The sequence below is a fragment of the Heterocephalus glaber genome, unplaced genomic scaffold (genome assembly GCF_053883595.1).
Source record: "Heterocephalus glaber isolate CG9 unplaced genomic scaffold, H.glaber_assembly_v1.0 deba00001429, whole genome shotgun sequence".
NCBI lineage: Eukaryota > Metazoa > Chordata > Mammalia > Rodentia > Bathyergidae > Heterocephalus > Heterocephalus glaber.
Window position 1 is genome coordinate 25855290 of NW_028258294.1, and position 64093 is coordinate 25919382.

General features: G+C 37.6%; 3 pseudogenes; 1 reads left to right on the top strand and 2 right to left on the bottom strand.

Annotated features, from left to right (window-relative positions):
* Positions 1–11728: 11728 nt before the first annotated feature.
* On the bottom strand, positions 11729–12030 carry LOC101712899 (peptidyl-prolyl cis-trans isomerase A pseudogene; annotated as a pseudogene).
* Positions 12031–20603: 8573 nt separating this feature from the next.
* LOC147827912 (heat shock cognate 71 kDa protein pseudogene) lies at positions 20604–21666 on the bottom strand (annotated as a pseudogene).
* On the top strand, positions 21324–23363 carry LOC147827913 (heat shock cognate 71 kDa protein pseudogene; annotated as a pseudogene).
* Positions 23364–64093: the final 40730 nt, after the last annotated feature.

The window sequence follows — 64093 nt, forward strand, 5'->3', positions numbered from 1 at the left end:
GGAGGGGTAGGGGAAAGGAAAGAAGGGAAAAGAAAAAATATGAGAAAAGGGAAAAAATGGAAACAAAGTCTTTGCAAATAGGGAAGGGTGGAGGGGATGAAGGGAGGGCAAGGGAAGGGTAAAAAAACAAGAACCAAGATACTCATGTAATGGTACAAATTCCCAATGATGAACGTAACTGTATTTTATACCTAAAATGTACCAATAAACTTAATGAGGGAAAAAAATGTTCTGCCCTCATTATTTCCAGTTTAGAAAAACAAGGCCTTTTCTAATCTGGTAACCAAATAACCACCCAGAGAAGCAAGTCAGAGAATCAGAAGATCTTTGGTTTTCCCAGACTGGAATGAACTCTGTTTTTCTAATATTTCTCCTATGTATCCCTAAACTAAAACATCAGAACTGCTCTTAGCTCCTGTCATCTGAAACTATTAAAAATTATAAGCTTGCTAAAATTGTCTCCTTTGAACTTGATACAATCTAGCATCACCTTTCCAACTGGTGTTCAATGATATTTTTCCTAGTTATGATGACACAAAATGAACTAGTATGCTTGACATACATGAAAAATTACTATGTTTCTTTTTTGAACTCTACACTTACAGGAAGCAAAAACAACTGAATAGAACAAATAATGTTAAAAAGCATCATCCAGTGCTGGTATCCTAGTACACAGTTGTAGCTAACCAAAGAACAGCTACAATTATGTTTTGAAATGAGTCATGCTTTAATATTTTACAGAAATTTATTAAAATTAAGAATTACATTAATATGGCTTACCAAACAAAAATATTCCAATGAAGTCACTATAAATTTAGCCTGCAAGGTCACTGCAAATTCTCTCAACTCTCTAAAGATAATTAGTTTCATTTTAATGATGCTTAGAGGAAAATAGTCTTTCAGCTCTATGAGTAAGTTAATCTTCTGGGATCTTTTTTCTTTAAGCAGAAAATTCCTCTGCAACTACATGGTATATATAAACCTACAAAAAGGGGGGGGATGATCTTAGGCAAATGACCAAATGAAGAATCAAAATTGATTGTTTCATCCAAGTTAATTATTCCTTATTATGTCTGAGAAGAGCTATCATACTTTAATTCTTAATCAGCTAGAAATGATGGGTGAATGTTCCTAATAGAAATTGGAAATGCTCATATTCAGATCTTCAGTAAGCTAAGCAGGAGCACATCATGCCCAGCAGTGGAGTGGATCTAATAAAAGATACCCCTATAGAATAGGAAAGGACACTCAGAGACAGAAAAGGGGTATACCTTACTGAAATAGCTGTTTTATCATCTTTCACACTCCAGTACCCATTGGGTATTGATAAAAAGTTCAGTTAGCACATTCACTCAACATACATCCTCCATCATTATCTCCCTTTATCCTTTTTATCTCCCTCCATCGTTTATCTCCCTTTATTTTACCTCCATCATTACCTCCCTTTATCTCCTTTATTTAACCAGTAAACTACTTATTATGCTACACTGCTGGTTATTATTTGTTACGTTATTAAAGAGTGAATCATTTTTTTACCTTTTTCAGAAGGAGCATCCAAACTAAAAACTATCTTTCAAGTTGCTCCAAGGCTTTCTTTTCCTAGAGTAAAAATAATGGAGAATATGCTACACTGTCACTATGACAGGGACAAAAGCAAACCGAAATATAATCTAAGTGCAATCAACCATAAAAGGCATATTATCTTTCCCCTCTGAGGAGATAGTAACCCTGGGTTCTGTGTAGACCATGAAATTGTACCCACAGATTCTAAAATCTTTAATAAACTAGAGAATCTGACCTACATGGTGTGTAAGATTATCTCTGGGAACAAGGCACAAACCCCAAAGGTATGGGCCATAGATGATATTTCTCATCAATTTGAGTTGTATCTGGTTGGTTGTCATCTACATCAGAAATGCCTTTGAGGAGCCTGTAATTGTACAGCTCTCCAGAAATTTTTGCAAATATAGCTGAAATTATTAAATACTATAAAAGAAGGGTAGGAATACTATAAAAGGAATGGTGTTATGTAGATGAAATTTTTAAAATAAAATTTTAGTTGGAATTATCCCTTCTGTCTCTGAGGTAGTAACAGGCTCTCCAGTTATCTTCTGTGATCTAGAAAAAGTAGACCAGGGCTGGGGATTTAGCTCAGTGTTTCCACCTCCTGCCTTGCAAGCTCAAGGACCCAAGTTCGATCCTTGATACCAAAAAAAAAAAGAAAAAGTAGACCAAAAAAGTGCTAGATATTGAAAAATGAGTAGTCCAGTGCTGTGATCTTGAGAGAAGAGGAGACCATTTCTAGAGGATAGCACAAATAGTCAGAACCCAAGTAGAGCACAGAAATACTGCTGAATTGAGGAGATAGGGGTTGGAGTTTGAAGAGATTGAGATGGACAGATTTGTAAGACAGAACACTAGAGGAGAGGGAGTGATATAGGGTAAAATCACCAGAAATCTACACAGGCTCTGTTTGAGTTTTGGACTGAATGCAAATCTCTGTGTACATAGAATGAAACTCCACTAGGCCAGGAAAAATCAACTTCTGGGGAAAGAATAATTACCAGACAGAACTGAGCTCACATAGCAATGGGAATCTTTCAAATTCTTAATAGCCAACATAGAGAGATGTTGATGAATTCATAGAGCTTTCAGTCAGGATACCAGATAGGTTACACTTTGTAGTGGAACAAAATTAATCATGGAAAAAAGCTGCTCTAGAATTTTTCCATTGCAGAATTTTCAAAACTCTTGATCTTATCTGAAAGTCTTCATCTAAGTTGCATGTAACTTAATTGCACACTAGATCAAAGTCTAATGCTCTTTAAAGAAATACAACAAAATCCAGCACTCAATATATAGAATTCACCATGTTCATAATCCAACCAAAAACTACTAGAATCAATATAAGAATGAGCAGAAAAATGTGATTTATAATGAGGGAAAAATCAGCTAATGGAAATTCACCCCAAAAGGACAAAGATGATGGAGTTAACATCCTATTATAACTATTTTCAGTATGTTTAGAAATCTAAAGAAAAACATGAACATATTAAGATATGAAAGATTTTAAAAGAACATGATGGTATTTTAAGAGATGAAAAATCAATACTGTACCTAAAATGAAAATGCTCATAGACAGGATTAACATCAAATTAGGCATCACAAAAGAAAAGATTAGTGAAATAGATGACATAGCAAAAAGATACATAAAATGAAACAAAGAAAAAGGAACTGGGAAAAAAACAGACACTGAGTAACTTCACAGAAATTATCAAGCTATCTAGTATATGTGTATTTGAAGAAATAGTTGACAAAAAATTCCAAGTTTGTTGAAAACCATAAATGCATGTATTTTATTTCTCAATTTTAAATTTGTATGAAAGTTAAATGACCATTTAAAACAAAAATAATATGTTGAGGTTTATAACACCTGTAGATATAAAACATAGGGAAATAATGGTGTAAAGAAATGGAGTAAGAAATGAAAATACATTTTTGTCCAATTTTTATATTATCTACAAAGTGGCATAATATTATATGAAGTTGGACTGTGTTAAGTTAAAAATATATCTTATAAATATTAAAGTAACTATTAAAGTAAACTGCTGATGGGGGACTGTTATCGGAAATTGAAAGGGACATTTCATAATGAAAAAGAGGTTATTTCATCACTAAAACACAATAAAAGTGAACATAAGTATATCTAATAACATAGTCTCAAAATAAATGAAATTAAAATGAACAGAATGTAAAGGAGAAATATATAATTCTCTAATACCAAAGGTTAAGGACACTAACTCTGCAATGTGGTGGTGAGGATGTAAAGCAACTGGAATAGTCATACACTGCTAGTAAAAATGTAATAAGATGTAACTACTTAGGAACACAGTTTGAAAGCTAATTAAAAAGTAAAACACATATATCATACACTTAACATCCCTCAGAGAAATAAAAGCATATATCTATGTAAAGGTTTGTGAATATTCATAGTGGCTTTTTCCATAATAGTGAAAATGCCAACAAATTCAAGCCTCTATCACCAAGAAAATAGAAAAACAAGTTGCAACATATCCATAAAATGAAATTCTAGTCAGTAATAAAAAGATGAATCCAAAATATTATGCAGAGCAAAATAAGTCATACACAAAAGAGCATATCCATTTATTTATGTTGGAAGATAATTGAGATATTTCTGCATGTCTGCTCAGCAGGCCTTGCCAGGTACTCACTCTCATAGTTGTCCATTTTTCCTTTATGATTTATACCAGTTTATATTCTTGTGAAATTATTTTCTTATTATCTGACTCCCCTATGAACTGTAAGATGCACTTTTGTCACTCTATATGCCCAACACCTACCTGACACAGCGCTTAGGCAAATAGAAATTGCCTAAAAGAATTATTTAATTAATTAAATGGTATCATGCCACTAAAGTATGCCCTTAGTTTATGTCTGCTTATAAAACTAAATTTTTAAATAATATTTTGTCCTTTTGCTATTACTTTCATTTTTAAAATAAGAAAAAAATGTTGCTGTATGATCAAGTCCACACTTTTGGTTACAATGACAAAGAACAACAGAAGAGAAGATGTAGGAAGGAAAATAATAAGCCTGACAAATAAAAAAATAAATTTCACTGTGACTACCAGATCCCCATTATAAAAGATTATCTAGTGAATCCACTTAGATCAATATAATATCATCCTGACTTTATTTGTCCAGACTATCTGTACAACTGAATAAAAATGCAGTTAGAAATATAATAATTTATTCAGTGATTTGTCATCTATGTTATTTCCCATTGTAAATGGCACTACAAATAATCTGTCTCACATTGATTAGACAATAGCACATACACAGCATTATAATGAGTAGAGGGAGAAAGGGAACCAATACAATAAATTATGCTTTAATTTTTCCTCTCTGGAATGCTATGCCATTACCCTTTCCTCAAATTTCTACAGATTATTAATGTTGAAATTATCATAAAAATCACAAACTAAGCCCCAGAGAAATTAAATGTTTTCTTGCCCAAGGCCATACAACAAATTTATGGAAGAGCTGGGGTTATAATCTAAATTGTCCAACTCTTGTTTAAGTAGTATTAAGAGAGTTTTAGTTGATCCCAAATCTTTTCTTCTCTGTTTGTAGGAATTTCTGCACTCTCTTCTTTTAAAAATAAGGTTGTGCTTTTTGGAAATCTGCCATAAATCCTAACAGCCTGATATGATAAATCAAATGCTTTATTCTGCTGTATTGAAATTTGCCAGTTATTTCATCTGCATACAAAATGTGAGTCACAGAACACACACACACACACACACACACAAATGTACATACCACAAAATAGGAATTATAGTCAAAATACGAAGTTTGTTTCAAACATACAGTATAACTTAAAGTAAAAATAAACCTAAGACTAACCAAAAATTTTGCATCAGTGATCTTCCAACCTTGTTAACTAGGAAAGGCATGACTGTTGCCCTCAGGTGTAATTTAAACTTTGACAAACCTGTCCTAAGTGTCTTGCCAGGTAATTGGCAAACTAGATCCAAGGACCCACAAACAGTTCAGGTGGCTTCCATTGTAGAGCTCCATATGGCAAGTCCAAAATATCAAACTCAGAATCTCAATTAAAGGGCTCTTTTCCAAAGCAAGCTAGATGGATCCTCCACCCCAGAATAAATTAGGACCTTTTCAGAATTCAGAATCCTTACAACAGGGTGATGGGAAACAAGGAAAGGATTTTAAAGAAGAAAACTGACTGAGGGGGCAAAATCTGTGTGATGAAGAGCTCAAACACTGGAGAAATAAACTCCACCTGTGTTTCAGTGCCAACTCTACTTCTTACTTGCTTCTGTCCTTTGGTGAGCAATCCAACTTCACCACACCTCAATTACCACAGCTACAAAGTAAGGGTACTAATACTACTTACATTAAGCCCTTCTATTATAGAGTAATTGTCAGGATGAAATTAACTGATATTTGTAAATCACTTAGTGTAATACTTGTGACCACTAAGTCATATGTATGTGTTTACTAAATAAATACAGTGATCTCCCTGGCACCCTTCAGGAGACTTCTTTTAAGAAAGCTCTTTCTCCATAGTTCCTAAAAATGCACCATGTAGCCTCAATTATTCACACTTGTATGACAATTTTTCCCTGGTGCCACTTCAACATATCAATACATGGAAGCCTGACATTTAAAGCTGAGAGCCTGCTGCTTTAAAATTAGCCTCTGGGGCAAAGCCAATCTCTGAAGGAAAAATAAAAACCTGAAACAACAAAGCCTGCACACAAGACATGTTCCAAGTCCTTGAACTCAGCACTACTACTCATTAGTAATCAGGGAATATTAGTGTGATTAGACTCTCAGATGTACTTTCTATAAAAGTTGTTATAATCGTTGCTTAACAGATAACTGAGCTAACTCAGAAAGCAGTCTTAATGCTCTGATTGTCACTGGACAAAGTTGAAGGAGGTCTCTGGATAGATTCTTGACTTGTTGCAGAAAAACATTTCAGTATGTGTCAGTGAGAGGCACAGCCAGATTTGTTAGGCAGACTCAAAGAAGGAAAAGTGAAGAGGAATGAGTGCAGGTCCTTGAGGCTTAAGGCACATAATGGTATGGAGTCAGGAATATTTATGTGGTTACAGGGTACCTCCAAACAAATGGTGGAGGGTATTTATTCTTTGAGTTATTTATCTTTTACCTAGTGTCTGTCAGGTTCCCCATTAGTGAAGGAAAGCAAAAACTGACTTTATCAACTGGGTAAAAATGCAAACTGTATGTATTTAAAGTTTAAAGTTTTGGTACCCACTATCAGCGCTATTTCTTTGAAGGTGGAAGTCTGTGAAATTTGTGGATTTATAGCATCAGAAGAAAAACACAAGCCCAATTTATAGACATACAGTATCTTTAAGACTCCTAGGAATTTAGGACTGAAAGGCCTGGAACATAAACAGGCCTAGGGGTGAAAAGACATTGTAATCTGGGGTAACTCTGATTATGTCTCAAAGCTGCAGGTTTCTACAGCTTCCTCAAAATTGCAATTTCCTCAAAATTAAAATTTCCTTGTCTCTTTTCTACCTATCTTTATTTTTTCTAACCAACCACACCATGAAATAGGTAAGAGGGGATTGCCACATAGTTGACATTCAATGAATAAAGAATAATAACAAATATATATTGTGCATTTACTGTACATGGAGTATTATTCTAAGTGCTTTTGCAATAATTCTCTTAGGTTATTTCTGCTTTTATCTCCATTTTTAAAATGAGGAATATGAGGCACAGAGAGATTTAATATATTTTCTAAAAACTCACAATGAGCAAGTGCTGGTGCTGGGATTCAAACCTGGACTATCTGGTTCTGGAGAATAAGCCCTGGGAAATTATGCCATGAGTGAATTTAAGACACAATTTAGAAGGACAAAGTGGCAGGAATGGGAATATAGGGCTTGGATGTCTATTCAGCTGTGAGGAGTTCAATAACTGCAGCCTTCTTGTCTTTGCATCTTTAAGATCTTCAGATGTTAACCTGAGATCACACTTTTCCTGGGAAGACTCCCTCCCACCAGTGCCTATATGATGAGGGTACTAGGGCCTTGTCACCTTGCCCAAAGCAGGATTTTCCTAACATGTAGTCTTTGTTGGGGAGCTCCCTGTTGGGCTGGCAGAAATCAGCAGCTCTGCATGGCATCGTGAGGCTCTTTCTGGCCAACCCTGTCTCCTCTCACAAACTAGATCAGCATCGCAGTCTGGATTCTTTTTCTGCTGAATCCTGCTTTCTCTCCCTTTTTGCTTTCCTAAGTATCACCCTCCCATATAAACCTCTTGCACTACTATCTCTTTTCAGCCTCTACTCCTCAGAGGACATATCTGGTAGTCCCAAATATCTGGGCAATGTATCTCACCAATAAGGCAAGTATATGAAACCTTAGTGGCAAAGATGTGAACTATACGAGTTGATTCCTGAGTCAACATAACAGAGAAAATTGCCTGCCAAGCCCTGTGTCAAGGGCAAGCAGGACACTAACGTCTCACTAAAGCATTAAAGCATGTGTCCCACATTGCTCTGCCACTTTATTAACAAAGCTTTCATCTTCATTCTAAAACCACTTTTAATCTTGTACTAAAATGCCTGCTTTTCTTTTGTTTTCAGCACCAGTAAGAGGATGAAATCTAGCTTAATTCTAGAATACTGACACTTTGGCAGATGCAAATGCTTCCTCCTACTCCATTTTTACCTGGATGAGAATACAAAACCTCATACCCCATGCAACTCTGCAAGTGAGCTGACTTCTTGCCATTTAAAATATAGACATGTGATCCTTGCAAAAAGCCACTAATATTTTATGTTCAAGCAAAACTATATGGCTTATTGACTGCTTTAAAAAAATATAGAATCGTATTATAGAAGGCAAGGAGGATGAGACCAATCCAGGTTTCTCATGAATTCAGCCTTCTAGAAATTATGCCTGATAATAGATTATGGTCAAATTAAAAGGTAGGAGATTACTAATAATTTTTAAATGTATATGGGTAAGTATTATATTAAAACCAGTAAAGGGAGATGTTGTAGTAGACACAGAAGATATGCACACCACTATACACACTGTTTGTATTAGTGAGGGTTATTAGGTTATAAACAATAGATAGTAACATCAGCTAGGTTAAGTGAAAGAAATGTATTAGGATGTGAGCTTCATAGAAGTAATGGAATGCTAGAAAAAGGAACTGCAGCAAAAACACTGTGAGCAAGGAGCCCTGCTAGAATGGAATAGAAATCCAATTATTTTCAACATCATTATCCTTCTGCTCCAGATTCAAATTCCAAGGAAGAAATAGCAGATTGACTTAGCTTGCATCATTACTAGCCCTTGGGGAGGAGTAAACAGGACCTCTGTTTATAGTTCCAAAAGATAATCTACAGTGGGGGAAAAGATAACCCCTAAAAAGGAAATCAGGCTGGAAAAAAAAAAAGAAAGTGAGAGAGAGAATGCTGAACAGCCAAATTACTGTATTTAAGCTGTTTGATAGCTTAGCTCACAATTCCCAATTATTATCCATGAACAAATTCAGTATGGTGGAGATGGTGTTTCTCTCTCTCACTCTCTCTCCTCTTGAGACTAATCAGCCTTCACTAGAAGGTAGACAACAAGAATAATCTTTTAGAACTACTACTGGGTCAGTTCGTTGAAAGAATGAAAAGAGTATTTTGAAGGAGTAGGATTATGGCAAGAGAATATATAATCTATGGTATATGAAGAACAGTTTAAGAAACTAGGAATATTTGGTCAGAAGAAAAAAGTCTCAGCTCCCACAGGTTAGCTATCATCACATGCTTGTCACATGTTCATGACCTTATGAGTTATTGTCTTCCTGAGTTGTAGATTTGGAACTTGTGGGGATCAGAACCAAGGGATCAATTCAAAGTAAAGGAAGGGAAGTTGGGTCTGCCTTCACTGGGTGTCATATACTGAAATGATTGCTATTGTAAAGAAATAAAGAATATGGAAAGAATTGCAGGTAAGTATAGAAAACTATATAAAAAGAGAATTGAGGTAGATATAGCAATAATAATATTCTGAGCATGTAAATAGGCTGGATACTATGTTATACTCTGTAAATATCACTGAATCTCCAACTTCCTGCGCTAGGATCCTTAATGACAGAAGAAAGAAAAACCCTGGATTCTCTGGGAATAAGACAATCTAAAACAAATCATCAATTGGTAAGATTGTTGGGGACTCTTAGGTTTTACATTAAAAATTCATAGAACTTTTTCATTCATATCATAGCAGGGTATATTTTAAGTTAAAAATAATTTTTTTTGTACCAGAGATCGAACTCAGGTCCTTGCGCTTCCAAGGCAGATGGCAGAACCACTGAGCTAGATCCTTAGCCCTAAAAATAGTATTTTTGATTACCTACAATTTAACTTGGAACTCTGGATACTATACTTACCTTTTACTTATAGTGTATTTGGGGAGCCTCTTGGAGTAACATTCTATTTCCCTATGAGTATACATATTCCGTTTCTGAGGTACTGTCAAATATTTAAGAAGAGGGTGTTTTTGATAGTTATGACTCTCTAAAGATGGAATGGGCTGTGCAACAAAACTTGTACACAAAGTGGGTACAATGTTACCAAGGAAGTTCAAAACCAAACCCATGAGCAAAAGAAGACTCATTTAATTAATCCTCTTGTGAAATTTATCCATTGGAGGCAACCTCATCCCTTAATCCTCAGAATTATCCTCTCTCCTAGGATGTGAGGAGTGAACTCCCAGAGCTCCAAGCACAATGACCAGTGTAGAGCAAAACAATGGCAAAAAGTCAAGATAAAGGACAAGAGGATGCTTTAAAGAGGCTATCAGAATAACTCAACAGGTAGACAGGATTAACTGTTATGCTGCTGAATTAAATATGCTCTAAGTCTCATTCCTCCTATTCTTACAGTGAACAAAAATATATTCAATGTACTTTTGTCTGCAAGCCGTCTAAAATATTACATTTATCAAATTATTCCTAGAGTTTCTACCTGTACGTGATCTTAAGGTTAATCTAGTCCAGCATCCTTCATTTTACAGTGGAAAGAAATTGAATTCCTATAAAGTAGTGTGCCCAAGATTTAATGCATAGAGCAGCCTTTTTATTCCAACTGAATATTCCTTTTGCAATGACAAAATGAGCTACAATGGAAAAAGAAATCTTAAGATGGGACACTCAGGAGTGGTCATTTCTTGGCCCTCTTGGGCAAGGTGCTTATCCTTTCTGAGCCTCAGTTTCCTCATCTGTAAAGCAGGAAAAATAATACCCACTTCAATGGCTCTTCCAAGGATTTAAAGAGGTAATGTTTGCAAAGAAGTTAGCATAGCACTTAGCATATGTAAACTGCCTACAAAAATACATCTGTTCTCCAATTTCCAATCCTTCTTTTTGGTTGTTTGCCAAAGCCTCCAGATGATACCGTTCCCATGGTATTAGGAACAAGAATAGACCTCTCTCTTTACAAATCACACCATGGTGGTGGTGGTAAGGGAGTTACAGTGAAATATTCAACTGGGGAAACTTAAAGAGGGGGATCTGGAAGTTTTTTGTGCTTGACTTGGATGTTTTCCATTTATGTGTGGAATTATCTTCAAATAAGCCCCCACCCATCATGGAGGAAAAATTTGTGCTACTATATTCTGTTTTCCTTCCATTCCAAAGCCCTACTGCATAGCAACTAGACTGAGGTTTTTAACCCCACATGCATCATAAGGTATGTATTAGTAAGTGTGCCTTTCCTTCTAGAGGAAGTTGGGCTTATGATTCCTCTTTCATTTGTTGAACACCCTACACAAAGAGGAACTGAGCCTAAGCTCAGGTCACAGGGTAGAGCTCAAAAGTGCCTTGGTTTGAGTGATAAGTGTGTGGTCACTCCATGCTTAACTGCTGATTGAGAAAAGGTCATGTGCTAAATGGGGAAAATCCCAATAAAAGGGAAAGTAATTGAGAGTGTTTTGCTGTTATTATTTTCACTTTTTATTCATAATCATAAATTTAGCCCTACAATCCAGGTAAACTTTGAGGATAATAAAGAAACTATAGAACCCAAAGAACTTCAGTAAGAGCACAAAGATTATAAGATATTGTAAGTAAATGTTAGAGGGGTATTCTTCTGAGCAGCAGAAGGGATGATCTGGTAGTTAAGATAAAACACGTGTCAAAAATGTTAAAGCTGTCCACAGTCAGCAATGGGAATCTTCTTACTGGTCCTGCCATTCGGAGACCCAAGGCATTCTGTGGCTTCTGCACTAGTAATGCCCTCTTTCACCTTCACAAAGACCACACACTTTGCCAACCAACCACTCAGTCTCAGCAGCACAGATGAAAAACCTTGTGTTTTGTTCAGCATTTGCCATGGAAAGAATTTCAGGGCCCGTGTGCTTCTGGATGTTCTCATCATCAAATCTCTCCCTGTAGTTAGATTTGTCACCAGTGCCATTGTGGTGTGAAGTCACTACCCTAACACATAAATCCTGGAATAATTCTGTGAAAGCAGGAAACCTTATAACTAAATTTTTTCTTTCCAATACTTGAAGCACAAAAGCCTTCTGCTATCTTTGGAACTTTACCTGAAACAGCTTGAAAGAGATAAAGCCCAAAGCCTTGCCATCAAGTACAGTGTTGAAGAATGCAGTGAGCTTGACCGTGGCTGGAGTTGGCCACTACAGGTGTCCACAGCATCTGCAAAACTAAGAGCTTTTTGTATCCAAAAGAGTACAGAGCTTGGTGTATAACTCAGTGGTAAAGTACATGTTCATCATGCATCAGGCCCAGGTTCAATTTTTAGTTCCCCCAAACAAAAACAAAATAAAATACTACAAAGAGATTGTAGACCCAAGAAGCACCACAAATTTGTCTGCCTTTCATAGTAATTTAATGCTATAGTTTTCAACATGATTTGGATGATATCTCCATTCACATCACTTTTTACCTGGTCAAACCTAAGATTTTGGTCAAACTGTAGGTTTGGTAGGCAGAGATAGTCCTAGTCTTAGTCTGATTTCTGTTGCTGTAACAGAATACCTAAAGCTGGGTAATATATAAAGAAAAGAAGTTATTCAGGTCATAATGCTGGTGGCTGTAAAGTCCCAGCAGCCTGACCCCAGCATCAGATGAGGGCACTCCAGCTGCATTGCCACATAGTGGAGTAGCACAAAGAAAAGTGGCTTCATGGAAATGGACACATGCAAACAAGGAAGCAAAAAAACAGGGAGAAACTGGGCTCTTTCATAACTACCTGCTCTCTCAGAAACTAATCTGGTTTTGTAAGAACTACATTAATCCCTCCTGAGGGTGGTGTCCCATGATCTAATCATTTCTTAAAGGCCCCACCAACTCATTACCATTACACTGGGACCAAGCTTCTAGCACATGAGCACTGAAGCAAAGGATATATTCAAAAAATACCTAAACCATAGCAGTCCCTATGTGCCATTACCTTTAACTACATAAAATGTAGTTATGTGTCATGAAATGTAATCTGTTGAAATTTTCTACAAGAGGAATGACAATGATATTATACCAGTAAGGATTATTGCAGAACAGAATAAAATTCCTAGAATATATCCAAAGCAACTTCCCCTTTCCTAAACCTAAGAATATAATTAATTCATTCACTTATTTACTATGTACTTATTGTGTTCCTCTTAATTATCATTTACTATGATAGGCATGGGGGATACTAGTGAATAAATTAGATGAGGTCCCTGTTGTCACTGAATTTACAAACTTATGTGGAAGATAAACATGAAGAAACATTTATAATAAGTCTGCAGAGTTTTCAGGCACGTTGAAGTGGGGCAGCACACAGAAAGCACATTGAACTCAATCTCATGGGGCAGAGAGCACCCCAGAAGTCACATCAAAGCTTGAGCACAGTACTCAAGTCACAATTAACCAGCAAAGAAAGATTTTCCAAGTATAGTAGAAGAAGCAATGTGTTAATTATCTCAAGACTAGAAATTGCAAATAGCTGGAATATACAGTGCAGGAAGGATGGGGTGAGGAAGGAAAATAGTGCTGGAAAGTAGATTGCAAATGCCAGGTCCTGTATGAATGTCAACAATACACACTCACTATTCTCCAGTAGCTGACATGGAAGGGAAATGACCTTTACAATATTGTTCACACAGCTGCCTCCTTTGACTCTTTTCTGAGACCTACTCTTCCCTCTGTAGATAAGATTGCCTGGATAAAGTGGCTTTGTGCAAATTTCTTTAGTAACATGGCTCTTCTTTGGTGCCTCCTTCCCCCACCCCCAAGGCCCTTTCTTTAGTTCTGAGGTGTTATGGTCTAGTTCTAGAATGTCCCCCCAAAAGCCTCATGAGCTCAGAAATGGGGCCTTTGGAAGGTGACTGGATCATGGTGGCACTACAGCTGACTTGCTCTTGAGGGGTGAGGCTGGTGGAGGTGGGTCCCTAGGGGTGTAACCTGAAAGAGTGTATCTCCTTCCTCATCTCCTCCATTCTCTCTCTGCTTCCTGCCTGCCTTAGGATCTGCCTTGGAGCCAGGTGACCATGGACTAAAATGTAAGCCAAAATAAATCTTTCCTCCTATAACTTATGGGTGTCAAGTATTTTGTCCCAGCATTAAAAAAAGTAGCTATTACATGAGATAATGGCAGAAATAATATTTGTAAAATATTTCGTATGGGCCTGCTACTCTTTTAAGCGCTTTCCACAAATATCTAGCCAGTATTTAAGCAATTCTCAAAATTACTCTAAGGAGTATTATTATTATCTCTTTTTTACAATAAGGAAACTTGAGCTTATACATTCTCAACTTTCCCAAGTCATAGTACTACTAAATACAGGTGATATTAGAAACCAGTGCTACCTGAGTTCAAAGCCCATACTCTTCATCATCCTGTCACCCAACCTCAAGGTATCTAATTTGTATCTCATCCCCTACAGAGCCTTTTTTTCTCAGGGAGCTACCAGCTAGTAAATTAAATTAAGTTGTTATGAGCTAGGCACATAAGAGATACTCAAATTGCTAAGGGCTAACTAAGGTATTAAATAGTAGAATTATATATTTTAACCATGATGTTTAAATAGAGTCCTTTTAAAATTGCAAATACCTTCACAGCCAAAAGCAATGAAATTATTCTTATAGAAAGATTATTGGCCTTGATATATGAGTGGTAACCATGGTATCCCTTTAATGGTACCATGGAAACAACTGCTACCTCCCTGGGCATTGCTGCACTCCCTCCTCAGGTGATGCTTCTGAAGTCTTAATTGAAACCCACTCCACCACCACCACTTTCTTCCCCTATGTCTCATGAATTACAGTGTTAAGCCTCTTTCTAAACTGCACCTATAATAGTGGCTACAGAAATAAAAATTTCCAATCATAGTTGAAAGGGAAATTTAGAAGAGTCTCATGCCTTGTGTATTCTGTTAATTCTGTAATCTATGCTGTACATCTGTTTTTTTTAAATAAGCAACACAACCAGACATATGATCTTGGGGAAAAAATTTTTCACCTTTCTGAATCTACTTTTCTTCTATTAAAAAAAAAAAAAGCTTAGGACCAGGGATTTAGCTCAGTGGTTCTGGGGCCTGCCCTGCAAGTCCAAGGTTCCAAGTCCCATCCCCGGTACCAAAAAAAAAAAAAAAAGCTTAACAAAAATCATCGTAAAGATCACTTCATATCAACAGCTCTAAGAAACAAGCTGCATCTAAGATTTTCTTAGTTTTTATCTTAATACATCTAGATATAGTATAAAGTTGAAAGATGCCTGAGGATCTTCTAAGCTAACTCTGCTAGGCTGTTTTATTTATTTTTGCTTTTTTTATCTCTAGCATAAGAAAATACACAAATGTTTGCTATTGAACTACCCCCTAATCTGCTGCAGGAATCCCTTCTAATGTTACCTCTGATTCCTGACTATTATCCATTGCATGTACCTTACACACCTTAACCCTTAACGGCCAAGAAGCTCACTAGTTCTGGAGATAACTCGTTTATTTTTCAGGTACTACATATAAGAGCTTTTGGCTTGTCTTTATACTGAACAAAGATCCACTGTCTATAACTATACTCAGCAGAGAAAAATATATTGGGCCATAAGAGAGGTGAGTAGGCAAAGAATAGGTTACATGGGGTTTAACAAACCATAGAATGATAAGGGCCCTTAAGGGGCCCTTTGATAAAAAAGATAATAAGGATTATCTTTGGTTTTCCTTTTCATCAGATATATATATATATATAGCCACTATAAAAACAGAAGACAAAAAATACTGACTGTGGGACTGGGTAGTAGGTCAGTGGTAGAGCGCTTGCTTAGTATGCAAGAGGCTCTGGGTTCAATCACCAGCACTACAAAAAAAAAAAAAAATCCAGAAAACACTGACCTTCTGAACAAAAGAAAATGGGGTGAAAGTGAACCAGGCCTCCCTATAAACAAAGGGAGTGTTCATGCTTTTTATGAATGAAGGATGAAAGGGGACAGAGCCCAAACTATCAATGACCCAAACGTCCTTCTAGTAATGAAAGAGAGAATGTGAAAAACTCAAATGAATCACTGTCTTGATTCAAGCCACCAGGATGACATGACAGTGAGAAATGTGTCCTAGGAGTAAGGGTCATGCTTATTAAGGCAAGTGTGGCATCATTTCAAATTCAGCCTTCCTGAGCTCTAATGAAAAGCCTTTCTGGGCTGCCTAGCCTATACAGGGAGTGTTCCGTTTACTGCCAAATGCTCTGGAAGCAGGATAGAGGCATCTGAAAAGATATGTTGTATGTAAAGTGCAGTATGTAATGGCCACCTGCCAAGGGTCAAGGATTGGGTTTAGGAGCATTCTCTTATTAGTCCTTTTTTGTTCTGTGAGGATGTGAAATATTTTGGCTTGTGCAGAAGAAATGTAATTTGTGGAGGAAGAGAATAGTGCTTCATCTCTGATTGGCTGAAGCCTTAAGCAATTCCTTAAGTGCTTCATAGTTGTGTTTCTTTCTCTGACCAAAAAAGACACAATGCAAGCCCACCATTGAGATTTGAATTTACTCGTATTATTTCCCTATCATAGATATTCTACACCCCAAATTCTGAAAAAGGAATACAGTATATAACTTCTTTTCCCTAATAATGTCCTCTAGCAAGTGGTCATGATAATGTTCAACACTGTTGAGAAGCACCTGGAACCCCCACATTTGCTATAGTCCCCCACCAGAGTCTTACTCTTCTGAGCCAAAACCTGGTCCAGAACTATTGAGAGAATCAGATGGTTACAGAGATTAGAAATCACTCATGAGACCTATTACCAACTTTCTCCTCCCTGGAGATCCTCGGAGCTTCTGAAATCTAAAGCTGTGACCAGTTTTCTGCATTTATTAGACTGATCTTACCCAGAATCTCTACTGGACCTGATAAGAAAACCTAAAAGAGTTCCCTGGAGCCTCAAACACAGTGGATTGATTAGTGTATCATGGAACTTCAAAGAGGCCACTAGACAAGCCCCTTAGCTTGTGAGGTTCAGATGGTTGGCAGATCCTTTACAGCTACCCATTCCAATTTTCAAATTAAATAGTTTTCATGATACTTTTCTTAATTTTATTTTTTTCGTTATAAGGACCAAGAGTAATATTTGTATGAAACAAATTAATTAATTGGTTTAGCCAATGACTTTATCTTCTCCATATGCTACATAATGTAATTTACCCAGAAAACATCAAAAGGACTGGCCAACCCCAGCAGGCCAGATGGCCCAGGGTGGGACTTCTAAGGACTCTGCTGTCATCTGGATTGATTGCAATAGGCAGACTGGATACGTGGGTGTTCATCTGTCACTCAAACTTGTCTGGGCTCTTAGAAATGGTAGCAAGGGATTTAGTTGTATAAATTTATATAGATCATGATCAAAACTTTCCAACTAAATTAGACTTAGGATTTGCATTGAGAGCCAAAGGGAATGAACAAATTATGTTCATAGGATAAGTTTTAACTTTATATGCTACAATTGTTTGAAAGTGACTGAGAAGTAAAAACAAAACAAAACAACAACAACAACAAAAGAAAACCAGTCTTCTTGAAATACAGAAGGCTCTTGGAAAGAAATAGCTTCTTTATTTTCTGAATTTTTATATTCACATTAGTTTTGGTATAGCACATGGTACATAGGTCTTTCTCATTAATAGTAGAAATATCAGTGAAAACTCACTTATTGCCCTAAGAACCTACACGTTAAGAATGAGCTAAAAAAATTCCTTTCCTGTGACTTTCATAAATTATATATTGTCTATTTTCTGATATTCCATCACTTCTCGGGCTTTTGGCTAAGATCATGTGTATTTTCTGATTTTCCAAATATGTTCAACCAGGTGCTACAGTACCAAAGTTAATTAATATTGTATTCAATCTAATTCTATTAAAAACATTGTTATTCATCATTTTAGCCAAGTGTTCCAAAAGCCTCAAAAATATTCCAAAATGTACCTGAAGTAGAATTATTATTTTTTCCATTTTAGTGTATAGTTTCCCTACTGGCTCATACTTCACCTCTTATTTCTAGCTATTTTTCCATTTATTCCATCTTCTCTGATTCATGCTCCATGTTATGCCTTTCTGTTCCCTTGCCAATATTTTCATCTTTTCTTTGTTTCTAATGGGTCCAGCTCCATTCCATTGATCAGCATTTTCGTATTCTTCCTCACTGACATCTGCTGCTACAGGTTTCTTTTATTCTTTCCTGGATTCAGTGCACAGCTTCCCTTCCATTTTCTTTCCTCCTTCCATGGCTCTGTCCCAACAAGTTTCTTTGTCTTTTTGTGCTGATGATCAAATGCTGCACTGACTTTTTGAGAAGGCTATGAGGAATCGGCATTCTGGCCTCAGCTAATGAGGATCCAACAGCTCTTTAAAAAGCAAGGAACTTGAGGGCCAGGGATTTAGCTCAGTGTTTCTGCCACCTGCCTCAAAAGTGCAAGGTCCCAAGTTCAATCCCTGGTACCAAAGAAAAAAAAAAAAAAAGCAAGGAATTTGTAATAGTCAAGCAGAAAAAAAGAAATACAGAGAAAATGTTCTGCTGCAACCTTTTGAGAAATGTCAGTGTTCTAGCACTGTAATAAGGGCTAACTTTGTTAAAATTGGCTTGCTTCATTCAACAACTAGATCTTAGGTCTGAGTCCTGGAGTGGGTGCTGAAGGTCTTTTCCCATCTAGAAGAGTTTGGATTTTGTTTGTATCATGGTGTTTTGTTTTTCTTTGCTTGTCTATTTGTGTTCATTTACCAAGAAAGTATTTTCAATTCTTTGTATTTTGCTTTACTCACCTGCCTTGATGGGAGATTTTCTGATGCTTATTCAGTCTTCCATGGCATAGCCCTGTCTCGGTGGCATGACCATGGGAGAGAGTATGCCAGGCATGGAGCTTACAAACACAGCAGTGCCAGCATGGTCTTGTGGTTATTTTCCAAGCAGCCTTGCCCTATCAATAAGCATGTATTTATGAACACATAATGGCTTCCTGTCAGATTTTGAAGGAGATTAGATATGTTCACTGCCCTCCTCAAGGAGGCTCACTATCTGGGGAAACAAAACATATGCACAATAAAGAGATAAAGAAACTAGGCAAGGCCAGGAATGATTAAGTCCCTAGTGAGGCAGGCAGATTAGAAGAGCAGCTAGGGTTAAGATAAAGGCAAAATCAGTAACTGGAGAAAACAGGGAGAACTCCTACTTCCTGGGCCAGGAAGGTAGGCAGCATTAGATAGGGAGCCTAGAGGTAAGAACTCAGGGCCACGTATCACTTGACACGTTGGTGTGCCCCAGATCCCTGTCCTTGGGCATATTTGCTTCTCCATCTACATTGTTTAGCATGGCTCTGATACTACCTAAACTAACAGGCTAATGACTCTCAAACTTGCAACTCAGGCCAGCCAGAATTTCCCTAAGCTCCCAACTTGTACTTCTGTTGGTTATTTGGTATTTCCAATTGGTTGTCTAATATCTATGTCTAATTTAAAGACTAAAACAGTATTCTTTTTTCTTCTTTTCAAAAATCCACTCCCCTAAAGTTTTTCTTATCATGTAATATGGCACCACCAGTCATCTGTTGTTTAGGCTGAGAGGCTGAGAAGCTGAGAGACATTCTTGACTGTTCTTGTTCCCTTATACCCACTTCCAATTAATAAGTTCTGTTGTTCAACTCCAATGCATTTCACACTTTCTGCCAGCCCCTCTTATCTCTATTGCTGTTACCTTAGTCCGAGCCATCTTTTCTCTCCTGAACACCTAACACCTACCCAACCTGCCTCCATTGCTATCTGTATGTGTCCCACTTCCCACACAGTGCACAGAGTAACCTTTCTAAGATGAAAATCATTGCTTTGACTCTCTTACATTCCAAGAGAGTAAAATCCAACTCCTCACTATGGTCCTGCCTGATCTAACTCCTGCTTAAATCTCTGATGCCATCTCTCACCACTCCCCTGCAGGCACATGGGCCCTCTTTCAGTTCTCCAAACATCCCAAGCTCATTCTACCCTCAGCCTTTGCACAAGCCATTGTCTCCTGCTGGAAAACTCTTCCCTTGATCCTTGCTTGACTCCTGTCTCCTTATTCTCTTCAAGTGAAATGTTTCTTCTATAAAGAAAAAAAAAACCCGACCATCCTAGCTAAAGAAAACCCTTCCTGCCTCATTCTCTATTCAATTACTGTGCTTTATTTTCATCACAGGACTTATCTGGAATTATACTATGCTGTACATTTATTTGCTGTTTCTATATTAACTAAATTTTATTGAGTATAATTGACAAATAAAATCATGTATTTAAGGTGCCAGGCATGGTGGTACATGCCTGTAATCCTAGCACTTGGGAGGCTGAGGCAGGAGGATTGCTGCAAGTTCGAGGCCAGCCTGGGCTACATAGTGAAGTCAAGGCAAGCCTGAATAGTGAGACTCTGTCTCAAAAAAAATCATATATTTAAGATGCACAACATCATATTTTGAAATACATATGCATTGTGAAATGATTACTGCAATCAAGCTAATGAACATATCAATCACCGCACATGCTTATAGCAATTCTTCATTTCTTCCACTTAAAAACATAAAATTAACAGTGATATTATGATTGGTTGATAAATGTCACCCTTGACCCCAGGAAGAGGCAGTATGAATCTGGAGGCAGAGATGTGAATGATATAACCACAAGCCAAGGAATCCCAGAATACAACAGCATCTGGGACATCCAGGTATGAGGAAGAGAGGGTTCTCTTAGCTGGTTCACATGCAGTACGGAGATGGCAGACAGCTCTCTTGTTCTCACTGATGTCTTTCTTATGCTTGTGCTTAAACTCAGCAATAAAATGGTTGACCATTCGGTTGTCAAAGTCTTCTGCACCTAAGTGGGTGTCTCCAGCTGTAGATTTCACCTCAAAGATTCCATCTTCAACAGTGAGGATTGACACATCAAAAGTGCCACCTCCTAAATCAAAAATCAGCACATTTCTTTCAGCTCCAACCTTTTTGTCTAAGCCATAAGCAATAGCAGCAGCTGTTGGCTCATTGATAATTCTAAGTACATTAAGACCAGCAATAGTTCCAGCATCTTTGGTTGCTTGACGCTGAGAGTCATTAAAGTAGGCTGGCACAGTAACCACAGTGTTGGTAACAGTCTTCCCAAGATAAGCTTCGGCAATTTCCTTCATCTTTGTCAGCACCATAGAAGATACTTCTTCTGGATAGAAGCTCTTTGTTTCTCCTTTGTATTCGACCTGAACCTTGGGTCGGCCTGCATCATTCACCACCATGAAGGGCCAATGCTTCGTATCAGACTGGACTACAGTATCATCAAATCTTCATCCAATCAGACGCTTGGCATCAAAAACTGTGTTGGTCGGGTTCATTGCAACTTGATTTTTTGCAGCATCTCCAATCAGTCGTTCGGTGTTGGTGAAAGTGACATAACTTGGGGTGGTTCAGTTTCCCTGATCATTGGCGATTATCTCCACCTTCCCGTGCTGGAAGACACCCACACAGGAGTAGGTGGTGCCAAGATCAATGCCAACTGCAGGTCCCTTCGACATGGTTGCTTGAGTGTAGGCCCGGTTCTACTGGCGAAGAAACCACACAAACACCTCCAAAGCTACCGGCGCGTTCAATGAGACCCAGGACTTTGTCAACTTTTAAAGAAGGAATAAGTGTATTTTTTATAAAGAGAAGCATAAGAATCTTTTGAGGACCAGGGGTAGAATGTTATGATTTTTATCTAGATATCTCCCCAAAGTCTCATGCAATCATAGGTGGGGCTTTTGGGAAGTGATTGGATCAAGGAAGCCTGATACTCATCAGTGGACTGACTGTGAATTATTCAACCCACTGATGAGTTTATAGCTAAATGTGATGTTGGGAGGTGAATCATGGTCAGAGGAGGTGGGTCACTGGGGGTGAGGTCTGGAAGGGTCTATCTCCCTCCTCTTTTGATCTGTCTCTCTATTTCCTACTTTCATGCCATGAGCTGTTTCTTTTCTGCCATGCCCCAGTGCCATGCTGCCCTGCTTTGGAGTCAGTAGACTATAGACTAAAACCTGTACAAACTGTGAGCCAAAATAAACTTTTCCTCCTTTAAGTTGTGGGTATTAAGTATTGTGTTCCCAGAAACAAGAAAATAATTAAAACAATATATAAAGTGAAGAGTTATATCACATGATTATGGAGGCTGGCAAGTCCTAAATCTGTAGAGCCAATGTACTAGTTCAAGTGTGAGGGCACCAGGCTATTATAAAATGAGGAAGACTGGATGTCCCACTTCAAAGGCTGCTAGGCAGAAAAATTCTCTTCGGTGGGAGGAACAGCCTTTTGGTCAACTCTGATTTTCTTCTGATTAGATGATGCTCTTTCATGTTATGTATAACAATCTGCTTTACTCAGTTTTCCAATTTAAATGTTAATCACATCCAAAAACACCCTCACAGAAACATCTAGAATAATATTTGACCAAATATCTGGCTATCCTGTGGCCCAGTCACATTGACTAAGGATAACAACCTGCTTGGCAAGTTTGAACTCACAGGCATACCTCCTGCACCCCGTGGTGTTCCTCAGATTGAGGTCAACTTTGATATTGATGCCAATGGCATCCTCAATGTCTCTGCTGTTGACAAGAGTACAGGGAAAGAGAACAAGATTACCATCACTAATGACAAGGGCCATTTGAGCAAGGAGGATATAGAGCATATGGTCCAGGAAGCAGAGAAGTACAAAGCTGAAGATGAGAAGCAGAGGGATAAGGTGTCCTCCAAGAATTCACTGGAATCCTATGCTTTCAATATGAAAGCAACTGTTTAAGATGAGAAACTTCAGGGCAAGATCAATGATGAAGATAAACAGAAGATTCTTGATAAGTGTAATGAAATCATCAACTGGCTGGATAAGAATCAGACTGCAGAGAAGGAAGAATTTGAACATCAGCAGAAGGAGCTGGAGAAAGTCTGCAATCTCATCATTACCAAGATGTACCAGAGTGCAGATGGCATGCCTGGAGGCATGCCTGGGGGCTTCCCTGGTGGGGGAGCTCCTCCTTCTGGTGGTGCTTCCTCAGGGCCTACCATTGAAGAGGTTGATTAACCCAACCCTAAGTATAGATTTATTTAACATTGTTCCACACAATAAAACATTGAAGGACCTAAATTTGTAGCAAATTCTGTGGCAGTTGTTAAAGTTTAACTGCTACAGTAAAGTACTGGGCATTCTCAATACTTGAACATGGAACATGTGCACAGGGAAAAGATAACATTGCACTTTATAAGCACTGTATTATAAGTGGAAATGCAATGTCTTCAATAAAAGTATTTAAAATTGGCACCAAAAACAAAAAGTTGACAAAGTCCTAATAGTTCCAACACTACTGAAAAGTCTGAGTCCAAAATTCTCCTCTGAGACCTAAGGCAAACTTAGCTGTAAGTCCCTTTTAAAATGAACAAGTTAAACATTGCCAACATGCAAAGTCACAGAGTAAATATTCCCATTCCAAAAGAAAGAAATAGGGAGATAAAAAGGAATGGGCCCAAAGCAAGACCAAAATCCATCAGGGCAAACATTAAGTACAGTAGTTCCATGTCCAGGATCCTGGGCAAATTTAGGTGAGATGTGAACTCCAAGGGATTTGGGTGTCTCTGGCAGTAGGGTACTGCTGGTGGTTGTAACCCTCAGGGCTTCTCTTTTGGACAGACTTTGCTCACTTCGTTGCTGCTATCCTCAGTCACTCTATATTCCTGGCTTTTCCAACATCACAGAGTCACCACTGTACTTTCAGCCTCACTCTCACAGCTTCACACAGTGCCCTCTCAGCAGCACACTGCCTGGCCTCCCAGGCCTTCTTCTAAAATCTGAGAGAAGCTTTGCTGATCCCATAACTTTGCATTCTGCAAGAGCATAAAACCAGCACCACATGGATGCTAACAAGGTCTTTCTCCAGCTGGAGCAGTAGCCAGACTTCCTTCTATCATGGTTGTGGCTTAGGAATCTCTGAGTGCCTGGATGGCTGAATGCTATGAACTGAATCCCAAGAAACACATTCCCTTCCTAGGTGGCTGCCATTCTGAAGCATGGTGTCCTGGGCTCTGTTCTCAAAGCAGCCTTTCACTTTTGCAATATTGAACCTGAAAAGGATGAGGCCTTGTTGGTTGTTCACATTCCCTCAATGCATTTTTCCTATTGTCCTATTATAAAGTACATGGCTTCTTTTCAATGCTAATCTTTTCAGCTACCAAGCTGTCCTCTGCTCTACCTTTGCAGGCCTCAACTTTAGAGGAGCTTCCTTTCTGGTGAAACCCAAAACTTTTTAAATCATTCAGCTGTTCCTTTTGCTCTTGATTCTCAAGGTATAGCTGGCTAAATTCCTGCAACAGTATCCTTGCCTCGGCCCCAAAATTAGATTGCCTTAAAATTTCCTCTGCCAGATTAATTAGTCCATTGTTCTTAAACTCAGTCTTCATCAAAGTCTAAAGGCAGGAGTAAAATGTAAATAAATTTTCTGCCAGTGTATAAAACACATAGTCAGGAGTCCAACTGCTTATGGAGTCCTTGATCCCATTTGAAACCCCATGACACTGATCTTTTCTATCTACATTTTTATCAGCGTTGTGGTCTTCTAAACTCTAACCAGAGTCTCCCATCAAGCTCAGCTTGCAGCATTCTAAGGTCACCTTCTCCAGCTAGTGTCTTTAAACCTTTCCTGTCTCCTCCTCCAGTCCATTTCCAAAGGCTCTGAACCACATAGTCAGGTTGTCGGGAGCAATGCTACATAATTCTAGGGAAAAATCATTTGGTTAGCCTAGTTCTCCTGCCTACAGCCCAGCTATGGAATTCCAAGACATAAGTGCATTTTGGCCTCTGGTCCCAGTCACATCTGAGACCTCAATGATCTGGTGATGCTGGGATTCTCCAGGACAAGAAACATCCTGGGAGCTGAAAACATCCTGGGAGGAACAAACATCTACTCAGTTCCTCCTTGTTCTTGGATTGTTACATCTTATTTATGCAGGATGTACTGAACTCTCTGCAAGGCATTTGTTACATCTGTTTCTCCTGAAGTACTGAATAAAAGGTGCGGTAAGCTGGGGGCTTTCATCTTTGCCACCCAGAACAGCACTGATCAGGCCCAAAGCTCAGCTTCTTCTCAGTCTCATTTTTCTATCTTTCCTGTAATTCTCCATGTACTGCCGTGGCTTGCAGGAGACTAGGACTTGCTGCAGAGGTTCTAGTAATGTCCCCTTTCCCTGTTCCCTACAGTCAGGTAGTCACAGCAATGACCCCACTCTTGGTACCAAAATCTGCCTTACTTTCTTGTTGCTGGAACACAATACCAGACACCCACAACTTAAAAGAGGAAAGGTTTATTTTGGCTCACAGTTTGTACCGGTTTTAGTCTAAAGAAGGGCAGCATGGCATAGGGGCATGGCAGAGGAGAAATGGCTCATGACATGGTGGCAGGAAGCAGAGATAGAAATCAAGGGAAGAAGGAAGGAGATAGACCCCTTTGGGCCATGCCCTGACTGACCTACCTCCTCTGACCAAGCTTCACCTCCCAACATCACATTTAGTTATAAATTCAACAGTGGACTAATCCATTGGTGAATATCATGCCCTCGTGATAGAGTCACCTCCCAAAAGCCCTACCTATGAGTGCATGAGGCTTTAGAGGTAACATTTAGATATTATCTAATATCCTATTGGGTCTTTTTCTCTGGAGAAAGAACCCTGACAAATTGACTAATACACATAACCTCTGGGAAACCCAGCCTAATGAGTCAATCAAGATGTCCTTTTCCTATTATTCTGGGGGGTTTTTTCTCCTGAATTTCAATATTATCATCCTTCCAGAAGGAGAGGAGGATAGCTAGCTAGCTAGCTAAATAGATAGATAGATAGATAGATAGATAGATAGATAGATAGATAGATGATAGATAGATAGATAGATAGATAGATAGATAGATAGATAGATAGATAGATAGATGTAAACTCAAATGTGCATACAGGTTCCCAGTTCTACCATGCCTAATTCAGTAATCAATCACCTGTTAGAATAATATTAGAAGTGTCCATCTTCCTGTAGACATTAGTGGTTCAGGCTTTTCAACCTCTTTCCTTCTGTATTTCAGTAACATTGCTTTTCTTTACCTTCCAAAAGTCCTAAAATTTACCTGTGTTCTCATTACTCTTCTTATACTTCTGTCTTTTTTCACAGTATGTATTCTCTTCTATTTCTCAACTTTGATAAACTAATAAAAAAGCCAGGACCAAGCATTTGTGTTTATGGAATTGGTTAATTCATCTAGGCATTTTCAGTGCCTTGCTTTAAAGTTAAGCTACATCAACAGTTTAGTTGTTTGTGCAGTAGTTTCATAGAATGGGATGCTTGGTTGCGGAGGGTATGGTGTGTGATTTGTATACACTCTATGAAATGGAAATTTAATTGGGTGAGTGCCCATGGGGGTACAAATTTAATAAATTGTAATTTGAGAAAATATGTATCATGTGTTTTTTTGCATTTTTTGCATTTATGGATGTGCAAATATTTGCTATGTCACTCTAGCATTAACTAAAAAGTCAGTCTGAGGGGGTTATGTTGACCAAGGATACGAATATGCCTTAACACCACCGTCGACCAGAGTATGCGAGATTATGCCGTTATCCGATCATTGACTATATGTGTTCGGGGGGCTCATGTGATAAGAGAATTGACTAATAAGTCTAATCCTGACTTAATTTGGCTGCGTGCATGTCTTGACGACTATGCTGATACGGGCATACCGAAAAATAGAAGCTACCAAATGCCTGGATGGGTTAACTATGTCGCGATCACGGACTGGAAGCACCAAACCATCGAGATGTCTTATTTAAGGGGAACGAGTGGGCGATCTTATCCTTATGTGCCTGAGGTAAGAACCAGATGCCTGATAAAGTTCAAGGTTAGTCACCCCCACGATGGATGGGCCCGGAGCGAGAAGAGGGATCCTTGTATGGCGGGTTGCTGGTTTCTCGGAGGATGGTAGATTAAGAGATGACCCATTGGAAGGGGATAGTCATATTGAAGAGAATTAGTTTGACTTAATGCGCTAATGTGCGATACGGGCGAGCTAAAATGTCAAAGATGGAGGGTATGTATTAGAGGATATCCATGGGGGGGTGGGGTTATGTGGATAAAACATTATATGGTTCATGTAAGATTACACATTAATGTACTAGTACATTATGGATGGGGTCGGGCATTAATGCACGAATGACATAGATTGTGTTTGCTACACTCTTTGATAAGGGCCTGCAAGGAATAGTTTAGTCAGAATTTCAGCTTTGGGAGTTGACGGCGGGGGTCTTCTCTCTTTCTTGATGTATCTCAGGAGGGAGGAAAGATCTCATTTTTGGTTTACAAGACCAAGGTAATGTTTATACTACTGAGACTCTTCATTTTATTATTTTATTTTCTACTAACCCTGCTAAGGGTATTAGAACAAGGATGATGAGGAAGTATAGGATTGATGCTAATTGGCCGATGATGATGTAAGGGTATTCTACTGGTTGGCTGCCGATTCATGTTAGGGTGAGGAGGGTGGAGATGAACGTTCAGAATAAACATTGGCTGATAGGTCGGAATATTATGCTGCGTTGTTTGGATGTGTGTAGGAGTGGTAGGGCGACTAGGATCAGGATTGATATAACCAAGGCTAGTACTCCTCCTAGTTTGTTGGGAATAGAGCGTAGGATGGCGTATGCAAACAGGAAATATCATTCTGGTTTGATGTGTGGTGGCGTGCTCATGGGGTTTGCTGGTGTGTAGTTATCGGGGTCTCCTAGTAGGTCTGGGTGGAATAGTGTTAGTGTTAGTAGAATGAGTAGTATGATCTGCAATCCTATGAAGTCTTTAAATGAGTAGTAGGGGTGGAATGGGATTTTGTCCGAGTCTGAGTTGATGCCTGATGGGTTGTTTGATCCAGTTTCGTGTAGGAATAGCAGGTGTACTATCGTAAGTGCTGTGATGATGAACGGTAGGATGAAGTGGAAGGCGAAGAATCGGGTCAGAGTGGCTTTGTCTACTGCGAATCCGCCTCAGATTCATTCTACTAGTGTTGGGCCGATGTAAGGGATTGCTGAGAATAGGTTTGTGATGACTGTCGCACCTCAGAATGATATTTGTCCTCATGGTAGCACATATCCTATGAAAGCAGTTGCTATAACTGATAGGAGAAGAATGATTCCGATGTTTCAGGTTTCTATGAATATGTAAGATCCGTAGTATATTCCTCGACCTACGTGAAGATACAGGCAGATGAAAAATATGGAGGCACCATTGGCGTGTAAGTATCGGATTAATCATCCGTAGTTTACATCTCGGCAGATGTGGGCTACTGATGAGAATGCGGTGGCTGTGTCTGCAGTGTAGTGCATGGATAGGAATAGACCTGTGATAATTTGTAGGATTAGGCAGGCTCCTAGGAGTGATCCGAAGTTCCATCAGTAGGAGATGCTGGAGGGTGTGGGCAGGTCGATGAACGAGTGGTTGATAATTTTGATTAAGGGGTGGGATTTTCGGATGTTGGTCATTAGTTCTTGTAGTTGAATACAACGATGGTTTTTCATATCATAGGTCATGGTTTAAACCCATGTGGGAATTATGACTTTAAACGTTTATTATTTTTTAAGTATTTTATTTGTTATTGGGTGTGTAGGTTTTTCTGTAAAACCTTCTCCTATTTACGGAGGGCTATCTTTGATTGTTAGCGGGGCATTAGGGTGCGTTATTATTTTAGGTTATGGAGGATCATTTTTAGGATTAATAGTATTTTTAGTTTTTTTAGGCGGTATAATAGTTGTGTTCGGTTATACCACTGCTATATCTATGGAACAGTACCCTGAGTCTTGGGTTTCTAACGTTGCTGTTTGAAGTGTGATGTTGTTTAGCCTGTTTATAGAAGGATTATTGTCTTATGTCTGGTTAAACTATGATTATATTGAAGTTATTGTGCAGTTTAATAATATGGGGGAGTGGGTGATTTATGATGGTGAGGGTGGTGTGGGCTACTTGAGTGAGGGTCCTACTGGGGTTGGTGCTATTTATAGTTATAACTACTGGCTGATGTTTGTGGCAGGATGGTCATTGTTTGCAGGAATTCTCATTACTATGCAGATTATTCGAGGTAACTAGGTAGATAGGATTAGAGCTACTATGAAAGATAGTAGGAATGACAGAAAGTAGAGTTTAATTAATCCTGTTTGGTTTGATGTAAATATCGATGCGGTGTATTGAATATCAGATACATTTTTAGGGGCTGACTTTTCTAATCAAATTGCGTCTATGGAAGAGGAGGCTAGATTTTGACTTATTATTAGTTTTTTATAAGGTATAAAGCGGTGGGCGGTGGGAGTAAAGTACCCTAACATGTTTGAGAAGTTAAATAATTTATTGGGGTATTTGTTTTTTAAGTAGTGGCTTATAATGATTAATTCTATTGCTGTTATAAATCCTAGGGCTGTAACTATGAGTGTTGATAGTTTAATATGGGTAGGTATGGTTATTTGAGGGATGCTTGTGGGGGGAATGTTGTTTGAGATGATGAAGCCTGCTAAGATACTGCCCATTGCTAGTCGTTTGATGGGATTGATTAATAGAGGGTTGTTTTCATTGATGTTAAGCGTTGTTGTACTTCGGGGGTGGTCTAGTAGTGCGTAGAACACAATTCGGCTGCTGTATACGGCTGTCAGGGATGTGGAGATTAGGGTAATTAATAGGGCTCAGGCATTAATGTACGATGAGTTTGCGGATTCGATGATCAGGTCCTTGGAGTAAAACCCTGTTAAGAAAGGTATGCCTGTTAGGGCTAAACTTCCGATGATTAGTGAGGAGGAGGTAAAGGGTAGCATTTTGAGCAGTCCTCCTATTTTTCGGATATCTTGTTCATTGTTTAGGTTGTGGATAATTGAACCGGCGCATATGAATAGCATGGCCTTGAAGAATGCATGTATGCAGATGTGGAGGAATGCTAGGTGTGGTTGGTTGATGCCAATGGTGACTATCATTAGTCCTAGTTGGCTCGAGGTTGAGAATGCGATGATTTTCTTAATGTCGTTCTGTGTGAGGGCACACAGGGCGGTGAATAGTGTTGTGGTCGCTCCTAAACACATTGATATAGTTAGAATTGTTTGGTTGTGTTGGATTAGCGGATAGAATCGGATTATTAGGAAGATTCCGGCCACTACTATAGTGCTGGAGTGAAGTAGAGCTGATACTGGGGTGGGCCCTTCTATTGCGGAAGGTAGTCATGGGTGGAGGCCGAATTGGGCAGATTTGCCAGTTGCGGCCAGTAGGAGGCCTAGTAAGGGGATGTAGTTTATTTCGTCTTGTATAATGAGTAGTTGTTGTATCTCTCATGAGCTGAGGTTTGTTATAAACCATACTATGGAGATAATGAATCCGATATCACCAATTCGGTTATACAAGATTGCCTGTAGGGCTGCGGTGTTTGCGTCTGATCGGCCCAGTCATCATCCGATTAGTAGGAAAGATATAATTCCTACTCCTTCTCAGCCGATGAAGAGTTGTATAGCATTGTTTGCGGTGACTAGGATTATTATGGTGATGAGGAATAGGAGAAGGTATTTAATGAATTTGTTCATGTCGGGGTCAGAGTGTATATATCATATTGAGAATTCTATGATAGACCATGTGACGAATAGTGCTACGGATATAAACATGACGGAGAAGTAGTCTAGTTTAAAGCTTATGTTGATGGATACGGTTTGGATATGTATTCAGTTTCAGTTGGAGATTACTGCCTCTTGGTTAGACAGTAGTAGCATGGTGGTTGGGATTAGGCTGATGAAGAATGATAATGAGATAATTGATTTTACGTATGAGGGGTATGATGTGTTTTTGGGAAAGTTAATACTAGATAGGGGGATAGGTGTGGTGAGAAGTAGCAGTGATATAATGAACGATGAGATATATAAGTTTATTACTTTTATTTGGAGTTGCACCAAGTTTTTAGTTCCTAAGACTAACGGATTGCTTCTATCCTTTAAAAGTGAGAAAGCCATGTTTTTAAGTATGGGATGTAGAGTTAGCAGTTCTACTTTACTTTCTTGGTAAAAAGGAGAGTTTAAATCTCTGTCTTTAGATTCACAATCTAGTGTTTTTGTTAAACTATTTTTACATAATAGGTTTCCTATGATGATTTTAGGGTTGAGGGTTATTAGTAGCAGGGGGAGTAGGTGGAGTGTTATTAGTGTGTTTTCTCGTGTGAATGAAGGGGGAAGGTTGATGATGTGGTGGGGAGGTGTGCCTCGTTGTGTGGAAATTAGCATGTATAGTGTATATAGTGCTGTGATGAGTATGTTTATTCCGGTCAAGATGATTGTGAAGTTTGATCAAGAGAAGGTTGAAGTGATGATTAATAGTTCTCCTACTAGGTTGATTGATGGGGGTAAAGCGAGGTTTGTAAAGCTAGCTAGGAGTCATCAGAGCGCTATCAGGGGAAGGATGGTTTGTAGTCCGCGAGCTAGGATTATGGTTCGGCTGTGGGTGCGTTCGTAGTTGGAGTTTGCTAGGCAAAATAGGAGGGATGATGTGAGGCCGTGGGCGATTATTAAGGTTGTGGCTCCTATGTAACCTCATGGTGTTTGAATGAGGATAGCTGTGATTACAAGGGCTATGTGGCTGATGGAGGAGTAGGCAATAAGGGATTTTAGGTCTGTTTGCCGTAGGCAGATGGAGCTCGTTATAACTATTCCTCATAGGGATAATAAGATGAATGGGTAGCTTATTGAGGTTGTGAGGGGCTCTAGGAGTTGCGAGATTCGTATTATTCCGTAGCCTCCTAGTTTCAGTAGGATGGCGGCTAGTACTATTGAGCCGGCGATGGGGGCTTCTACGTGGGCTTTTGGTAGTCATAGGTGCAGGCCGTATAGTGGAAATTTAACTATGAATGCTATGATGCAGGCGAGTCATAGTATGCTGTTGGATCATGTGGGTAAAAGGGGAGATGCTTTGTAGCTGAATAGTATAAAGTTCAGTGAGCCTAGGTAATTTTTTAGGTAAGTTAGAGCTACTAGAAGTGGTAGCGATCCGGTGAGAGTGTAGAAAAGAAAATATAGTCCTGCCTTTATTCGTTCAGTTTGGTTTCCCCATCGGGTGATGATAATTAGAGTTGGGATTAGTGTGGCTTCGAATAGAATGTAGAATATTATTATTTCTGAGGTTGTAAATGTTATGATAAGTAGGGCCTGTAGTGTGATTAGTAGTGAGAGGTATAGTTTTTTTCGGACGGCGGGTTCGTTTTTTATGTGGTGCTGGCTGGCGATGATTATTAGGGGTAGGAGTCATACTGTAAGGTTTACTAGTGGAGATGACAGGGAGTCTGAGAAGAAGTTTGTTGAGAAATTGTGGCTGTTAATGTCTAGTTTGTTGAGGGTGGGTAGGGAGATTAGTGCGATGAGTAAGCTGTGGCAGGAGGTGTTGATTCATAATAGTGAGTTTTTTGATAGTCAGGTGACTGGGATGAGTATGATTGTTGGTAGGATAATTTTTAGCATCGTAGGAGGTTTAAGTTTTGTACGTAATCTGAGCCGTAGGTGTTTGATACCAGGACTAGTAAGGCCAGACCTATGGCTGCTTCGCAAGCGGAGAATACTAGGAGAACTAGGGGGATGGTGTATGATAGGGTGTAGTGGGAGTTTAGTGTGATTAGGGACGCCATTACGAATATAGATAGTATTATTCCTTCTAAACACAGTAGTGATGATATTATGTGGGATCGGTATATTATTATTCCTGTCAAGGATGCTATGAAAGCAATGGTTATGTTTATATAGATGGCGGACATTTTGGTAATTATGAGATGGATCATAATTTAATGAGTCGAAATCATTTGTTTTGTTGTTTAAACTAATTACCATATTTGTCTCATTCTAGTCCTTTTTGAGATCATTCGTAGAAGAGTCCTAGTGCTAAAACTGAGATCAGTACGAGTGAGACTGTAAGTATTAGGGTGAGGTTGTTGGTTTGTGACGCTCAGGGGAGAGGGAGGAGTAGGGCGATTTCTAGGTCGAATAGCAGGAACGTAATGGCGATTAAGAAGAATTTTATGGAGAATGGTAGTCGTGCGGATCCTATCGGGTCAAATCCGCATTCATAGGGGCTTAATTTTTCTGCGTAGGCGTCCATTTGGGGGAGTCAGAATGCGATTAGCATGAGGATGGTGGCTAGGGAGAAGTTCGTCAGTAATGAGATTGTTATGTTTATTACTCTTTCTCAGGGTGTGCCGAGGCTGGTTGATTGGAAGTCAACTGTACTGTTTATACTAAGAGAGTATGAACCTCACCAGTAAATGGATACGTAAAGGAATAATCAGACCACGTCCACGAAGTGTCAGTATCAGGCTGCGGCTTCAAATCCAAAGTGATGTTTGGATGTGAAGTGGAATAGCAATTGTCGAATGAGGCAGACTGTTAGAAATGTGGATCCAATGATAACATGGAGCCCGTGAAATCCTGTGGCTACGAAGAAGGTGGAGCCATAGATTCCGTCTGAAATGGTGAAAGGCGCTTCAAAGTATTCCGAGGCCTGTAGTAGGGTGAAGTAGATTCCTAAGATGATGGTGGTTAAGAGGCTTTGAATTACGTGTTTTCGGTGGCCTTCTATTAGGCTGTGGTGGGCTCATGTGATAGAGACTCCGGATGCTAATAGAATGGCCGTGTTAAGTAGGGGTACTTCTGTTGGGTTTAGAGGATTAATTCCTGCAGGGGGTCAATATCCCCCTAATTCGGGGGTGGGTGCTAGGCTTGAGTGGTAGAAGGCTCAGAAAAATCCTGCAAAGAAGAAGACTTCGGAGATGATAAATAGTACTATACCATATCGAAGTCCTTTTTGGACTGTTGGCGTGTGATGTCCTTGGTAAGTTCCTTCTCGTACAATGTCTCGTCATCATTGGTATATGGTCATGATGCAGGCTAGTAGACCTAGTAGCATGAGGGTTATGGAGTTGAAGTGGAATCATATGGTTAGTCCTGATGTAATTAGGAGGGCGGATAGGGCTCCTGTTAGGGGCCATGGGCTGGGGTTCACTATATGAAATGCATGAGTTTGGTGATTCATTAGGTGTTGTCGTTCAGGTAAAGGCTGACGAGTAGAGTAAATACATAAGCTTGGATTATGGCTACAGCAAATTCCAGTATTGTGAGTAAGATTAAGATGGTAAATGTAATCAGGGCTGTGGTGATGTTGATGGAAATTAGGGTGAGGACAGCTTTACTGATTAGGTGTATTAATAGATGTCCTGCGGTGATGTTGGCTGTGAGTCGAATAGCCAGGGCTACGGGCTGAATGAATAGGCTAATTGTTTCGATTAATACTAGTATGGGGATGAGTGGGTTTGGGGTGCCTTGCGGGAGGAAATGGGCTAATGATTTTTTGGTTTTATGTCGGAAGCCCAGGATGACGGTTCCGGCTCATAGTGGAATAGCTATTCCTAAGTTTATTGATAGTTGTGTTGTAGGGGTAAAGGTGTATGGCAGTAGTCCCAGAAGGTTGGTAGATGAGATAAATAGGATTAGGGATGTGAGTATTAATGTTCATGAGCGGCCTTTTGTGTTGTGTATTGTTATTAGTTGTTTTAGTGTTATTTGGATTGCTCATTGTTGGAGGGAGGTGAGTCGGTTGTTGATTAGGCGGTTGGGTCGTGATAGTAGTATGGATGGGAATATTATGATAATAATGATGATGGGGAGACCCATTAGTGTTGGTGTGGAGAAGGGGGCAAATAGATTTTCGTTCATTTTTTTTCTCAAGGGGCATGCCGTTTTGTGTGGAGGGTTGATTTAGTTTTGATGTCGTTGGGGTAATGGTAGTTTAGTATTTTTAGTTGAAATATAATAAACAGGGTGATTATTATTGTTGTAATTATTATAAATCACGTTGATGTGTCTAGTTGTGGCATGTCATTATGGAGAGTCAGTATTTCTCTATCTTTAACTTAAAAGGTTAATGCTGCTATAGCTTCATAATGTTTTATGTTATTAATGATGATCAGCTTTCGAATGTTTTTAGGGGCACTATTTCGATTACAATGGGTATGAAACTGTGGTTTGATCCACAGATTTCGGAACACTGACCGTAAAATAGTCCAGGTCGTGAAGATATAAGGGTTGTTTGATTTAGACGTCCTGGGACTGCGTCTGTTTTTAATCCTAAGGATGGAACGGCTCATGAGTGCAGTACGTCTTCAGATGAAATCAGTATTCGTACGGGGGTTTTTATTGGGAGGACAACTCGATTGTCTACTTCAAGAAGTCGTAGTTCTCCTGGTTTTAAATCCGTGCTTGGTACTATGTAAGAGTCGAAGCAAAGTTCCTCGTAGTCTGTATACTCGTAGCTTCAGTATCATTGATGGCCTAGGGTCTTTACTGTTAGTGATGGGTCGTTGATTTCATCAATTATATATAGGATTCGTAGGGAGGGCAGTGCAATTAGAATGAGGATTATGGCGGGTAGGATGGTTCATACCATTTCAATTTCTTGGGCGTTTATAGTGTTAGTGTGGGTTAGTTTTGTGCTGAGCATGGTGGAGATGGTGTAGAGCACTAGTGAGCTGATCAGGAATACGATTATTAGTGTGTGGTCGTGAAAGTATAGCAGTTCCTCTATAATAGGGGAGGTAGCATCTTGAAATCCGAGTTGATGGGGATAGGGCATTAAGATATATTAGGTTTTAACTAATGATTCGTCCTTGACAAGGATGAGTAATGGTTTTACTAATATCTTGCTGTTGAGAGAGTGGTAATGGTTGCAGGGCTGGCTTGAAACTGGCTTTTGGGGGTTCGATTCCTTCCTTTCTCGGTTATATTTTGATGTATGTGGGTTCTTCAAATGTGTGGAAGGGTGGAGGACAGCCGTGAATTCATTCTAAGTTGGTGGAGGTTATTTCGGTTATGAGTACTTCTCGTTTTGAGGCGAAAGCTTCTCAGATTATGAAGACTATCATTATTACTGCTGTCAGGGAAATAAGAGATCCTATAGAGGACAGTGTATTCCATATTGTATAGGCGTCCGGGTAGTCGGAGTATCGTCGGGGCATGCCTGATAGGCCTAGGAAGTGTTGTGGAAAGAATGTTATATTTACCCCAATAAATATTACGGAGAATTGGATTTTAGCTCATGTGGGGTCTAGAGTGTACCCTGAGAATAGGGGGAATCAGTGAACAAAGCCAGCTATAATGGCGAATACGGCTCCTATGGATAAGACATAATGGAAGTGTGCGACTACGTAGTATGTGTCGTGTAGGACAATGTCTAGGGAGGAGTTTGCTAGGACAATTCCAGTTAGACCTCCTACGGTGAACAGGAAGATGAACCCCAAGGCTCATAGTATTGCCGGAGATCATTTGATGTTTCCTCCGTGCAGGGTTGCTAGTCAGCTGAATACTTTTACTCCTGTGGGGATTGCAATGATTATTGTTGCGGATGTAAAGTATGCTCGGGTGTCTACGTCTATTCCTACTGTGAATATGTGATGGGCTCAGACGATGAAGCCCAGGAAGCCAATGGATATTATGGCTCATACTATTCCTATGTAACCGAATGGCTCTTTTTTTCCCGAGTAATAGGTAACAATATGTGAAATCATTCCGAATCCTGGGAGGATTAGGATATACACTTCTGGGTGGCCGAAGAATCAGAATAGATGTTGATATAGAATTGGGTCTCCTCCTCCAGCGGGGTCGAAAAAAGTGGTGTTTAGATTTCGGTCGGTAAGTAGTATTGTAATTCCTGCGGCTAGGACTGGTAGGGATAACAGGAGAAGTACTGCTGTGATTAGTACGGATCAAACGAATAATGGTGTTTGGTATTGGGATATTGCCGGTGGTTTTATGTTGATGATTGTAGTGATGAAGTTAATTGCTCCGAGGATTGAGGATACGCCTGCCAGGTGTAGTGAAAAGATTGTTAGGTCTACAGAGGCCCCTGCGTGTGCTAGGTTACCTGCTAGAGGAGGGTAGACCGTCCAACCTGTCCCGGCGCCGGCTTCTACTATTGATGAGGCTAGGAGCAGAAGGAAGGAGGGGGGTAGAAGTCAGAAGCTCATGTTGTTTATTCGTGGGAATGCTATGTCAGGGGCTCCAATTATTAGTGGAACTAATTAGAAGATTTTTTCTTTTCCTCTCTGCCTGGGAAATATTTGCTCCTGAGATAATCTTATAATGTGTTTTCACATCTTCTAATGCTCACTGATGAAGTTAGGCAATGGTAAATTTCAATAGCACAAGAATGAGATTCCCAGATAATGGCCTACTTCATTCTAGACCTGTGTTATTTTTTGCCCAACAGTTTAACCTTCCCTTTCTACAACTTGGCTAGACTCATCAGATCTCAACGGGTTCCACACACTTTTCCTCTTCTTGAGTTCTCAAATGGCTCTATTTAAAATCAATATTTCTTTCTGTGTTCATGGCAGATGCCAATTCACTTGTAAACATTCATTTAGCCTGGAAGGTCTTTTACAATATTTTGTCATTATCAGAGGAAAGGGAAGTGTAGTACAGAGACAACGACTACCATGCCAAAGAACTATTAGACCCCTGTGCTAGGAATCCTTTCCAAGATACTTCACACTGGGACTTTAAAAATCTTTCACTTTCCAGTTTCTCAGATAGATAAATAAGTGTCCTCACATTTTGCAGGAAAATATGATATCAGTTGATATTTAATGGTGGCAATCAAAGTGTTAAATTATAGAAAAATCACTTTTTAATTTCTATTTATTTTTAACAGATACAATCCTTCCTTTTGTATTATAGGAAACCTGTTTTGTATTAACTCCTCTAGCCTTATTATCAAGCTAGTATCCTTATTTACTGTGTAATTCTCTGGATCTCAATTATTTTAAAATTTTAAAAGTGGGAGATAGAGATAATTTGATTTCCTTTTTTTTAAAGTAAAACATTTTAGATATACCTAATGATAACACTCATCATAGGAAATTTGCACCTGTACATGATATATCCTGCCTGAAGAGGAAAAAAATTTTGATTTTCTAATGAATTGAGAAAATCATTTTTCTTCCCAATCATTATAATTATCTCTTTAAAATGTGGATCCATTTTCCAATTCAATAAGGATGGAATAGTGAGTATAATTTCTTCTATTTATAGTTGACCAGGGGCCTTGTGATATCCTGAGATGCATTGTATGAAGGATAGTGATACTTGAGAAAAAGTTCTTTGTCTGAGGTTTGTGACTGAGCTTTGTGTTTTACAAACTATTTGAACTTTTATACCAAATTTTATATGCTTCACTGTGGAAAAATTAGTCATAACTTCTTTCAAATTTTCAAAGAAGTTGTGATGAAAATTGACCACTTCTTTAGAATACTCAACTACATAAAGTATGGTACTATTTTTAAAACTGAAAAAAAACCTAATTCTTATTCATAGAGCCACATAAATATAGCAAAAGTACAAATCTTCCTTGGAGTTGATAATCACCAACTATAAGACAGTGCTTTCCTTTGTGTCTTGGTTTTCTTGGACTCTGGTAACACAACACCTTAGACTGGGTGGCTTGCATGACAGAAATTCATTTCTACTGCTTGATGCTGGGAAGTCCAAGATCAAGAGTCCCACTGATCTTCCTCATTGTGAAGGCTCTCCTCCTGACTTATAGAGGCTCACCTTCTTCTTTCATTTTCACATGTCAAAGAGAGCTCTGCTCTCTCCTTTTCTTGAAGGGTGCCAGTCCTATCAGATTAGGGTCCCACTCATATATCCTCATTTCACTTTAATTACCTCTTTATAGACCCCCATCCCCAATACAATTGGGGGTTAGGCTTCATTATATGAGTGGAGTGTGCAGTAGGGAGACACAGTTCAGTCCATAATATACTGAAGAAGTAAAAAGAAGAGTTTACCAACTCCAATAGGATTAAAGTCTACATAGATAATTTTAGTACTACTATATGCAGTGTTTTTCTTAAAAAGAATAAATAAAGCAAGTGTGGCAAAGTATTGAAGTCTGACTAATAACAAGATACTGAATATATGAGTTTTTGTTGTAATTCTGTATGTTTAAAATATTTTTTAAAACAATAAGCTAACAAAAGCTCTTTAGATTTCACTAGAGTATAAACTCCATAATAAAAAGAATTTTGCTCATTTTTCCCTGCTATATCTCCACTATATAAAACAGTCCCTGATCCAAAATTGCATTAATTAAATGCATATTGAATTGAATGAAAGGAACTGGATAAGGAATTAACTTGTATCTCTAATGAGCCTAAAATATTCAACAACCTTTAAAACTTTTAGTAATGTCATATTCATTTTCTAGAATTTCTTTACATAGATAAATATGAAAAAGCATATTAACATATGAAAGATGAGACCTTAAAATATAGGAATTAAGGACATACATAGAATTGGTATAGTGATTATTTCCAAGCTGACATCACTAGGGGAACTGCAACTTCTGAAAGACCACTTGACCTGTATCTTTTATATGTAGCAAGCTGTGAAGATTCTTTTGAGAGAGATGGCTTTCACATATGAAGGCTTGAAAAGAATTTTGATCACCAGAGAATGGTAAATGGGGTTGTAATGAATCTGAATAAAGAAATTATTTTATATAACTCTTTTTTTTTTTTTTTGGTACCAGCGATTGAACTCAGAACCTTGCATTTGCAAGGCAGGCACAATGCCACGGAGCTAAATCCCTGGCTTTTACATAACTCTTGTCCTCCATGAGCTTCTACTTACCCCCTCCATCTTAGTAACGTCTCTAGAATTTACTACTTTTGTCCAGATATCCATGTGTCCTGTCAATCCTTCACAAATGTGTTGTTTTATCTATAAAAAGAACAAAAGCATAATTATTTGGTCATTTCTTCAAACTCCTCTCTCTTATGAAGATTCTACATCCACATGTAAATTTGATAAAACTTTTATGATTTTCTCTAGTCAATCAGCTGTTGTATTAATAGATTTACTAGATCAGCCAAAGAGCCCACATAAGAACTAAGGTGGTAGGCTGGGGATTTAACTCAGTGGTTTCACCACCTGCTGCACAAGCTCAAGGACCCGAGTTCAATCCCCGGTACCAAAAAAAAGAAAAAAAAAAAAAAAAAAGAACTAAGGTGGTAGGTAGATGAGATTTCCCTCTCCCCTGTATGTCAAAAGATAACAGTGGTAAACCTGAGTGTCAGACTCAATGTATTTCTTATAGAACTGATGAGTCAGAAGAGATTTGGAATTAAACCTGACCTTTATTTTAATGATTCCCTCCAATTACATTCAAAAGAAATGATTTTTCTACAGCCTTGCTAAGGGGCAGCAGCCATGTTTTGTATCTTAGCACCCTGTCTCTTTCTGTCTATCAGTGTTATCAATGTGGGCTACTGATCTTAGGCTGTCTGTCATCTCTTTGCTGGCCCACAACTTATAAACTGGGTGAACTGTTTCAAAGAGGTGAAGTGGGCCCCAATCAGATTCCTTTCCAGGATAAGGAATTACATGGAAACTGACAGCATGAACAATTGATACCAAAGGCAGAAATAAACATTACGCACTATAAGAAACTAAGCAAAGTTGGTACAATCATAGTGGTCCAGGTAAAGGCCAAAATTAGAAGAAAGTAGAAATTAAGAGTAGCTTGGCCATGAAAATGCAGATGAGGGCAAGTAGTAAAGAGAAAAATATAGAACAGACCTACAGCAAAAGAGATGTTGAGACAGAGGGAAAGAAAAAGGGAAAGGAAGAATGAGATAATTCTTAAAAGTCAAAAGCAACCTAACTAAAAATCATCTTGTCAAACTCCTTATTTTATAAGTGAGAAAAAATGATGAACTTGGTGACATGCCATGAGATCACCAGTAATAACCAAAGGACGTTTGCTTCAGTTTCCTTATTCTTTTTTGGTTTTTCTCCAACTCTAATAATATGGTAGGGCCAGTTGCAAAGGGAAATAAACAACTCCCAAGAGTGCGAAGGCACGATCTATAACAGGTTACTGTAAGTGTGAAATTCCTCTGAAATTGTAGATTTATTTCAAAATCAGAGTCAATGTTGCAGTCTACTCTATTATCACTGTTTTGATGTATAATATTTAAATACATGTTACATAAAAATACATCATGCTTGATCTTGTGGTTCTATCCTCTACCCTGCATAATGCATATCATCCCATTGAAATGAAAGTTACATCTCCATCCAGGATTATCTTCATTCCCAGCTCATATCTAGCAGTTTCAGGTAGGATCCTTTGAATGGTGAGCACTCTTTCCCTAAGCAGTTTATAGATAATCATCTATACAGCCTCAGATGGATTCAGAAGGAAGGATTAGGATTAGGAAGACTCAGATCTGCAAGTATCACTTATATTTAAGAGCTGCTATCTTTCAGCTTTCTAGGATCAACCTTCCCTATAAAAGCTTGTTCAGCAGCTTGAGCCATTATCCATTTTGCTATGAGACGGCTGGTTTCCTCCTCAAGAGGTGGTACATTTGTTCTCATTGATACCTTTTACTTCAGTAAGCTACTGCCACTAAAAAAAACCCCATGTGCACCCCCACACACAGGACAGCTGTGTTACTGCAATATCCCACCGACAGTGTATATTTGAGTTAGACATCATTGTTCCTAAATGTTCCTGAATCATGCCTGGATCTTGTTCATATCTATCCCCACCATTTTCTGTGGCTCCCCAAGTCACCACCCCTTCTCTGAGGAGATGTCTATGCAGGATTTGCATCCTCCCTTCTTAAGCAGACCAGTTCAGGTATCTTTTGGTTCTACTTCACTGCGGGCTCAGTGTGGTGGGCATTGGCTTCCATTGCCAAACAGATGCATTTATGCATTTTTCTAAAGGAAAGAAATACTAACCCAAGCAAAGCAATGTTTCTGTATCAAATTACAATGTTGGGAAGGTTTCACTGACAATGTGACATTTCAGCAAAGACCTGAAGGAGATGAGGGAGATGGCCAAGAGGTTTCCTAGAGGAAGAGAATTCCCAAGAAGAAGAGCAAAGTTCCTTCAAAAAGATAGGGGCTGTTGTGTGCATACATGGTAGAGTGAGCAATATGAGAGCTGTAGGAGAGAAAATGAGAAGGGTAAAGGGGATATGATCATGTCAAAGTTTGTAGCATAGATGTGGACTGATGGGAGCCATTTTGAAGTTTTGAGTTGGAGAAGTGACATGATCTGGCTGTGGTTCAAAGAACTTTGAACAGTGTGTCAGAGCCTAATAATAGAAGGAGGCCATCCTGTATAGAAGCATCCAGTCAAAGAGCGAGAGCCTTAAGTAGGAGCTTAGGGTACCTGTATGGGGAAGGTGTCCCCACAAAAAAAGAACCAGCAGACCTTGGAGACACAGGGCACAAGCTGGGAAACTAGAAGATGAATGGTGAAACATCTCATTGTGCCAAAAAAATATTTTCCAAGAATGATGGGAACAAAGCAAAAGGATATATAAAAGGGGGGCTTATACTAGCAAAATTAGAGACAATTTGGGTATCAAAATAAATAATGATAACAGTATACAACATAAGAATAAAATGAATAACATTATATAAAATTAAGTTTGAAGTAGAATAAAATAGGAAATCATAAGTCCATACAGATATAAATAAATACACAGATAAATGGAAAGTATGATAAACAAGATATTTACCTAGTTTCTAAATATCTTCATGCAAAATATTTATTGATTACAAAGGGAGAAAATAGTAACTCTATACTGGAGAAGACTCACAGACACCAAGAGATCACAGTAAATCTGAACAGGAATAGAACAAATTGAAGCTGTGTACCACTTTAAAGGATACAAGAATAACACAGCTCACCTCTGTAACATTCCTGCCACAGAAGGAATAATCTAAACAAGTTTATAAGGAAGCACTAGACTTGGTCATAGTGAGAAACATCTTACAAAATACTTGGTCTTTGATCTTCCAAAGTACCACCATCTTAAAAGTCAAGAAAATATTGGTCTAAAAAAGGAGACATAGCAATTAAGTGTAGCCCAGCATACAGAACTGGGTCTTTTTGCTATAAAAGGTAATATTCAAACCAAAATCATGAGACTTGTGTATGATTTGAGTATTAATAGAGATATGCCTTTGTTAATTTCCTGATTTTAATGTTATATTGTTGTTACATTAGGTTAATCATTGTAGGAAACACTAACATGTTCAGGTAGAGGGGTTTGATTGACAGCAAGTCAATTTACACTCAAATAGTTCAGAAAAATAAAATATTTGTATTAAACTTGTAGTTTTTTAATAACTTTTTTATTGTTTCAAGGTAAAATAATAGTAAAAGAAAACTCAAAGTTATAATATTGTAACTAGTAATAGAGACAGAGGGAGATTCTTTGGGCTATTTTAGCTTCCTAAAGGTGAGAGATGGTAGGGGTTTAAAATAAATGGTAGCTCTGTCAAGGAGTCGGATGAATCTACATATTGGGAAAGTTCTGCATAATTTCCTGATGGATTAATTAGATGAGGGCTAGGAGAGAAAGAAAAGCATTCAAGGATTGCAGTGTTCTGGCCCTGAGTACTAGAAAGATGGAGTTAATTGAGCCAGAAAGCCACAAGTAGGACAGACTGAAGGCAGGATATAGAGGGGAAGATGAGAACTTCAGTTCTGAATAGATTGAGTTTAATATGTCTATTGGACATCCAAGTGGAAATATCAAGTAGGTCTTTGAATATATGAATCTGAGTTGAAAAGAGAGTAGTTTGTGATTAGATGTAATTTTGACAGTAGTCAGCACATAGATGGAATGTAAGCTAGAGGAATAGATGAGGTCAGCATGGGTATGAATATAGACAGAAGGAATAATAGGATTATACTCCAGTCCAAATTTATACACACAATCTTCAAACATTTATTACTTTAAAAAAGAAAAAATATTTCAACTTTATTTATAATTGCTGAGAAGTTGGAAGCAACCGAAGTGTTCTTCAGTAGATAAGTGAACAAATAAATGGTTACATCTAGACAATGGAATTCTATTTGTTCTGAGAAGAAATGAACTCTCAAGCCTTTAAAAACATGGAAGAAATTTGTATTACTAAGTGAAAGAAGCCAATCTGAAAAGACCTCATACGGTTTGATTCCCAGTATATGATACTCTAGAAAAGGCAAAACTATGAAGATAGTGAAAAGAACCGTAGGTCCTAAGAGCTAATGGAGAGAGAGGAATGAATAGGTGGAACACAGAGGATTTTTTAGAGCAGTGAAAATACTCGGTGATATTATAACAATGAATATGTCATTATACATTTGTCCAAACTCATAGAAGGTGCTACACCAAGAAAACCCAAATATAAACTATGGACTCTGAGTGATAATATGTCAGTGTAGCTTCATCACTTGTAACAAATCTGCCACACTGGTAGGGAATGTGGATACTAGGAGAGGTGGGGTGAGAAGGTTAGTGTGAAATAGGGGAAACTTTCTGTTATTTCCTCTCAATTTGACTGTAAGTCCAATACTTTTCTTAAAAATAGTTTTTAAAAAAGAGACTATTATAATAACATAAGGGAAATATTTTCTCTTCTTTACTGCATAAAATATTTTAGTTCTGATTAACTCAACAGTGTTCTGCAAAAAAAAAAAAAATATATATATATATATATATATATATATATATATATGTTGTTTCCTAAAGATACCCAGAGGAAAAAAAAGAGGAAAATTAGTTATGCTGTTTATAGTCTTTGTTTGAAAAATTAAATTCTCCACGTTTTCAAAATGTCACCTATTTATAATAAAAGCAGTGTCTGATGCCACTTCTGGGATTTACTTTCTTGTCTCAGGTGACTCTGTCTTGGATTTCACTCACAGATCATGTTTTATGACCCCTGCCAAAAGCTACCTAATTCTAGGACACAAATATCAATCTCATCTTATTTGCAGGAATCTAAAGTCAGAAATAGAAAAAAAAAAAAGGAAATATTTTTGCAAATTTTCAGAGAATAGAAAATAGTTGACATTTTCAGAAAATAGAGGCAGTAGATAAGTAATCAATATTTAACATAAACATAGAATTAATATTACTGAATGATTAAAAGAATGTATTTATTAATTTTAAAGTGATTGAAATGCTCAGCCTATACTCAGTACTTTTCGTTATTAAATTTTAGCCTTTAACCCCTTGAATCCCCTTTAAGCTATTTAATTTCCTATGTAAGAGATTTTGGGGGGGTACCAGGGATCGAACGCAGGACCTTCCTCTTGCGAGGCAGGCGGTAAAACTACTGAGGTAAATTTCCAGCCCAAGAGAATATTTTTGCCTTGGATATTCATCAAGTATTTTAAGTCCCTTAAACATTCTTAAGCTTCTTCTGCTTTCCCATTTTCCTCATTATTGCTATAATCATTCTGTCCTCATATCGTGGTGTGAATGAAGCTCTATGGGCCCTGACACTGTAGCAAAGAGTTTAAATCTGAGCTAAACTCAAGAAACTCGTTTGCATAGAGGATGAATGTGGTCTTAGCCAACAGAGTCCTTGCTCCCAAATCAGTTCACATTATGGTATAATTCACCAGGAAGTTCCAAGCCATTCATTAAAGTCCAAAATTTGGGGTGGAAATGGAGATTGATTTCAAAAAGGAAACTTTCTAACTCCTCCAGACGTCAGCTTGTTTCCCATTCCTTTACTTCCTCAGCTCTTTCACTCTGGCCAGTTTGTCCACCCTCTGCCTGCCTCCTACTCCTTTTAGCTGCCACAATTTCCGTACCATAGTTTGCCCACTCAGTTTTTCCACACTTGTAAGTAAGCAGACAAAGTAGAATCTAGGGCAAAATACAGTGAGCATAATAAAGACATTCATGCTGGTAAGATATATAATTCAAACTATGTAAGTGTTATAAGAAAACATATGGGGAAAATTTATGACATTAGATATGGCGGTGATCTCCTGGATATGACACCAAAAGCACAGGCAATAAAAAGAAATATAGATAAAGTGAACTTAAAAAATAAATTTTGTACATCGTAAGATACTGTCAACAGCAAAAAGACAACCATAAAATGGAAGAAAATTATATGTGATAAGGAATTAATTTTGAAATATATTAAAATTTCTAAAATGTAACAATAAAAAAACCTGATTTTAAAATGTGCAAACAACTTAAATAAAAATTTCTTCAGAAATATGCAGATCATTAAACCCATGAAAAATGTTGAGCACTAGCCATTAAGTACATGCAAATCAAACCACAGTAAGATAACACTTCAAATGACTAAACAAAAATCAATTCAGGGGCTGGGGATTTAACCCAGTGGTGCCACTGCCTGCCTCGCAAAGCGCATGGTCCCAAGTTCAATCCCTGGTACCAAAAAAAAAACAAAAATCAATTAAGTGGTTCAACACAAGTTTTTTAACATATGCTTCTGGAACAATAGGATATTTGTATGGAAAAAAGTGAACTTTTTCCATTTCATTCTATGTACAAAAATTAATTTGAGGTGGATCATAAACCTAACAATAAAAGTAAGAACCATAAAGTTTTCAGAAGAAAATATCTTTGCTATTTTGCAGGTATGCCAATATTTCTTGGAAAGGACAAAAGAGTTAATAAGATTTTAATGCATTGGGTTTTATCATAATTAAACAGTTCTAAACTAGGCATGGTGGTGAACACCTGAAAGCCAGCACTCTGGCAGGATGATGCAGCAAGAACAACTCAGTGACTTAGCAAGACCCTCCCTCAAAATTTAAAAAAATAAAAAGCTCTATGGGTGTAGGTCAGTGCAAAGGCCTTGCTTTCAATTCCCAGTACCACAAGGAAAAAGTAAAAACAAGTGAGGAAAAAAATAATTTAAAAGTGAGCAAACTTCTGAATGGAGATTTCTCAAAGTAAGGGAATATAGAAACAAGTATATAGAAAAATGCTCAACATCACCAAATTACCAAAGAAACTCAAACCAAATTAAAACCACAATGAGATATTACTAAATACCTGTTATAAAAAAAAAATAAAGGTAAGTGTTGGGGGACAGGGATTTAGCTCAGTGGTTCCACAGCCTGCCTCTCAAGTGCAAGGGTCCTAAGTTCAATTCCTGGTACCAAAAAATAAAAGTCAGTGTTGGACAGGATATAAAGAAAAGGGAACTCTTACACACTGTTTGGAATGTAAATTAGTATAGCCATTGTGGAAAGCAACATAGAGATTCCTTTAAAAATTAAAAATATAGTTACCATATGATCCAGCAATCCCATACGAAATCAATATATTTAAAAGATATCTCTACTCCCAAGTTTATCACAACACTATTCACAATAACCAGAAATGGAAACAACCTAAATATCTATCAACTAAAGAATGAATAAAGAAAATATTGGACAGACACACAATGGAAAACTATTTGACCAGTTAAAGGATAAACTCTTGTCTTTTGTGACAACATGGATGGAACTAGAGACCATCACGTTGAGCTAAACCAGCCAGGGACAGAAAGAGTAGTACCACACGACCTCACTCATGTGAAATCTAACGAAGCCAATCTCATAGTTAAGAATAGAATGGTGGTTACCAGAAAATGGAAAGAGTGGGAGAAAAGAAAGAAATGTTGATCAATAGATACTGAGTTACAGTAACATAAGAGTAAGAAATTCCAGTGTGCTATTGGACAGTAGGGTAAATACAGGTAACAATTATGTACCATATATCTCACAAAGCTACAAAAAAATTTTTTGAATGGTTTCACCATACAAAAATGATATATATTTGATAAGATATATTTGACCTGATTTAAACATTATACAATGTATTAAAGTATCACATGGTACCCCATTAATACGTAGAATGTTTATGTTTATATATATCAGCTTTAAATTAATTTAATGTAAACATTTTTAAAAGTACAACAACAAAATAGTTGGCAGAGGGGTGATTACCAACTGGCAGAGATGGGAGTAGTTGGGGGAGGGTTAGGGTTGAGGAGATGTTGGTCAAGGGACATGAAATTTCAGTTAGATAGAAGGAGTACTTTCAAGAGATATATTGTACCACCTGGTGACCACAGTTAATACCAATTATGTATATTTTTTTGTACCAGGGATCAAACTCAGGACCTTGCACTTGCAAGGCAGGAGCCAGAACCACTGAGCTAAATCCCTGGCCCTTCCAATTATATTCTTGAAAATAGCTGAGAGTCAATTTTGAGTATTTCACTATCAAAAAAAGTTTCAGGTAATACATACATTAATTAGCTTAACTTTCCCATTCTACAATATACAGTATATGTATTTCAACACATCATGTTGTACCTGAAAAATATGTGTTTTTTGTCAATTAATTTTTTTTAAAACACAATAAACTGAACATAAGATTTATACATTTTAATATATGTCCATCATACAGACATTTTTAAAATGTGATTCTTTTTAACTTAGAAAGCTAAAACTGGAAGTTTCCTTTACTTGATTAAAAATATCTTCTTAATATACCTAGAAAATATTCATACCTAATAGAAAAACATTAAAAACATTTCCATTAAATTCATACATAAAGCAAGGATTCTTGTTAATACCACCACTATTCAACATTATCTTGGAAATGCTTGCCAAACAATATTATAAGAAAAGGTAAATAAATAAGAAGAGAGAGAACAGACTTCCCATTTGTCAGTGATTTTTTAACTAGAAAGTTAAAGAATGTCAACTGAAAAACTATTAGAATTTTTAAAAAATTTAATAAAATGGTTGGAAATAAGATAAATATGTAAAAATCAGTTGCATTGATTACAAAGCATACTGAAAAATATTCTACAGTAAGTCACTGAATATCAATTCCCCCAATTAATTCATAAATTCAATGTATTCTGAAAGGTTGGTAAGAATCTTAAGCTGATGCTAAATTATATACAATAAAGAAAATAAAAATACCAAGATTTCTGAAAAGAATCTAAGAAGAAATAATTCCCTAAGATTTTTAAAATATTTTAAAGCTATTGTAGTTACTTTAGTGTGATATGTAGACATAGATAGATAAAATAGAATTTAAAAATCCAGAAAAATATCTATATATAAATAAGAACTTAGTGTATTCAATAAAGGTGGCATTTAGAATCAGCTAGGAAAAGATATATTCATTCAACTAGTAGTACCAGCTATTTGTTTAAAAAATAAAGCAAACCTTTAATTAATATTATATACCAAAAATAATAGCAAATCCATTAAAGAGATAAAAGTGAAAAAAATTTTAAGATAGAATACAAAATTAAAATTTTCATAATCTTAAGACTGAAAAAGTCTTCCTAAACCATAAAACTCAAAAAGAAAATAAAATGAGAAAATTGATCCAATTAAATAAAGCTAGCAACTTAAAAGACAATATTGGTAGAAAATATTAGAACATAAAACAGAATTACTATTCAATCTACACTACTTATAAAGTCAGTGCACAGAATTATCCCACATACACATTTTAAATATAAATGTATATTTTATGTAAACACTTAGAAAAACACTGAACAGATACATTTCAAAAAGGTAATAGAGGTTACCACCAGGAAAGGTCGTAGGACTAAGAATGAAGACAGCAACATTTTGTTCTGTGTGTTTTCTATTGTTTGAATGTTTTATTAGGTTGTAGCTCCTTTATCAAAATGGGCCATGTGGCACTGCTGTTTATTCAATTATTTAGCTACAAAAATGGAAATTTTTTTTTTTTTGGAAATTTCTTTTTTTTTTCACAGAGTGGGAAATAAATTTTTGCCAGCTGTTCCTCAGACAAAAGGCTAACATGTAGAATATATAAAGGACTCAAAAAAAATCACACAAACCCCCCAAATTTAAAGACCAAATCCAAAAATGGGCATCTGAAATGAATAGACACTTCTCAGGTAAATAAGTACAAGCCGCAAATAAATATATGAAAAAATGTTCAACATCACTGGCCATTCAAGAGATGCAAATTAAAACAACACTGAGATTTCATCTCACACCAGAAAGAAAGGCTATTATCAAGAAATCAACCAATAACAAATGCTGGCAGGGCGGTGGAGAAAAAAGAACCCTTCTCCACTGTTAGTTAGTAGACTAGAGCAACCACTGTGGAAATCAATGTGGAAATTCCTCAAAAAAGTAAAACGAGAGATTCCTTTTCACTCAGCTATTCACCTTCTCGGTATCCTCTCAAAAGAATTAAAAAGCCTCATACCACAGTGATAGATAAACACCCATGTTTATAGCAGCACAATTCGTAATAATTAAATCTTGGAATCAGCCCAAATGCCCATCAACGGATGAATAGATAAAAAAGATGTGGTATTTTATATAATGGAGTACTATTCTACTATAAAAAATGATAAACTTGAGGCATTAATAGACAAATAAATGCACCTTGAGGCCATAATATTAAGTGAAATAAGTTGAGGCCTGGGGATTTAGCTCCATGACACTGTGCCTGCCTGGCAAGCACAAGGTCCCGAGTTTGATCCCCTATACAAAAAAGAAAATTAAGTAAAATAAATTGAACAAACATGTTTAAATATTGCACTGTTTCTCTGGTGTAAGAAACCAAAAGTGTAAATAAGGACTAAAATGTATAATAGATATTGGGAAATGGGGGGGGGGGATGTTCAAATGGAAAGGGGAACAAGAAAGGGGAGAGGAAGAAGAGAAGGGAAAGACAAAGAGAATAAAAGGAAAAATTGAAACAAAGCTTTTGTGAATAAGGAGAAGAAGAAGGGTTGAAGGGAGGGCAGGGGATTGGGGGGGGAAAGAAGAATCAAGGTATATTATGTACAGGTACAAATTCCCTATGATGAATGTGATCACTATGTATATCTAAAAGGTACCAATAAAAAATACAAATTTCATAGGATTCATTTTAATAGTGTAGGAACTTTTTGTGTGTACTGCTTTTATAATTTAAATAAATGGCTAAGAAAAGAACTCACAGTATATATGTGCTGCTTTGCGATAGAGTTGAGCGAGCAGCATTAGTCGGGACACTAAGGATTTATGAGAGGCTGTCCAAAAAGAGGGCAGCACTCAATCATTTTTCATCTAAGGTAGCTGCCCATCCATCATGTTTTCCTCTCTGCCATTTGTCTGGGAGTTTTACAATATTCTTAGCTTTAGAAAGGCAAGCCCTCATGCCTTCTCTTTGAGCTGGGACTCTGGCTATTGAATGTGACAAAGGTTGCTGAGCTCTGTACTCCTCTTTGGACACATTGTGACATTTTTTTGTAGGCTAAAAATAAAAATTTCACATTTTACAAGAAGCATTGAGAAATGTAATTGTCATTATTTCTATACTTGCATAGTAAGTTTCTAAAATAATTCTGATTTCTGGGGTAAATTACTGTAAAAACAATAACCCTGGCATCTTTCTATTCCATTACTGAAAATTCCCTTAGCAATTTTATTTCAGTAGACTGAGTCTTTTCCTGTAACCATTGCAAACAATTTTAGATCAATCCACTCTTTTTTCTAATTGAATATACAACTGTTAAAAGCTTCATTTATTTTTTTAAACTCTATGCTTTCTTATGATATTTGCACTGATTTATTAAGAATGTATAATCTTAGTTAAAATTTTTAAAAAGTCTCGTCCAGTCTGTTCAAAGATTACAGGTATAATAATTCACTTATTTAAATTTCACCTAAGTAAATTTGGGTAAAATCTGTACACTAGATAACAGTACTAGATTATTGTTAATTTCCTGATTCTGATAATTTACTGTGGTTTTGTAAGAGTATGTTCTTTTGTTAGGAAATATACATTGCAGCATTAGAGGTAAAGGATAATTATATCACAACTTATTTTTAAACATATCAGAAAAAATATATGCATACTCTTTAGGAAGTGAAAACTGTAAAATGAATGATAATGTTGACAGTAACATGTCAACATCTGGTAAATCTGGATGAAGGGTAAACAGGAATTTTTCAGCTATTTTGCAATTTTTGGTCTTTGTTTTGTTTCGTGTCATTTTGTTTTGTTTGGTCCTGGGAATTGAACCCAAGTCTAGGCAAGTGCTCTAAGGCCTATTTTGTAACTTTTTTAAGTCTAAAATTATTTTAGTGCAAAACGTTTAAGGAAATATATTTTTACAAAGTGATTCATTGATTCAATAAACTGCCCCTGAGTGCCTCACTGTACCAAGTAGTGGATACAGTTTTTAGGAAGCAGTAGTATTCTCCATGGGCTACTGCATATGTGAGAGCCTCCACTAGCAGTGTGAAAGGCTTGCTGTGCAGACAGTCAGCCCCTCATCTGCTGACTTTAGGGGACAGACTAAGCCTTCACCATTCTCTTCAAGTCCTCTTCCTTCCTCATCCTAACAGCACCCCTCTGTCCTTTGGCACATTAATTTCTTCCTTTGATCATTATTTATTTCCTTTCTCGTCTATGTATTTCTCTTCCTCACAAGTGACTCCTCTCAGACCACGTAGGTGGTGAAGTTAGCCATAGCCTCCATCAAAAATCCTATTACATGATTGAATTTTGCCAGTTTTGTTTTTGTACAGGCTTCTAATAAACAGAGAAAAATTAGATTAAGAAAAAGGAATGGCGCCTGAGAAAAAATTTCTCCCTGGTACTGTATACAATAACACACGAACATATATTAAAACACTGTTGTGAGTATTAGCTACTGGATATCTAAGAGAAGATGCTTATTCATAAATTATTTCTGGCCAAAAATATAAATCCCACCACCAGAAAAAAAAATATGTTGGAAACAATGATTTTTAAAGTAATAGGATGATGTCAAAACAATCTTTCAGGTTTTGTAAATCAGATAAAACACTAGCAACAAAGGAGAAGGACCACTGCTGATGAATCCAATGTCTAATTCTTTTATCAGCAAATAAATAATTTCTACATTTAATGAAGGCATAAAACATAGGAAAGTGAGAGCTCTGTTTTTCCCTTTGGGCTCAAATACAGAGTGGATCGGGTAGAATTCCCAGTGGAAGGAACCTCAGTCTCAAGTTCAGTGAACCACTCCCAGTTGCTACCTCCCTCCAGGAGGGGGGTATAATTAGTTTCTGTGCCATTTCCTGAGGCCACGTCTCTATTCCCTGCATCTGGACATTTATTACTATGTCAAGACAACTTGGAATTGCATACAGAGACAACATTCAGCACTGCTGAATGAAAGGATAAACGAATGAATTGTATCTCTAATGTCCAGCGCACAAATGACATTTTATGAATATTTCTTCAATGAGTAAGTAAATTTGCAACCAACAGACAGGAACCAGAGTGGAATTATTGGCCCTAGAGTTGTAACCTCAAACTTCTGCTACTTTATCTCTCATACTTCTCTCTCCCCAGTCTCTCTCCATCCTATAGAGACATTTGAGGGACAGCTGAGGCTGAAGACAATAAATTAGCTAGAATTAATCCAGAGCCAAATGTAGGTAAAATCAAAGTAGTTGAATAACCAATGCAAAGGACTTTGTGGTCAGCAACGGGCTGTGTTCTTAAATGGTTCTGCACAGTTTTTTCTTAGTTTTTAGTTTCTGTCTTGATTCATTTCTCCATTCAAACAATAGACAATTATTGAAGAGCCACACAGCATCCTAGTAGTTTGGGGATAGAGGAATGGACAAGACAACAAGATCTCTGCACTTACAGAACTTACATGTTTGTTTATTCAAGTGGTAAGTGTTCACTGAGGAACAACTGTATGCTGGGCCATTTACCAAGCATTGGATATAAATTCTTATAGCCATGAAACTTACATTCTAGTGCAGGAAAAACAGAAAATAGTAAATAAATAAATAGTTTATTCAAAGGCAATAAATCATGGAGAGAGTAGGAGAGAACCAAAACAATGAAAGTGGATAGAGAATATGAATGTGGGTACAATTTCAAATGTTGTAGTTAAGGTAGACTTCATGAGACAGTGGTATGACAGCCAAATTCTGTAAGAGATAAGAGAGATGGAAAGAGCATTCTAGGCAGAAGGCAGCGAAGGTCATGAGTTGGGATATCATTTTCATGTTTAAGAAATAGCAACTAAGTAAATAAGGAAAAAAAAAGATGAGGTTGGGGAATAGAGAATCATGTTGAAATTTTTTTGGCCATTTCTAAGACTTTGCCTTTTGCTCTGATTGAGATAGAGGACATCAGAAGATTGCTAACAGGTGAATAATGTAATGCAACTCGGGTTTTGACAGAATCTCTCTGACTGCTAGGTAAAAATGGGCTATAGAATGAGGGAGAAATGTAGTAGCCATGAGGTTTTTAGGATACAGAGACTCTTTGACCTTCCTGCTCAGACTCTTTGGCTTCCTGACAGGGACACGCACAAGACTCTGCAGTGAACTCCAGGCCTTTGACTTTGGATTGGATACCTTTGGCTCTCCAGCATACAGATGCCCCTTCTGCATTCTTCCACACCTGACTCTGCAAGTGGCCATTGTAAGCCTACCTTATAAATCCTTTATATATCAAATCTGTTCCTTTAGTGAACCTTAACTGATATAGCACTATTCCTGCATTCTACATGAAAAAAAGGATACAGAAACGTCAAGATGTTTGTATGATGGTGTTTATGCTCTAATAGAAAAGAAAATCTGGTGCTTGCATTGTTGAAGAAATGTTCTCCAGTAGGCAAGAAGGGATGGTACTAGTACCCAAGTCAAAAAGCTAGGCACAGAATGTTCACTGATAGTCCTGGGTACAGGCAGAGTTCGTGGATGTAAATGAACATAGGTAGATAAATGTGGTGTAGAAGATTGTGCTGTTTCTTTCACATTTGCCTCAATATTTCAGTGGAGTGGGAAGTAAGACCATCAGCTGAGAGTGAAGATAGAGCAGGAGGTATTGCAAATTTGAGGAGAAAATCATCGACTCTACCTGAATATATCTTTTAAAAACCCCATGAAAAACTCATAAAACTAAAATCTTGGCTATAGATTTGATTCCAGAAAAAAGACAGAAAACATTTTTACACATATAGCATATGTAAAGCCATCTGAACACAACAACATGTACAAATGAAGTGACATGATTTGGCATGTTTCCATGGAGAATGGAAACTGTAAGTCACTTCTTTAAGCAGAATTGAGATTTGACTCAGGCAAATACCTCTTTATTACTGGAAGTCATTTAAATTTAGGTCATTGTGTTAGGAGTGAAGTACATAGTTAAAAAACACCTCCACAGTTATATATGTCAACTAATGTGAAGCACCGATGAAGGGAGCATATACTATATATTCTTTCTCATCCCACACTGAAATCCACACTCCAACTCCCTTTTTCAATGCTTTCTGGGCTGCACCTCCCCCAAAGGTTGGAAATATGGAATTCCCAGGATTTTTTCAACCCTCTCTTCTCTGGTAATAGCTCAGGCTATAGTTCCATGACAGGAAAACATCCTTAGAGTATACTCACTTTCATGACTAGACTTTACCACTAGGTAAGGCAACCTCATGGTGTCACATGTAAAAAGTTAAGGTGAATTAAAAACCTGAGACACAGGTTTTCTTAAATTTTATTTTCTTTAACTTTAAAAGCTGAAACATTTCAAAGCATTATGTACCTCGATGGTGTCTTAGAGGCCTGTCCTCTAGCCCAGTCTCTGACAACATTGTCCAGCAGCCTATGACCAGTGGCTACTGTGCCAGGCTGGGCTGGGCAGAGCTGTTCTCACAGCTGTCCCACACCACAGAGACTTCCTAACCCAGTAAGGCATAGATGGGGATGAGCTGGGCAAGACATGCACAAGAGGCCACAGTCGTTGCTCTTGGCCTTTACCTGCCTGTGCACTTAGCCATGGCCTCATCTTGGAACCCTTAGTGATTTGTGCATGATGATGTTAATCCGTGGGATTTTTAGGTTTTCCATTTTCACTTTCACTTCTAACTCAGTGGATATTTTACTTCTTTAAGGTATTGAGAAAATAAATGTTCTAGTTGTATGACCTTTATCATATTGTATTATACATATTTTTAAATATATTCTTTGGATATGATGGTCTTAGCTTGATGTTAGCCTATTTTGTCCTTTGCTGTTTACTTTTTACATTTTAATATTTTTAATCATATTTAAAAGTCTATATTTTACCTAGTTTTCTGGTCACCTTTAATTATATTACATCTAAACTGTATTTATTTCTGTTTTATCTTTTCTCATTTTTGCTTTAACTAGTAGTAACTAGTTAACTAGCAGAGCTGTCTCCACAATGCTTACTAGTTCTCCTGTTTCTTTCAATTTTAAAGACTTCTCCTCATTCCTTCCCACAATATCGAAACTCCCAGCTATATAAAGTCTTTAACCCAGACAGTTCAGGAGATCTAACCACCGCAATTCCCTCTTTGAACAATAAATTCCCTGTCCTAGCAGCACATGCTTCCATATTTGGAAGTGTTTGTTCCTCACACCGCGCTGTCATTACCTTCAGTTGGAAGATTTGTGATCTTGACTCCGCACTCTGTCCTGTATAAAACCAGTACTTGAGAATAAGACCCGGGAGGATCACCGCACCTAGGAGGGGGGCATGCCAGATTTCTCTCACACTGTCCTCAAGCTTATTTTAAGAAGAGGATACTCAAACATCATAGAAACTCACTTAAAAAGAAACCACATTAAAGTTCTAACAAAAACTTCAAAATATGAATACTCCCCACATACATACAATATAATTATTCTGTTTTCCAAATTCAATATTTTAAAACTTCTGTCTTTGAGTTCTCCCACCTCCCTTCCTTTGTTTGAAAAAGTGAACTATGGCAAGAATCACCTCTAATAAGATGTAGGTTTGGTTTGGTTTTGGCTTGTGTTTTCAGATAGACAAATATTCAGCTGCTCTTTCGCTAGATCAATTGAAGAATAGAACCTTAGTACGCAGCTCAGGTGTGCTGTGAATCACACAGTCCCACAAGATGTAGTCTGTCTCCTTTCCTGACAGAAGGGTCGTTCTCCACAAAGGAGGCTGCTCATCAAGACAATGCCTAGGGCAAGACACCTGCACTCCTCTGCTCAGTCGCCTAAAAGAAAGCAGGATGCCCTTTGGGTTAGACTTGAGTTTCTAAAATCAATCTGTTAAATTATCACGGCCTCACTTGTGTACATGACTCGCCTAAGCTAAGGGGAATTTCACTAGTTATTTGTTCTTTCTTCTTTTTTATTTAAAAATATTTATTTCAAAATTCAGGTTGAAAATAACAATCAATTGCACGTTAATGTGTAAATAGTATATTTAACATGAAACTAGTTAATTTTCCTACTTATTCCCTGAAGAATGTGTTTAAAGAAAACTCTCCCTCTCTCTCCTCTTTAAACTATCCACCCATTTGTTAACATTATAGTTGTATTTTCTTTCATTGCAAAATGTCTGTTTGAGCTTAGAGCCTCAGCCTGTCTCTTTCAACACATAACTGCCACCAAGAACTGAAAATAAAATGAGCAATGGGGAAGTGAAGAGAGATAGCTGAATAAATTGTGATATACCCATTGAATGCTGCTGCATGGCTATTAAAGAAGGTAAATTAGAGTGGTGGATGAATAAAGGGATAGAAGAGGATCTGTAAGATATCTATGAGCTACTTTTGAAGGAGAAAATCCAAATGAAAAAGAAAAACTGAGTATATTTCTATTCCCAATTTTTAAGAAAAAATTTAAATATTTCTGTGATAAGACAAACCTGTTAGAATTATATAAATGTAAATATAAATTAAAAAGTGACTTACTAGGTCTTGACATGGATCACTTGGAATGGTCAAGGATCAGAAATGGGATATTAAAATCTAGAGAGTATAACAAGTGTCTATGATAAAAACAGAATATATATGCCTTGTTTATGTAAAATGTATATATAAATAATATACAAATATTAATTTATATAGATACCTACTCCTAATAATATATATATAAACAATAATCACCAAAAGGTTAATGATGATTATTACTGGATAATTGAATTTTAGATGAACCAGAATTTCTTTTTATTTTTATGTTCCTTGACTAATTTTTTTTTTTTTTTTGTACCAGGGATAGAACTCATGTCCTTGCGCTTGCGCAGCAGGCAGTGAAACCACTGAGCTAAATCCCCGGCCACCTTGACTAATTTAAGTAAATACATTTTACCTATATTTTATATAAATTTACATGTATATTATACATAAATATATACATTCAGAACTTTGTATTATAATTTATATGAAGTCTGTATTTTCTAAAATAAAGCCATTTAGTTGTGAAAAAATAACAATAAAATAGGCCCGTGAATGGGGTAAATGAAAAGATGTTTCCTCTCCGTAGCCTTTACCTTAATGTAGTAGTGATTCCTGCCCTATTTTAACACATAATTGCACTACTAAAGCTAACAACACATAAACTGAAATGTGAATAATGTCTCTATTTTAATAGAAAAAAGTTTTTAACTTGAGCTCCTAAGTCTTTGTTCCACTTGGCCCTGACTAGCTCCTACTCATGGATTGTTAACTGCAGCATCCTTGCTGCAGGTGTTTGATGAGAACTGTTAGGTGGCAAGAATGAACCTGGTTTGGTTATCAAGGTACTGCAATTTGGATCCTGAATGTCTCCAAAAGGCACATGTGTAAAAAGGCTTGGTCATCAGCCTGTGGCAAGCACTACTGGAATGTGCTAAAACCTGTAAGAGGTGGGCTTAGTGAAAGGAAATCAGTTGCCTGGAGATGTCCCGTTGAAGGGATATTGAGAATCTAGGCCCTTCCTCTCTCTTTGTGCCTCTCTCCCTCCCTCTCTCCCCCTCCTCCCTGTTTTTTAGATGCCCTAAGGTAAATAGGCCTCCCCTGCCATGTGTTCCCCCCGTGACATTCTGTGCAGACACAGGCCCAAGCAAAAGGGCCACATGATCATGGACTGAAACTCCTGAAACCATAGGACAAAATAAACCTTTCCTCCTTTAATGATTTTTTTAGGTATTTTGTAACAGTAATGAAAAGCTGACTAACTTACAACATAAAAAGGAACACGCAGTAATCATTAAGCTGATCCTGAGGCACTATAAACTACCTCCCAGTCATTTACCCGAACACCCTGGATTAGAGAAGTTAAAAGAGAAAAACACCTGAAAGTTGGGGCAAGGAAATTAAGAAACAAGTAATTTAAGCATTAGAGTAGAGCTGTCTCTGGGTCCTTATAAATAAACTTGAGGTAACTGGAATGTGTCTTTCTTTAAAAACTGAGTCAAGCTAACACATGTGCCTACTTGAGAAATAACTATATTTAGGGGCCAGGGATTTAGCTCAGTGGTGCCGCTGCTGCCTGCCTCGCACTTGCAAGGTCCTGAGTTCAATCCCCAGTACCAAAAAAAAGAAAAAAAGAAAGAAAGAACTACATTTAAATGTTTTTTAAAATATTCCACCAAATAAGTGTAGTAAATCAAGGTAGAAACCATTAGGTTTGGTTTGTATAACTGATGATAAAGATATATTTATTGTACAGTTTTCCACAATAGAGCTTTCAGAAAAAGGTTTTGGAAGCACGAATCAAAATTCTTCTCTTTTAGAATTTCTTCTAAAACTTTTATGAATCCAAAATGATGTGACTTGCCTGGAAGTCCTTAGGTTTCATATACTTTAAGCCATTCTCATACTGGACCTGGCCACTAGTCTTCTAATTTTATCTGAAAAAACTTTGTAAGTGAATAATGTTTAAGATCAATATCCTTTGTCACAGAACCATTTAGCTCATATTCCACTACTATTACTCATCTCATAAAGAAATTTTTAAAAAAATTTTAAAGGCTGAATTCCTATTTCAGAAAATAGTGTATTGTTTCCCTTCTTATTTTTCCTAAAACATCCTTTTAAAAAGGGTGAGTAACAGTGAAATACAGCCACCCTTAAGCCTGCAAGAGTTAAAGCTGGGCACCCTTAGAAAGAAGCTAAGGCAGTGGTGGCAAACCTATGGCACGTGTGTTGTTGTGTTTTTCTCTGATGACAAAAGATGTTAATGTATACGTTGTTTTTTTTCTAAACTAAAACCACAGTATTCAGGTTTAATTTCAGTGTTGGTACTTTGCAATAAATAAGTGGGTTTTGGGTTGCAGATTGGCTCTCCATCTCTAAAATCTCACTGATTAAGGGCTTAGGGTTATGGTTTTCTCAGTGTCTCCCCCAAGGCCCATGTGTTTATAAAGTCTTGGTCTTCAGGATGATGCTATTGGGAGGTGGTAGAACCATTAGGAGGTAAGGACTGGTGGGAAGTCCCTACATCATTGGGAGTATGCCCTCAAAGGGGATTGTGGAACCCATCACTTCCTCTTCCTCTTTTTCTCTGTTTCCTGGCTTGTGAGGTAAGTGATTTGCTCTGCTACATGCTCATACCAAGACTTGCTTCCTTGTCAGAGGCCCAAATCATGGGGCCACTTCATCTTCAACTGAAACCTTTAGAACCATGAGCTAAAATAAATCTTTTTTCTTCAGAAGTTAATTGTCTGTGGTAACAGAAGCTAACATACATTTCAAGGAGAATGTACTGTGTCCACCCTTAGAAGGGAGGACAGGGCTCTAGAAGGGAGTGAGAAGGCCAGGAGGTAAAGTTGCTGGAGACTAGGAGAAGAGCATAAGGCAAAGAGTGAATTCCTGCAAAAGAGAATATTGCGGCAGACAGATTTCCACTCAGCTAGTACTTTGAATCCTCCTCACATACTAAGACATTTGGTCACATTGAGACAACCCCAAAACACTGTAAACTTAGCTTGGACTCGAGAGAAGAAACTCTCATACTTGGATTTTGGAACCAGACAATGAATGGTACACAGGAGCCACCTCAGCAGAAAGAGCACAGGAGCCACCTCAGCCGAAAGAGTACAGAAGCCACCTCTGTTACAACTATTTTTTTACTTTTAATGCCCTGTCATTGCTCTTTCCTTCTTGAGGGAGGAAGTGACTCTGGGACAAACTTCATGAACTCAATATAGACTGGTTATTTCTGGGCACACAAAACCAGGAAAGGCACAAGTGGTCTCCTGACAAGTCAGACAATAGCCTCTGGGCCTATGTGTTCTGGTCCCAGTTCTTTCTAATTTATACACTCATAAATGAATTATTCTAGATGACCTAGAGAGTTATTCCAGATGATCCTCAAATCTGCTACCACACAATCTCTATTAATTGTACTAAAGCTCAGAACAAACACTGTCTTTGATAATCCTCAAAATTAAACTCTGAGTTTAACATAAAATAATCCCTTACTGTACATTAATTTTAGTTGTTGTCTAGAAGTAAATTTTACTTATCCTGAAAAACATCCCAGGAAAGTGACTAAAAGCTCTAAAATCCATCTCTTCCTCCATCATTTCTTCCAGTCTTTTTTAATGTTGTTGACTTGACAATTAACTATAACAAGAGTCTCGTGCCTTTGGTCTGTCTCATCCTATCCTGGCTCCTCTCAATGAATCCATTCTGCCTACACAAATGTGCAAAAGCAGAAACACCTAAATGTCCACTGCAGATGCTAAATTCCCTTCCTGGAATTGGCTCAGACCTCCACCTGTCCTGTGTATTTCAATCTGACACTCTTCCTGTCTCTTCAGTGTCTGTAACTCCAGATTTGATGGTTTCCTCTGGACATTCTCCTCAATTCAACCCCACATCTCTCCCAGGTATAATCCTGATATTTTTCCTCTAGCGTCTTACACCTTTCCTTGGGAAAAGATACTTTTCACACACTCACTACAGTCCTCTTGCACACAGTAGAAATTTAAAAGTTTCCATTCTTTTCTCCTAATCTATCCTTTAGGTGAAAGCCAGATTCATCTTTTATACAATGAAATGCTTCTACTGTCTCCTCCCTGCTTAAAATTCTTAATGATTCCTATGGCTTTCAAGATGAAATACAAACTCCCTATAAGCCAACATGGCAAAGTCCTTCATAGTGTTGTCTGAAACACTATTTCTAGCCTGCTTGTTCACTCCTCCATATCTACCTCTTCTCTGAACCATTATGATATACTTTCATTTTCCTCAATGTACCATGGTTTCTCACCTCAGATACTCTGCCTTTCTAAAGTACTCCTTCCTGCATTGTTTACCAAATGAATTCTAACTCAGTCTTCAAAATTAAATATACATATTTTCTTCTTCAGAAAACTTCCCTTAATTTCTCCAGAGCCTACTACTTCACTTCTGATCGTTCTACATTGCTTTTACTTACCTTATTATTTATCACTGTAATCATTCACCTTTAATGTTAGTCTTCCCACTAAAACACAAAGTCCCAAGGAAATATATTGTCTATTTATTAGTCTTTGAATCTTTAGTTTTTCACATAATGTAAGTATTGAATGATAGAACTAATGAACAAATGGATATGAGAGTGGATCCAAATTTGTTCCTGGAAAAATTTTAATGTTACCTTGGGATGTAGAGTAATAGCACTGGTTTTTTATGGTGAAAGAGATTAAGGAGAAGCATTTGTTCTGGAATTTGGAACCAATCCTGTGATAGTGTTCACACTTGTTTTCTGAGACACTGGTGATTCCTGCCCATTCTACAAAAATTCTGAAATACAAGAAGTTATGATGGGAAAGAAAGGAAAAGAAAAAAATGTAAAGTAAGGGACTGATGGTTTGCCAGGTCAAAAATAAAAACAGTTGTTTTGACATTATTTTCCAATGTAGTATATGAATTATAAGAATAGAAACCATGACCAACAAAGGTATTGTACAAGTTGATAGAGAAGGAAACCTTGCCTCTGATGATAAAGGATATGTAAGTGATGCTATGAGGAAATACCATACTGGCTGTCAGATATCATTATTACATAGTTATACCAAGGTGTTCATAACTGTATTGTCATTTTTGTTTTCTATCTTAATGAAGGAGAAATAATATTTTTGTGTGATTGCAGAGAATTAATAGGATCCTGAGTCCTGTTTTACAACTTACTTAACTGATATGAATTCTTTTCATAGTTCTATTTAATTTTTCTTAATTTTTTTTTTGTACCGGGGATCAAACTGGGGACCTTGCACTTGCGAAGCAGGTGGTGGAACCACTGAGCCAAATCCCTGGCACTTAATTTTTCTTAATTCTATAACATTAAAGAAGCAAATAAGTTCTATCCATCACCCTTTGTATCTCATAGCTGTTGTACTTAGATATTCTGATCCTTTCCCATGTAGGTGAGGAAATGATCATCCAAGAATGTACCAAAAGTTCTTACATATTAATGGTAGGATGATAATCAGAACTCTAGTGTTTTTATTTTCAAAGCATGCATCAGTCTTAACCAGTCACTGAAACCACTGATGAATCAGCCCCCAGACTGTTCCGTCTTATCTACCTCCCTTTAGTGACATGTAGGAAGAAGAGGTCACTTCTCAAAACAAAGCTGGAGAAAGAGACGAGACCCTGCAATATCTTCTGCTAGCTAGACCTTAACTGACTTAAGAATCCTTTTCAACCCTCTCTCTGTTGCTTGCATGCTTTGATTAATCAATACCAAGCTACCCCAACTTCCCTGAATACACTGTGACTTTGAATTCTCCATATCTTTGCAAATGCTTTCTTTTTCATCCTTCCTTTGCTAACTCATCCATCTGACATGTTATCTTCAATTATTTGCAACACGGCGTAAAGAATACTTCCTCCTTCATGTGGCTAGTATCCCTCCTTCTTTCTCCTCTCCTCCTTTTCCAAAGTAATCCCCCCTCCCTTATCTGTATTGGGTTGCTATTGTGTAATATTTTCTATCTTGGTTTCTGAATTCAAATATATCAGAGTTCATCTCCTAGCTCTATTATTTAGTCAGTATGTGATCCTGAACAATCTATTTGACCTTTCTGTGCCTCAGTTTCTTGATAGAAAAAGGGGATAATAATAGTATCTATCTCATAAGATTGCTAGAACTAAATGACATAAAGAATATACAGTATATAGAACAGGTTCTGGTGCATACTAAGCACATACAACATTGATCATACAACATTGGGTTGCAGTTATTTATGTTCTCTCTACACCACTAGATTGGCAGTTCCTTAGGAGTAAGAATAGTACATTATTCATCACAGAGCCCACTGTACAGTAAATGTGCAATAAGTGGGTTTTAAAGTAAGTGTGACAATAGTATAACATATTTATT